We start from the raw sequence: 72,089 nt of genomic DNA, 5'->3' as shown, positions 1-72,089 counted from the left end.
CACACACACACACACAAACAAACACACACACAGCAACAGCACATGCACACTGCCAACCTCTCTCAAACATAAATGTTTCAGTGTTGAATGAATAATTGATCACTCTGTTCCCAAACGATTTTCTCCCTTAGCTTTTAACAGGGCCCTCCATAAAATAATCATTAACTGAATATTATCATTTTCTTATGAACGGTAATTCCCTACAGCTCTCCCTATCTCCATCCCCCCCAGGTTCTTTCAAAGAGCCCAGTAATACCACAGTCTGGGGTTTCAACCTTTCCTTCTCAAAGGTAAAACCACAGAGGCAAGGGGAAAAAAAACATAGTTGGGAAATGTTAAAGAGTTTATTCACTGTTTAGCACTATTTGGAGATATAGGACTCTGTGTCTTTAAATAACTGATCTGCCGGATGTCACAGGAGCCAGTACTTCCTCCAGGCGTGGTGGTGTGGCCGGGCTTATAAGTATATAAGTATAAGTATACTCTTTTGATCCCGTGAGGGAAATTTGGTCTCTGCATTTATCCCAATCCGTGAATTAGTGAAACACACTCAGCACACAGTGAACACACAATTAGGTGAAACACACTAATCCCGGCACAGTGAGCTGCCTGCAACAACAGCGGCGCTCGGGGAGCAATGAGGGGTTAGGTGCCTTGCTCAAGGGCACTTCAGCCGTGCCTACTGGTCGGGGTTCGAACCGGCAACCCTCCGGCTACAAGTCCGAAGCGCTAACCAGTAGGCCACGGCTGCCCCGAATTTTTTATGTGCAGGTACAGGCTGCGGATGAACACTTCGCTGGCCTTCCCATCTTAAAGACTCACAAATACTTCAGCAGCTCACACACAATTCCAGACCAGAGTGCTCCTCTTCCGAAGCTCTCAGCAAAGAGTCACCTCTCATCTGAATTCCTGTCATCCCTTCAAAGCAAACATGCTCAGCTATACTGCTCATTCAGGCCCTCCGACACACACACTGTGATCATAGCTTTTCCCATTGATTTGGATGCTTCCCGTGTGTAGGCTATATTTCTTTACTATAATCATGCTGTACGAAGTGTGGAAACACATTATGGAGGCCTACACAGGTGAACAGTTTTCTCTGTCTTCCAAATGCCCCAGTGGTCAAAAGGCATCCAAATGAAATGAAGGCGTTCTGACTGTTCGTGGGCATAATTTATGGATGTATTCTAATCTTTTGGACAAAAAATCACACACGTGGGCACAAATGCACATCCATCCATTGCATATGGAGCATGGAGAGACAAAGCAGAGAATGACAGAGAGATAGAGAAAGAGAGAGACAGAGAGAGAGAGAGAGAGAGAGCGTGGGTGCTAACCTGGAAGGGCTCCAGTACTGTGCCACTCTCTCTCCCCCAGCGACCCCTTACTTGTGCGTGGGAGTGTGCAGAGTGAGCGAGCCAAGGAAGGTGTGCACCTGAAGAGTTGATGTCCTCTCTATTTCAAACAGTCACCAGGGGTAGGCACAAACAGCACTCTGAGGACATGAAACATGAACGACCTCAGACGATGCCATCTCCACCAGAATCTTTACCTAGATGCCATATTGTCAGTTATATCATCACATACCCAGTCTTTTTTATCAGAATAAAAACCACCCTGATTGCAGTATATATGCACATCTCCTTCAAGGTTCTGACACTGTTCATCCTCTAAAATGTGCAAGGCACACTAGATTTGTTAGGTGAGGTTAAAGGCAGTCCCACTTAAGCTATTACTGTAAACTAGGCACTAAGTTGGGCTACACTATTCAGATGAAGCTATTAGCTGGTATAGGCCCAATTACTGTAGTTTTACATTGTATAAAGAGCCTCATAAATTGTCAGTGCTATGTTCACAGTTGGTGGCTGTGTTTTTGTTAATATGTAATCAATCAATGGTGAGACTGAACTTAATTGTCCAACTTAAATCAGACTTTCAATCTTAAGTTCTGGCAACTCAGTTGCCTTCTTTCTTTAGTTCTCTTTTCTTTTCTCTCTTTCTTTCTCTCACTCTCACTCTCACTCACTCCACCACCCACCCACTTAGTCATTTACTCACTCCCATGCACTTTCTCTCTCTCTCTCTCTGTCTCTCTCTCTTTCCAAATTATTGACTGAACTAAAGTCTGTGCCATAATGACCGAGCTAAAGTCTGCGCCCCAGACAGTTCAGTTAAATATGGTGCAGTTATAGATGTAAACAAGGCAAGTTGGTAATAGCACCTACTGTTGTGTGTTTAGTGTGATTTATAATTTGTTTGTGTTTATCATTTCAACTCCAATAATGGAATTTACAGTAATCACACCATGTCTCTTTCTGGCACTGTTTACTTTCTGAGGTACTATACACACACAGACACACACAGACACACACACACACACACACACACACACAAAGATTCTCTGCTTCAGGAATTTAAAGTGTATTCAGGATAGTCGGTTTTTAGGTAAGATAAAAAAAAAATGCATTTCCTTGAGTTTGAGTTTCAAATAAAGGTGTAAAACAGGTGTTCCTCCCAGGAATACCTTCTGGACAGGACCATGGTGGCTGGTGGGATCCACAGTGTTGATCTAATGCTGTAAGGCTTAGAGTATCCCTGTGACTGCACCCGATGTGCACTTTAATTAAGTCAGCAGTCAGGAAGATGTCTGGTAAGGAGCTGACCATATCAGAGTATGAGTGCAGAAGCTCAGCATGAGCTGTGCTACCTGTGGACAAGACTAATAGTCGCTGCCCTTCCACGAGCTACCTGTGGAAAAGACTGATAGTCACTGCCCTTCCATGTTCTGCTTCAAACACTGCTGTCATGGCATTGAGTAAGAATAATGGTCTTACCGTGGCCGTCCCCAAACGTACCTTTGGGTAAGATTGTTACTCATAACAACTGTTCATAGTAGGCGTTAAAGTGAATAGGGTTGCTCTGTGTCCTGAGACCGGTTGGATGTATGGAGTGTCAGGTGAGTCACTATGGCGCTGGCCAGGCTCTGAGTATACTTAAAAGATTATTCAAATGTACGAGTGAAGACGAATAACTTGACAAGCTTTTGCCTGCATCTTGGCACCTACGACTCATCTCGGTTGAGATGGAGGTTGGTCGGGGAGGGTCCAACGGCGTCATTTCATTTCAGGGATTACGCCAGGCTCACGGTCTGCATGCAAAAAAAACAACAACAAAAAAAACAGAAAAAAAATCTGTTTAGAAAGGACTGGCCCCGAGCGGATTTCGAGTCCATAAGAAGATCATCTCTGACTTCATTGTTCAATATTACGGGGCGAGTCCAATTTCCCTTGGTGTGCCAAGGGAGACAGGCCCGGTGTTAAGCCGTAAAACGCGGCGAGCGTGATATCTTGATGGCCCAAGATTGAGGGAGTGTGGGGGTTATACTCATCAGAGCCGTGGGGAAGTCATATCAGGAGGGCCTTTAGCAAACAAACACTCTTGCTCCCAGGTCTGCATGCTCTCCAATTCAAACACACAGGCACACGCAGACAAATATAATCTGTGGGTATTAACTCAGCAGGCCCAGATAACCTTGGTTTCATCTTTTAACTTTTAACTGATATAGACTTAAGGTAATAACAAAGAACTAGTGGCTTGTAAGAATATTTGCTAAAGTTATATGCTGATAATTGATATCAACTCAGTCCTTTGTTATTGAGTCAGTTGTCTGCCCTTTTTATTTCATAACATTAGTTTTGCGGGAGGTAGACCAAGTCTTCAGAACAGTCATGGATTTGACATATTTTTACATATTCTCACCATATTTGGTAATATGGTGATAATATCTTCTCTCATAAAATATTTCCAGAGGGTGGTGCACCATGTGCTGCATTCACCAGTGTATTAGGTACAACTGCACATCATGAATAGGATTCAGTCCACTTTTACCATCTTCTTGAGGACATCTAAACATGTAATGACAACTTCATTTGTCGGGTTTTACCGTCATTCATTTTTTTTATCCGCATCAAAATAGTTATCTTTATACTCACATAATCTAAAGAATTAATTAAACAAGACCATTAAATGATCATAAAATCATCATAAGAACAAACACCCATGGGAGGAGCTATAGCACCTGGACCAATGCATAATTATCGTGTTTGCAATGACTGGGGTGCCAGTCAAGAGTGAGAGAGAGGGGGGGGGGGGGGCACACAGAGAGAGAACACTTTGATTGAGTGTGACATCTTTAATAATTCATCACAGCAGGTTACATAATGTGTATGTTGGCCAGGGTACTTACTGAATCATTACACAGCTCTCCTGTGGGTGGCACTGTTGCTCCATGACTCATGAAGGCAGCACAGTACTGGCCATGCAGAAAAACAAGGCTCCAGTAGAAGCCCTTTCTTCAAGCAGAGGCAGTTTTTAACCCTGACCAAAGCAAACTGAGTGAACACTCACTGAGATAGTGGAACGAAAGAGGCCTCCTTCTCCAGGTGAGTCCATCTCTTTCTCTGACTCCCTCCCTCTCTCTCCCTCTATCTCTCACTCGCATGGCCTAATTCATGTTGCCTGAGCTGACAGATCGCTGATTGGATTGGAGCACTCCGGCCAACTGTTTCAAATGGACTCTGTGCTTTGGAGAGGTCTATAGGCTCTGATTGTGAAATTCTCTCCACTCCAGAGCTCTTCCTCCCCTCCTATCAGCTCACACCTAGAGATGCAGAGCTAGGGAAACAGTATATATATGTGTGTGTGTGTGTGTGTGCTGGATACAATTTGTTTGGGAGTTACAAGACGGCAGGTTTAGTTTTGTGTCAGATAATAACAGATGGGGGATTGATGCTGTTAAACTGTGGCTGTGGAGTGGAGTACGTTTGGTGTTCTTTGAGGTATTGTTGTTTATTGTTCGTTTTAGAATGAGATAAGAGAGAGAGACAGAGAGAGAGAGTGAGAGATAGAGATAAGGAGAGAGGGAGAACCTTTCAGAGGTGTGATGTGGCACTGAAGGGTCTGCGCTACAAGTGTGACCTTTCCCTCTGGTGGCCTCTACAGGATCTCGATTGCCACTGGAGCTAATGTCCATCACACACTATAGAGCTGTTTCATGTCTGCTGTACAGACAGAGAGAGAGAAAGAGAGATATGTGACAGTCTCCAAGGGATATTTGTGATACGAAGAGAAATATGAATATACATGTACAGTATGTTATGCACAGTCACTACAGCCATATTGTGGTTGACTGAGATCTGTTAATCAACGCATTAATATGCATGACAACCATAAGTTGTTTTATTAAACCACAAAGGCAAAGCCGAGATCATGCATTTGTCCTGACACTTCTCTAGTAAACCTAGAGACAGCATGACAACAGTAGTGCTGCCAGATGGACTGTGGTGCAGTACGGTGAGGTAACGGCAGGCACAGGCGAGCGCAGAGTCTTCTCCACGTGGGTGCCGTCTGACTCACTGCCAACACCAGGCACCAGCGTCATGAAATCCCTCACACACAGCCAGGTGCCCACACACTCACTCATTCATACATGCTGCACACATGCATCGCAGATCGTGTTGTCATGGTAGAATCCGGAGCAGAACAAATGTCACCGTTCTTGTGCGCTGCTGGAGCATTCATTTGAGGGGGATGAGAACTAATAGAGTCTGGTTAAGTTTCCTGGAGGTGTTGTGGTTCCATGAGCTCACAGAGGCATTGCCAACCTGCATAAAGATACAATAGATTTGAGCCTGTCAACATGATCCAGCAGCATCTGTGTGTGTGCATGTGTTGCTGTGTGTGAGTGTGTGTGTGTGTGTGTGTGTGTGTGTGTTTGCATTCAAATCTCTGTGGGGGTCTCAAGGTGGGCAGCTGGAGCCTAGTGATGTTGTTGTGTGTCTTTTTGAAAGGCGAGACTTTTCTCTGCCCATGCCAGTCTCGGCACCCCTCTCTGTGGCACAGCCAGAGATAAACGCGCCAATCAGTGGCATCATTTTTCATTTCTCCACTTTAACCCCAAGCTTTTTTTTATTTATTTATTTTTTTGGCGCCACGCCTCATGGCTCCCCTAGCCCATTTCTCAGAGTTTCCGGCCAAACGCCGCCGCCCGTGACAGAAACACATTTATATTTGCAATGAGTGTAAAATCCAATTCTCCAACTGCCATTCTGACACCAAGGTAAACACCCGCTCAAGTGAATAATAAATGGTGGCGGCCTCTCTGCCCCTGTGCGGCCATGGAATAACATGTTATATCACTTTTGAAGGCAAACATGTTCACATGCATGTGTGTCTGCGTGCAATTGTCTGTTAGTGTGTGTGTGTGTGTGTGTGTGTGGAGGGATTTCCAGAGGCGTAGTTTCAGCATTCATCCATTTGTGGTGTGTTTTGAGGAATCAGATAAATGCACAGCCAAACGGAGTGTGTGAGGGAGAGTGAGAGAGACAAGAACTAGCCTGTGCTTTGGTGCAGGAAACATTTCTCAGACGGATCCAAGGGGTCTAGCATTAAAGTCAAGGTTTAAGGTTTAATGCAGTCTTTATGGTCCCTGCAAATGAACCCTATGGCCTTGGAGGTTCTACCTCTTTGCTGAGCTGGGTAGGCTCCGAGGTAGTTCTGAATGCTCCTCTGATCAGTTGGACGGGAAATGTCATTAAGCCCCAGCTGTTTTTGACCTGCTGAGGCCTTATAGGAACTTTTTCATTTATTCATGAGAAGCACCACAGCAGTAGCCTAACAGATTCAAAGCTGATTGCGAGAATGATCCAAGGCTGGAACAGTATGAATCCAACATCAACACTGGAAAAAAGTTCTGCTTGAATAAAATACCTGTGGTTGCCATGGAAATGCAACCTGATTGAGGGATCGAACAGCAGGAAATGCAGAAGAATTTGGGAGCAAGTTTGACATGCTCCGATGCTAACTGTGCTATCTGAGAAACACACCCACAGTTTTTTTTTTTATTTTCATCATTTTTATTTGATTATTTTGCTATTTTTGCATCCATGAATTCTCTTCCTTTTTCAACTTCTGCTGCAATGTCGGGGCCTTGGAGTCGTGCTGAGGCCGAGCCTCTGAGAAGGAGAGAGAGGGGGGCTTTGATTGGGAAGTGCTTGTGGTAGTCTTCTTTTTTTTTCTCCTCTCAGTTTTGTCGTTTCTGCATCTCATCCTGTGTCATCGGTGCCTTGAAGTGGTGGGATTTGATAGGCCATGAAATGGGTTTACCGTGTTAAGCGCGATTGGCTCCTGTGGTGCCGGCGGGGCTGGAGTGGTGCTTGGCGGTGGCAGTGCTGAGCTGGAAGGGAGGCCTCTGTCATCCACTGTCAGGTTAGTCACTCGGTGGCGTCCTGGCCGGGTGACAAACATTTCATGCTTTTTTCCCTCTTTCTTCTTCTCTTTTCCCTTTTTTTTTGCACTTAAATCTTCCCCCGTCTTGTAATCCCGCCCCCCCCCCCCCCTTCACGAGTCCTCCTGTTTTACATGACATTCTGCCATTTCCCCCTTTCCAGCATCTCTTTTTGAAGATGCATTAAAACATCTATGTGGAGAAGGGGATTTATGATGGCTCTGCCTTTTTATGAGACAGAAACAGGTGCTGGTATGTTTTACTGGATTATCAGTGTCTTGTATGAGGGCTTTGTTAAAATTTTCAGTGATGTCCTTTACATGAGATTGAGGCATAAGTACTGGCATCCAGTATGCCATGGGCAGAAAAGACGGAACGAACCAGAAAACTACAGGGAATGTAGGGAGAGAATAATGTCTGCCATTGTGGATTTTCATTCTGCTGTGGTGTTTTGGCATAAAACAGTGAATAATGCTGGTCTCAGTCTAAACGTGCTTCTCAATTCTGATACCAGATTCCCAAAGCTGACATCCTAAGGCCAGCTCAGCGAAGGAAAGCCCTGTTTTTCTCATCCCTTCCTCTGAGGTGAAAAAAACATGGAATACATCGGTACCAAATTTCTTCCCAATGAACCTGTCATTTGGTTTAGTGTTCAGTGGAGCATTCTGGCTTGATTCATGAGTTTGATTTAACTTCCAATTGAAATCCATCCAGGCTCAGGACAAGCGTGATCTCTGACATTTAGACAAAGTCTCTTTCTCTTTCTCTCTCTTTTCCATCTCTCTCTTTCTCACACACACACACACACACACACACACACACACACACACTCACACACACACACACACACACACTTGTGGCAAAGCATGGGAGAAAGAGTGGTGATTTCACTCACTTCAGTGCATTATCCAATACTCATTTGGATATGGATCTCTGTTTGAGTTGGGGTTCAAAGTTCAGGGAATAAATTGAATTGTCCCCTCCGCAAAATGTAATTGAAAAGTACAAATCCGATAATTCAATCCTTTGCCACTTTTCCCTCGTTTCCAGAGGATATAGTTTTGCAGGATATTTTGATAATCAGAGCGTAGCATTAAGTCTCATTTACAAAAATGTTCCCCGCAAACGCTGAAGACACACCAATTTTACCTGCTCTTGAGAGAAGGAATTATCATGGTTTCAGGCGGGATGTCAAATGAATAACAAGAGTTATTCTTTTCCTCTGGATCCCAGCAAAAATGCTAATTAAATTACTCAGGGTAATTATAAGGATTGTGCAGAGTGCTCTGTAGTTAATTTGTTATTTTTAGTCAGGTCTCTTGTATCTCAGCAAAGCACGGGAGGGTCTACTGCAGTTGTGGATTTGCTAGAATTGTGTATCCTCCAATTACCTCTATCTTTCCCCCAAAATAGCGTTTCACTCACACAGCTGGTCTGGTGGCAGGTTTGTATCGGCAAAGTAGCCGAGACATTAAAAGCATGCATGTGTGAAAAACACCATGATTATTTTTTTTGGGGGGGTGGGGTGGGATGAGGTGATGGGTGGTGGGGTGTCATTTAATTGCTAAGTTAGTTTGTATGTGTACGGTGGAGGCCCAGGGTCCTGGTGCTGGCGCTAAGCAGTTAAATTCGCTCACGCTGGGCATGATAAGCTCCCGCACGCCTGGTCTCAGCGTGCGCCCGTGTTCGGGGGTCGGGGACGAAGTGTGAGAGCGAGCAGATAACGTTAATTCACAGCAACGCCCAGCGTGGGGCCGCCGCCATGCTGCCGATGTCATCAGGGGTGGCCGCTGTCTGACCCCCCCCAAACACGGACGCCTCCAAAACAGCCATACAGTCCAAAACACCATGTAACACATCATAGTGTTGTTGCAATATCACTGGAGCTGCTTTGGATAAAACAGTCTGCTAAATACCATAGACATTATAAACATAAAAATAAGACTGCCGTACACTGTTGCCTTGACAGGAAAAAATTCTCAGACAACACAGGTAGGAAAACAGAGATAAGATCCCAATGAAGATAAAAGGAAACATTATTTTTACGTCGCTGTTGACTCTTCACAATGGCCAAGCTGAAAGACCGATTTTTCTTCCTTTTTCAGACACAGATTGTCTACACAAGAGAGAGAAGTGCAGCCAAGTCCACTGTATAAAAAAGCAATTGAAAATATCATTCTCTGTGCAATTCCACATAAAATAACATGTAAGATGGAAAAAAGACATTTACATCGACTAGCCCTTCCCCAGTTCCTATTGATTCCTGGATTTATTGGTCTTCAGTCTGCCTCTTTCTCGTGTAAAATGTTTTCTGGGAAAACTTGCCACAAAAGACATTTGCAGAGTAATGGTAGGTAGAAAACATGAAAACACAATAGTCAATCCAATCAAAAGAATGAAGAAAATGTTAATTCTTTTCTTGCATTTTCCAGCATGCATTATGACAGTTTTTCCAAAGAGGAGTTCTATGAGAAATTCTATTAAGAGGCTTACAATCATGATCATAGGTCATTTGTATGGCTAACCATTACCCAGATGCCAGAATAACTCAGCACCACAAAGGGGACAGGAACAGAGGGCGGGGAATAGATTGTACAGAGGATGGGGAGGAATAAAAGACAGGGTAAATGGTTGAGAATGAAAGAGAATGTAATTAATAGAGAAAACATTGTGAGGAAGGTAGTTGGAGGGAAGGATGAGGGGGGGCGATTCAGGAGCTAGCAGGTTACCCAGTGATAGAAACAGAATCAGAGGAAATTGAGAAGCATGTAAATGAGTAGGACAAGTTGGAGAGGGGGAGGAGGAGGAGGACGAGAGAGAAAGAGAGACTGAGGAAGAGGAGAAGAGAGACTAGGGAAAACATGGGCTCTTCAGAGAAAGAGGCTGCATACTGTTGTGACACATTTGGTTCCCATGGTTTTGTGTGACCCAACGCTGCATCACAATTAGCCAACTCAAAGTCCTGAATAGAGCGAGCGCTGTGCCCTATTTGATGGGGACTTAATGATGTGTTTGATAATGTTTCTGGAGAACAGTTCTCAAACACCCACAAGAAGGGAACACAAAACTGGAGCATTTCCTAAGGGGGTCCGTGGTGGTTCATTTTACACTCTCTACAACAAAAACAAAACAGGAAAACACAAAGAAATCACTTGACAAGGAAGTGAGACCAGGGCATCACACAAAACTAGATTTTGGAGGAGTAATTGAAAAGGCATGCGTGGAACTACATTTTAATGACTGCTGCATCGACTAAGCTCATTTACACGGTGGCCTGTTTGAACAGTTTGACACCAAAGGGGTGTTTAAAAAAGAAGAAAAAAAGTTCTGACATCTCCTTCTAGTCACCTGAGAGGTGGTGTTTGTCATATCTATTGACAACAGCTGCATTTTTCGAAACATTATTAGAAAGTCGAATGTGTGATTATAAAGGAACACATTTCTAAAAATATCTGACATATTGCAGACATGAGTGCTTCTGAGTAAACATAATGAGATATGTCACCTATTTGGGTCATATACAGAACACGCCCACATAGGGAGCAGTCTCCTGTACTGTATGCTAGTTCCTCCTCTCATGATGGAAGAAATAGTGTTCAGATGTAAGAATAGTAAAGTAAGTTTTATCAGTAAAAGCATTAATCAGTTGCCAGCCAAAAAATGAGCTAAAGCTTCATCAAAGATGGATACATGCACATCTACACAAACTGTCACAGTTTGGGGTTATGCCTTGAAGCATAACCGTAATTTGATTGGCTGGTGCCTTGGGTTGCTGTCCATTGGTGCAGGAAAAGTTGAACATTTCTCAACTTTTTGAAGGAGGTGAAGGGAGCAAAGCAAAGCAACAAGAAGCACAATTCACTTGGGCAACGGATGACGTAAGCCCATGTAAAGGGAACGGGATGCGTCTCCAGCACTGCATTCAATGCAAGCGTCTGTGAGCACCATCAATGGGATGCATACCAGGTTGAACACAAGTCCGAGTCCCTCTGGCGTGGGTCCCTCAGGATGTCACCATATCACATGACCTTAAGATCACGTGGGAGCAAGGCACACCACAAACTGCACAAGCTAGAATCCGCCCTCATGATGTCAAAACATCACCCTCATTGGCTGGAATCTCCCATGACAAAAATTTAATTTTTTAATTTTCCCATGGCGCTATCTTTTGCTAGAATGTTCGAATACTTTCAAACATTAAAGGGATACTTTCTTATAATTGAACAGTGGTACTGGAAACCTTTTAATATTTTGTTATTTTAGGCTGTAGTGTTATCCGCTTTGTAGCCAGTTGATACAATCAAGGGTAACTTCCAGGCTTCCGCAAAAAAAATATGATTTTATTATTTGTTTATTTTTTATTGAGGCAACAAGTGAGTAGTAGGATGACAATTTTCTTAAAGGCTACTCTGAATAGTGGACAAAATAGTTTATTTTACTGTCTATGGACAAAACCGAGCAGCTCTGAAAGCTGTTGGGCCCGGAAAGAGATTAAATATCCCATTGTTGCATCATCACTTACCGAATTCTGGTGATGTATTTCATAGAGCTCATCTGAACCAGAGAGGTGTAATGTTAAGATCATGGGTTTCATTTTTGTAAGGAGGAAACGCCATCAGTGTATACCTAAAATCAAACATCTATTATCAAGTCATTTGGCATAAAAGTGGTTGCTAAGTGAATAAATGTAAATTCTACAAATCTTCAAGTGTGTAAATTCTGTGAAGCGTCAAGTGCTACATGCCAGCGTGTTTAAAAGTTTTCTCTCAAGCATTACCTACATCTGATTTTGTTTGGGGCAGGCTAAGGGTGTTTTGATCTTCATCATTCATTTTATTTCATTTCAGGTAAAAACAATCAGAGTTGTTAGACAATAAAAGCCTACTGGATGGCCTCAGACACCTTCACTCTTTGTCAGGGTCATGTCATCATAGCCAGCTTACTCTCAAAGTGATTTGTTCACTGAGCATATCACCTGCAATTCTTATTGTGCTTATTGTTTACCACTGAATCAGAGACATGACATGCAATAACAGCGTCATGCACTTACCAGTTACAGCAAACACCATCAAAAAACAAACAAAACAGAAATCATGTTGTGTACTGATTTGGCTTGTTGCTTGCATCAATGACTGCTTAGATATTCAAGGACCTTGGAACTGGCAGAACACTTGATGCTGTGTACTCTCACAAAGCGCCATTCAGAGAAAAAACGGGGCCTGAGTGTTTGGAAAATGTCACTGATAAGGTCGAACTGAGACTTCCAGTCCAGGCTCTCTCATTACCCAACATAGAAGTGAATAGACGGGTGCCTAGGGAGGGTAAATGACATCTTTAAACAAGAGAGGCAAATGTCAGAGGCCTTTCCAATGACTTGAGATTTCTAACATGAGTGAATGTAGATGGGCTCTATACAACAGAAGGAGCAGTGACAATCTCTATCCACAGAGCGTGCAGAGAGAGACGCTATCCGCTAACATGCTAACCTTAGCGTTAGTCTGCTCTACGGACGGAGACTGGGATTTGATGAGTTTTCTGGTCCCTATGAACGTATAACAGTTATCACTGAGATTTTTCTTGAATACAGTTCTGGGGTAAGTAAGTCTCTTCACCAAGTTTAGTATTCAAAGCCTTTTCTGAGTCCTCTCTCAAAATGTTTGTAATTTTTGACATTGGGATTTGGGATTGAACAGATTGTTGATCCAAACCTTTAGTGTGTAGGTGCACTTATTGTTAGTATACCAACTAAGTTATCCTAAATAGTGATGTGCCACTACCAGCGGAGGCGCCAGGATTTACATATGTATGGGCCTGGCATTTTATTGAGTGGGCCCATTTTAAACACAATTTTGAAAGTAAAAAACGCTGCTGATTTATTGTTTGTGATTAAATGTTAAAATAGTATGCACTGTGCTGCAGTGCATACTAGACTGATAAATTGATTTCACTACCAGCCAGTGGCGCCAGCAGAACATTTTGACAGGGGAGGCCATTGCAAATCTTGGGGCGGCACGCCAAAACGGCGGGGTGGGGGGGGGGGGGGGTGTTTAAATTAATAGTCACATATATCTACATATCTACACATATATCACATGTTGTTATTCACTTTGTTTAAAAATGCGTCAGCCAAATGTAATGTAATGTAATGTTATGGCCCTAATATATTATATGTGACATAATATATTAGGGCCATAACATTACATTACATTACATTTGGCTGACACATTTTTAACCAAAGCGACTAACAACATGGTAACAGTTAAGTTTTAAAGCAAAGCTAGCATCAGCAAGACTTTGTAAGTGGTGTTATGAGAGGAGATGTTCTCTAAAGAGCTGGGTCTTCAGGGTTTTTTTTTTTTAAATGGAGAGTACCAGCAGCATCGTTTCAGAAAATGATTGTTGTGACATTTCAAAACTTAATTTAGCCAACCGCCAGCACAGGTGCATTTAAGAAAACTAGTAACTGACTGACCTTCCTCATCATCAGTCCCCACCATAGTGCTACAAATGAATAGCCATCCTTACTGTCCTAAACACTCAGTGCTCGCCTCGCCGTCGATCAAGTTAACATTTGCTTTTAGACACGGCTCATTGCTCGACTTGATTGGCTGCATCAGAGCTTCGATTTCTTTTTTGCAAATCCCTTTAGTTTTGTAAAGCGAGTTTTCTTTTTGACATATCTTATACTGATTAACTACGAAACAACTGTTAAGGATTTCACATGCAGACTAAGACAACAGACTTCTTCTAAACTTTGCGAAGTTAACTTATCAACTTGAGTGAAGTCTGATTTGCATCAGTAGTGCTCCACGCTTCAGTGGTGATGATAATAACAGCATGCATATGAAGATAAATCGCCAACCCTGGGCAAAACAATTCTGAGCCTTCTGGAAAACCTCTCAGCTTGGGCGCTAAGTGGTATGTGTGCCGCCACCACTGTCCACCACAATGCCAATTCGGCATCCACCACTCCAGTTGTTGTTCCACTTGACCAGAGGGTCCATGCACTGTTCTACATCCAGGGAGTGATGTCATTCAGGCCGACCACCGATACCCATACACCCTATTACAGCAGCCAGGAAAGGGGCGTCAGAAGAGACAGTTGCAGCTTGGCAAGCATTCACCAATGTAAGGATCCTAATTCCCAGGCTGATGATCATCCTTCCAATCATATGTGGACTTTCGATCAGCTGCTCTGCTTCATAGAGGTGTGTGCCTGTTGTGGGTGTTGTGTGATGTGAGGTCACCAGTAAGTAGCTGACCTATGCTGAAAGTAGAAGAACAAGGATTCACTGAATAATGTTGGAATATCAAAGGTTATGCAATGCATTCTTTATGGTAAGGCAAGGTTATGCATTCTTTATGGGATTATACAGTTTTCTTGGTATGCATTTGAAGAAGTCAGATTAATTATACTTTTCGCAATATTCACCACTCTAATGGATTCTTCTGTCCAGGCTTAGAGCCAGAGGGGTGTCAGATTAAAGGTAGCACAACCCCCTAAAATAGTCACCCCTGGCTACCCCACGTGTAAAAGTCTAGTTCTGCCACTGCTTCTATTCTGTCCAGAAATGGTCACACCTTCAAGCCTGATACTTTGGCTGCCCTCTTGCAATATTGACTATTGTCTAACTTTTTAACTTTTTATCAGGGATATAAATGATTTACTTCAGTGTCAATAAACATCAAATTATATTGCATGCTGAAATGAATACTGTGCTAATGTGGACCACTGCTGTCAATTATTTTCAAACAAGAAAAAACCCTTCTAAATTTGTTATAATTTTTAAAACATATCAACAATGACACATCAGTGTTTTGCAGACCTCACCTTCACTTTAAAGTAGTAAAAATAGTAAGAGGTTTAAATGCATACTGCAAAGGAAATGGTGCAATATGCAGAATAAAAAATCTGCTAGAGTTGGTGCATTAACAGAAAACTGAAATATTGCAAGAGACAAACTGATACTCAATTATATCAATACCAATGTCCCTCCAGGGTCCCTAATGTGCTGCCCAATTGACTGCCATGCTGTGAAACAAACTATGAATTCTTTGCAGCAGTACACATGACCATGTCCTTTGAATTCTCCTCAGCAATCGCTCATTTTTCTCAGACAACCACTACAATTGTCAGACCGTAGTTTCAAGGTGTTTTCATGCGTCATTGTTTTCATGTTTTGTTTCCTGACCTTCATCTTGAGGGCCCAAAGGCTTTGCTTGTTTTTCTCCATAATGGAGAATATGGTGGAAAGATTTGTCATGGCGCCAAAGCAAGGTTATGAATGGAAAAGAATGAGCAAAGCAATCCATCCAAAGAAAGTGAAAGGAAGTCAACTTCTGAGTAGAAGTCATAAATTGTATGAATCCTTTGATCACAAATGTGAATTAGCTTTTTAATATGCTTAGAACCCGCTGCCATTCAATTGTGTAAGTTATGAATGAACCAAATGAGGCTGGGAAGGTGTTTTATAGTAACCTCCTGTCTCATATTACACCATACTGCTCTATATGGCAAAGGGATTCAAAAGTTCTATCTATAGCTCAAGATGTACATGACCGGAAAGCCAGTCTCTTTTCTTGTCTGCACAGGTTACACTGCATGACTAAGTATGACACTAATAGAAAGAAATAGAGAGAAAATGGTGTCTTTTGCCACAAGCTGTGGTGGTTGCAAGGCCATTAAACATCGACATGACCTACAATGACCTCACCTCTTTCTTACATTTATTTATGCTTGCAGACAACCCATCAAATGGGCCTGTCTTGGTTATCAGACTGGATGTCAACAAATTGCTTTAAGTGCTGTGCTATTCCTAAATAGGGGAATTGAGGAACTTTCTGTCATATTAAAAATGACATAGATTGGATGAACGGAGTATTTTACCTTGTTCTCTGATGTTAACATAGGAGTTATGCAACTTTTGACTGTCAAAAACATGCTCATACGCTATTTTACAAGCCCATTTACAACCCTCTAATTAGGCTGGGGAATTTTAGAAGATATCTCCCCTCATGCTTATCTGGCTCCCGCATGAATAATTAAGTGAGCTTTACGTTGATTGGCTGCCTTGCAGCCAAAGACTGTTCACAATGGACTCCAGCAACTGTGCATTTGCATCACACTCTGCCTTTGTTCAGTTTCACCTGAATTGTATTCTGAGAAAAGTCTGAGATTTGCATATGAAGGAGGAACCAACTGTGTTTCCAATTCAAGGTAACTTTGTGGCTATGCACTGAACTCTCCTTATTCAACAAAGCCCAGATAAAATGGTTTTCCATTCTATGGCATCTTCAAAGTGTCATGCACCATGAAGTCCTTACCCTTGTTATAGTGCATGTGTCTGTGGTAGTCGTAATGGCACATGTACTAGTTTCTTTGGAGTCCAATTCAGGCCTTATGTAAAGTAAGAACATGTACATGTACACTGTACAGTGTGACTTCTGACCATGTCTGAGATCACTGGTGAGGGCAAAGCCAAGTAGTCCTGGTCTCATTAAGGACGCTCAAACATTTATCTTAGCATCTCCAATAACGGAATCCACCAGTGCAGCCAGATTAGGTTTCTATCAGCGATGTTCACTGCCCTTCTCCATGCATCCTATTATAGACAGCAGAGCACAAGCAATTAAGAGCCATGCAGATTTCCAGTCCCAGCTGTCTTCACCAGACCAAGAAAATAAAGGGACTGTGATCGTTTGACCTTCATGTTAGTGCTGCTTTTCAGAGAGGAGAGAGGAGCTGACTTGTGTGCTCATGCTGGGGGAGCTCTGGGTGGCCTAACTAACCCTCTTTCTTTCCCCTTCTTCACTTTTGCATTGACTTCAATATCACTGGCATGTGATTTCACACAGTGATTGCATAAAAACGGAATATGCAATGATGACATTGTTAACAATAAAAAAGAAAAACATGAATTAGGACAAACGGCTGTTATAGACATGTTATTTTATATAGTGCTCAATTACTGTGAGGGAATAGACACTATGCATTTAGTGCCCTTTGAAAGCATGCAAATGGAGATCTCTGTCCTTGCTCTCTTGCAGATGAAGTTTCAGTTCTTGTTGCAAAGCCGATCTTGAACTTAGGTTGGTTGGCGGTGTGGAGCCTGGCTAATATTCTCTCAGCCGGGAGCCGTGGCCATCGGCGCGGCGTTTGCCCTGCTGTCCTTGTCCTCGGCGTCCCTGACTGGCAGTGGGGGTCACAGCGAGGTGACGCTAATGAGTCAGAGGGGAGGTCTCCTTTTCCTCCTCCCGCAGCCCAGAATCGTAATGCGGACTACGGCCCGGACGGCGGGAGCCGAGGCCAGATCAGCCAGGTGCCACCTCGGAGCGCCGTATGGAAATGACCCTTTTTGATGAAGATGAGGAGCTCTGAATAATAGAGAAGGAGGAAGAGGAGGACGAGGAGGAGAGCAAGAGATGAAGCTCTGTCAGTTCTGCCGCCATAAGTCCTGGCGAGTGGCCTTTGGTTGGAGGCCACGGCCGCCCGCTGCGTAAGCCGCACCTGCTGGGAGACGGACTGGACGGACTGCTGCGCTTTGGAATGCAGAACACAGACAGCCCGAGGGCCGCCATCTCCTCGTCTCGCTCACTGTTTACTCGCCAGCATCCACACACACACACAAACACACACACACACACACACAGCACTCTCCCTCTCACACTAGAGTCACCTAAAGGACATCTGATCACACAGACATCCCTAGAAATCTCCACAGCCAAGTTATGTTGGATCCCATAGATAAATAATAAAAAAAAAAAATACTAATTAAAAAAAATATTAATAATTAGATAATTAAAAAAATAAAACATAAAGACATAGTAAAGGCATATTGGTGATTGCAGTTTTACCATAAAAACATAAAACATAAAGAAATAGTAAAGAATATAGACATATTGGTGATCAAAGTTGTAAGTAAAATGTTCACCTATACAATAGCATATTCACATTTAGTTAATTTGATACTTTGTTTATTACTTTGCAATACATGATATTAGACACGTTTCACACCCAGTAAAGTGTGCCGTAATCATTTACAGCCTTTAAAAGACACACAACCTCAAATATCAGCTGGGTAACCACAGGATCTCTCACACAACCTAAGACGACTGTGTGTGATAGGATAACAACCTTCAGTGTTAGTGAAGGTTTTAAGCTGTCTCGCTCCGAACAGTTGAATCTATCTGAACACCATTACTCTCGCTCTCTGGGTCATGATTAGTCTTAATGGGACTTCAAAAAATAGACATGTCTAGAGTTTTTCACAGACTTGAACTTGAGTCTGAGGTGCCAAGATGGAGACATTAACCAGAGACTGGACGTCTGCTTTTTATCTGTTCTTTCTCCACAAATCAATATCAGAGTGCTCATCTCATGGGCGAGACTTCTCGCTGGAACTTCTTTGTTAGCGCGGCGTGGGCGAAAGCAGACTGGCGTGCAGCAGGACACCAGATGGAACTCCTCTTCCCTCTGTCAAAATTCGCTGAGCACTCGGCTGACGGTGAGCAATCATCTGGAAGCTGTCAGGCAGTATCTGACGGAGCCTGCCTCTAAAAGCACTGCCTTCAGCTGTCACTAAAGACCCCCAGAGCGGCTGGCCGGCCCGTCCTCTCATTTATTCATATTGGAAGAGAAAGTTTTTCTCAGGATTCTCGCCGGAACTACTCTACTCTGGCTATACATCTGCTCAGCCTGTTTAGTGCCACTTGATGGAGCGCCCGGTCAGACTCAATGATATCCGGTCACATTCATAGCATCTGGGGAAAGGAAGTAAGTGTGTGTGTGTGTGTGTAGTGGGGGGAGTGTGTGTGTGTCTGTGTGATCAATGTTCCACTTTGTTTCAGGGACTGACATTCTCAGTCAGACTCATAAAACAACAGGTCTTCTCTTTTAAAAAGGCATTTACCAACTGGGCCGCCTCAAGACTGTCTTAGTGGACTGACCTCTATGAACTTGTAAAGTCAATGTTCACCATTACATCTGCGCAATAAAGCACCCTTCTTAAAAACACGTTGACATCGTCCTCTCCAAGAAGATGAAATAAAATAATATCAGATTAATGATAAAATGAATTAATAGTATTTCTCACTAACAAATCTGCCTAGACCCTAAGCATACACGTATGGTGTCATCCCAATAAATATATTTTATTGTGACATAACCGCATTACATTATTATCTCAACTCTGCCCAATAGCAATAGCTCAAGTGAACAGACTTTGTTCACAACAGACAAACAGGTGACCCATGAGGAGTTATGCACAGACTCTCAGACAACAGCCTGGGAGGAGTTTTTTAGGGACACGATTCTAGTCTGCCTCTGACTCAAGCCGCCATCAAGTACAGCATAATGCACAGATCTGACACTGATGAAATGTTTCCGGACTTTCTCTGTTTTTTTTGTTATGGCTTGTTTTCTCTTCACTGCATGGTATTTCATAACGGAGTGTCAGATGCTTTGTTGTTTTGGCAGTTCCCGAGAAGTACAAGGTGTCGGAGCCAATGAAAACACAAACAGCTGCCAGTGTTTGAACAAAAAAAAAGTGTTACGCTTATTTTTGTACGCAGTGTGGCAGGAAAAGAAGTGCTTGTAATTCATCCTTGTTCTTTCTTTATGTTATCATCAATGCTGTGGAACCTGATATTATTCTCTCTGCATCATAAAACGGTAAACTCAAGGAGTTAGCACTGACTAAGGAATAATTTCTCTTCTTTGTTTTTACTACAAAGTCTGTAATTTCAATTTTCTGACTCCAACCTCCACAGATGGAGAAGAGTTTGTGTGAAATTATGAGTGTGGGATTTGTAAATAACAGATCTGTACGTGTGGAGCGGGATAAAATTAGGCAGCAGTGACCTTGAAGTCTCACCGTTGATTCTTTCTAAAAATGAAATTTGTAACGGTGCATCAAGGTCTGATAGCCTGAGAGCTTCAGATGAGGTCTGTGCCTTTGTGCCTATTCTAGGAATGATGTTGCTGAAAACTCTTGGAGTTCAGTGAAAGTGAAGAAGCTATTAAAATTCACCAATACACCCATGAAAATGCATGATGGAAACGTGTTAATAGGTAAAACATTAAAAAGACAGTTACAGTGAGAGAGAAAGAAAGTGAGAGAGAAGCAATTGAAAGGTATGGGGAATAAAAAAAGAGATGGCCACCCAGTAATTGGATGTTGTGTGGATGGTGAGCTCTGCTGTATCAACGCAGTGGCACCAGGACTGATAGGATCCAGGGGCTTTACTTTGTTCTGGACAGCCTTGCTTGGGTGCATCATTTGAGTGTTGGGATTGCTTCCCAGAATTCCTCTGGACCCTCAGACACACAAGGGGGAACTTCATTACGGGAACCGCTGAAGCTTCCTGATGGAGTTTACAAGGGGAGCTTGTGTGGCACTTTATCTGGTCATGTTTTTGTCCATGGACTCATGGTATTGACTGACCTCTTTAAAGAGGCAAGAGGTATCCATGTGCTGTTTTCCTTTGGGTGCTCGGAGAACTCTGGCTGTTACTTTGATGCTGGGATTTTTACACTAGAGGAGTCGCCTCATAACACAATGCTTCACTGACTATTGACTGACTCACTACCAGTGCCATGAGCATCTGGCATGTTCACAATGGAACTCAATGCCAGGATGTCAGGGTGGAAATGTGGTCACCTCCATGTGCCGGCACAGGCTGATATTTCTCTGAGGAGCCAAGGCAACAGACATGATGGCAACTGACACAGACTGATAATGGCAGAATGAGTGTGGGCTACGCTCGTAGTTCCCAGAAACTGCTGAAGTTAGCTTAATTAGTCAAAGGCCCTTTTAACAAATTAGCAAGATCCCCACCACATGCCTCTGGGAAATGAAAGTAGGGTAAGAGGCAACGCACAAATGCTAACTCAGACAATTTAACACTGACAAAAAAACTCAATCTCAGTGAGAGATAGTGTGTGTGTGTGTGTGTGAGAGACAGAGTTTGTGAGAGTAAGAGAGAGAAAACGAGTGAAGTGTGTGATTGTTTAAGTGTAGTGTAGCTTCATGGTCTGTTTCTTTAGCTTTAAGTGTTTTAAGGTGAGGAGTCTTGCATTTTCAGGAGAAATGGTGGACAGATTGGTGACTGACCAAATCACTCACAGTAATCACACTAATATCTAATAGAATAAATAGAACTGTGTGTCATTTTTTTTCTTCCAATGGTTTTATAATGTTTTGGTTAGAGTCCAACACTGGAATCTCTTATAAGGGAAATAAATGACATTTGTGATAGTATTCTCTCAAAAGATGTACCTCTGTGTGTGCATGTGAAACAATATTAGAAACACAAAGTATTGGGAACATAGTGTGTGTTTTCACCCTCGTAACAAAAGGCCAACCAAATGAATTGAGACATTTATTTTCTAGAAAGTTTCATTCTTCTGATGATTAATTTGTATTGTCAAAAGTGGAAATTCCCATCTCAATAGCCAGAGAGAGAGAGAGAGAGACACGAACATCTCTCCTCTCAATGCAGTTTGTCTCTCCGTTGAGCTCACAAGAGGCTATTGAATAAAGTACATGGAGGATTTATAATTCGCCAGTCTGTGGAAAAGCCTTGAAATGTGGACATCTGTCTTTGTCTCCCTTTACTGTCTGGTGGTGCCTTCCTAGTTTAGCCGGGAGAAAAGAACCAGATCATTATAATTAGACACTTTTTCTGAGAGGGTTTAGTGTGTGATTCTGTGGTCAAGAATGTGACGGTGTGGACTGTGTGTGGACCAGCGTTTCTTGATGAACTGAGAATCCAATTCAGCGGTGTCCACTGGAGAGTCAGGAGCAGAAGGGCACGCACTGCTGATTGGAGCGAGCAGACAGCCGGGCAATTTCACGGTTTATCTTTGCCTTTGATCCTATCCCTTGCCTGCATTTGATCCTTTCCCATTAAAAAGCCAGCACAAAGTCATGCGTTTATAGATGCTTCTGTTAGCTCCCACGTCAATAGAACAGCCCCGCAACGTTGGTTTGGGGGGAGAAAAACTGCTTGTCATAAAACACAAAGTGAATGAGGGGATTTTACAAATGCCTGATGCAGGTCCCATCTTGGATGTGCCATCCCAATTTACAGTGTAATTTCCCTTGCGTTCAACAAGATATTGCAAAAGTAAGTGGCTGGATTTGAACGGAAGGAATCGCCAGACACACTCTGAAAAAGAAAGGAAATATTGACTTCCCTACTGTTTTTTTCCTTCCAGGGGCCATGTTACAGATGGCCCCTCCCTCTGTCACTGTTGCTACTGAGGAGTGTGTGAGTGAACTGTGGCTTTCTGGGAAGATTGACATTTGGTGGGGGGATGATTTGAAGGGTTGTCTTATACAGTAGGTAGACAATGGCAAAGCCATTTTGATACACAATGCCACCCAAGACAGAAGCAGCAGTACAACTGGCGTCTGACAAAAAATACATTTCTATATCCTTCATCATCCATGTAGCAGAAGTGAGGAACACATCTGGCCTGGGATTGTTTTCATAAACTAACACTAGTTCAGTTATTCGATTTGAATTGTTTTCCTTTTGCCTGTTTCCACCCTAAAGTGCTCTTTTGTAATGCATGTTTAGTTCATTGTAGTTCACACACGTCAAAGCAAGCCTCTCCAGCTGTCTTTACATAAGTGTGGAAATAATGCACATTAAGTGCTCTCTGTTATGTCAGGGTGCTTATGTTCAGCATGAATGCGGATGAGGAAGACCCATGCATTTAAGCAGCAGCAATGGTTTCTGGTGGGGCAGCGGTCAAATGGAGAGTCAGATGAACTAAATCACACTCCTTCACCTTGTGATCTGTATTCAGTGTGGTTAAGAACGCACATGAACTGGGACGTGAGTCAGGCCAAGGGAAAAAGGATTGAGATGAGGACAGAGCAGAGCTATGGATTGGTTGGCTGGTTTTTCCAGAAATAAATCTGAAAGAAGACAAATTAGTTAAGGACAAAGGATCTGTAGACGCCAGAGTGCAAAGCATACTATTGCATGTTAGGATGGTTGCATATGCTGTGTTAACAAATGCCATAGTGGTCCGCTAGCAGCCAGACCAATGGATACATTGCATCTGCGTTACTGAAGTTAAGCAGCTGTGGTGGTGTGGTGTTAGTGGTTAGTGCTTGGATGGGAGACCTCCTGGAAAAACTAAGTCGCTGATGGTTGGTGGGCAACTAGTAAGTGGCAACCTCCCTTTGGCCAAAAATCAAAACCCTATACCCTAGTACAGTGACAGGGTCAATGTGGTGTAGGAGACAATGTCCTTCATATAAGATATTTAATAGAGGTCCTCACTCACTGTGGTCATAAAAGATCCCATGGCAATTATTGCAAAGAGCAGGGGGTTCCCTGGTGTCCTGACAAAATACTCAAGCTGACTCATGCAATTTAGTCTCCTAATCATTCCCCAGTGTAATTGGCTGATTCAGTCATTTCCTCACTCTCCACCTCAAGCTGGTGTGTGGTGAGCGTTCTGGCGCATAATGGCTTCCATCACCCAGGTGGGTGCTACACATTGGGCCTGGTTAGTGAAGCTCTCCCTTTGCTGTAAAGGGGCCATGAAAAGTGCAATATGAATGTAATGTGCTGTTCTTGTAATTTTCCTAATCTAGCTCTTGCGCATCCTTGGCTGAAGCAAATGTGACCTCATAAATTATTGTTTGGGGAATACTTGATTCTGGTTCTAATCAGATTCTGATGAGGAGGTTGGGAGTCATTCACCTGGAATGGCCTTCCCACACTCTGGATTACATTGACTAGTGGTCAGGAGTTTCTCCAAACCACAGTAATAACCTCAATTATAAGCATCATTATGTGTACATAGCTGTGGTCTCATAGGTGATACATACACCTGAGCAGGAGCTGCAGGAACCATGGAAACAGCATGTCAGGTACGCCACCTGACATCGGTGACTGATGAAGAGGGTCACTAAAGGACATCTCTCAGGGACTAATAACAAGCTTCATTTGCCCAGATGCCTGATTGTACTGTGTTGTTCCGATACGTATAGGTCACGGCAGAATCTGATTTCCTGGCATGACCTCAGCTGTTGTTCGAGCTCTCTGTTGTATTGAGCACATAAGGAAAGGGCAGGTCAGTTCAGGGTAACAGCCCTCTGGAAGGATGGCAGCAGCACCAACTGGCTGGAGCTCGTTTCATGTTGGGCTCTCTCTGCGTTCCCTTCTCCAGGCGGCTGGATTCTCACCTCCAGTCCTACTGATACCTGCAGTAATTAACTTTCCCTTCCGCAGACTCAGAGGAAACAGCCGTGACCCGGTTTCCATGGTAAATGCCCACCCTGCCGGAGGTTAATTAACTTTACACAAATCTACTGTAGTCTTGCTGGTATTGTCATGCAAAATCACACGCAGACTGGCACACGCTGGCACACACACAAATTCAGAGGGGAGTGTGTACACACACACACACAGCCAGTTTTCATGAGCAACTACAAGGCGGTCTAAATTGAGGGATGAACTCCCCAGCCTGCTTATCAGGGGTCAGATTACAGGTGCTGCATAAAATCCCCATTAGGCCGGCTGGAGGGGTGAGTGACCGAGGCGACACTTCATTTCTCTTTGTGTTGCTGCTCAAATGGAGCGGCATGGTCTCATTAAGGTCTCACCAAAGCCCCCGAAAGATAAGCAAAACTCTGATGATCAAAGACAGACGGAATCCGCTCAGCTTACCTTGGGACGTAGAGGAGGCACACAAGGGAGCATGCGGGAATCAAACCGTCAAAACAGGAATGGCAGTCTTTTATCCTCAAGTCAAGTGCATACAAACAGACAAAATGGAGACTGCTCAAATTATAACAGCAATAACATGTGCAGCATACAGAAAGAAATCAGAGAGGTTATTTCCCACTATGGTAATCTACAGCATCATAATCTAGCTGAGAGTCCCTAATTTGAGCTCACGATAAAAAAGTGAGAATGGTAACAGAATTGTAAACTGCTACCACACAACTCTCCTATTAATGGTGTTTAAAACTCACAGAGGATTAGTAAAGGCTGTATTTGCATTATTTAAACAATTATCAATCGGGTTTTGTATAAAAGTGGCTTTCAACTGTGATGAGATAAAATTAACATCAACATGCCAGAGACTTACTCATCGGCAGCTTTCGGTACCTTATTGATGCTAATTCATGCAGAGTTTGAGACCGTATTCATGGATTAGATCTCCCCTCTCCCATTCCTGTCCCCTCTCCCGCTCCATTCCTGGCCTTGCAGCTGAAAAGGAGAATGCTGCCATTCCTCAGCAACACCTCTGAGTGTGTGCAGGCAGGCCTCTTCACAATTTCTCCACCCCTCACAGTCCTAGCACTCAAAATGTGTGTGCTACCACTTGGGTCTGTAGGGTGCTGATGAGATGGTTTCAGCTCGCACCTCCTCTGGAGTACTCCACGTCCTCCTCACCAGCCAGCCGCGCTGACCAGCTGGTGCTCTCTTGTTCATTTTTTAATTTATTAATTTCTCCTCTTTTTACTTATTTCTGCCCCAGCTAAAAATGGATCAGCAATAAGTGTTCCAATGTGGCTCGAGACTAAGATGAATGTTCAAATGCTGCCACAGCCGTTTCCTTCTATTCTTTTACGTGCAATTTAAAGCCTTTTCAAAGCTATTTCTGACTGCAATTAAGTCATGCAGTTGGAGCCATAAGCTTTGCTCTCCTGCCATCTTTAAAGTCAGTGCAATTAGCCGTGACATGCTGGGGTTCTGCGTTTCATGTCTCAGGGAACAGGGGACCTCTTCATGGAGGGGGAAGGCTGACCAGGCAAAGTGATGACAGCCTTTATCCCTTTTCAGGTGGCAGTGGACTACAGAGTCCAAGCTGGGATGCCAGCTCTTTTTCTTCTTTCCCACCTGCCCCCCCCCCCCCCCTTCGCCTGTCTCAAACCCAAGGAGAAGAGAGACTTGGACGCTGGCTGGACAGCCTTGTTGGTAAACATCGGTGGGAACAGCAGTCCAGAAAGTGAGGCCATGACAACTGCGAAGATGCGCTGCTAATGACGTCCATATGCTCCCAGAGATAGATTAATGGAGCGGGGAGAGTGGAGTCATTATTCAGCGGGCCCGAGCGCTAACAATCAAAAACACGGGCAGATGGAGCCTTGCCTTGGGTGGAGGCAGTGCCACCGGGCCGGGCCAGCGCAGGCCAAAATGTGTACAGTAATGCAGCAGGCAAAAGAAAACAAGCAAACACGAAGACACAAATGGTTCCAACACAAACACTGACTCACTCCATCTGGCATATGACGCGCACGCTAACAGAGACGCAGCAGTGGGAACGCTTGATGATCAAAGGTGGTCACAGTTTTCAGCTGAAAAGTAGGATCTTGAATTTACTGTAGTTGAAGAGTCCCACTGATAAAGCTTTTTATTGAGAGAATAAATGATTAAAAAGAGCTCAATAGTATCAATAGTGCATCCTATCCACTTTACTAATGATTTGATTGGCAGTTTTGACTGAATACTGTATTCAAATGAAAACACACATTTGTGGACTGCCCTTTGAATCCAAGCTCTAACAAAACATTAAAACGCTCTGATAGATCCATGAAAAGAAATGGGAGCAAATTGAACATGCTGTATGCTACCTCAGTGCTTTGATTGATTTTTATGAGCAGTAGGTCACAGAGCCCAAGTCAGGTCCAAGGCACTCGGGTGGACAAGTGACCTGTGAATCTGCCACGTTACGATCTAGCACAGCCAGTATTTCTCCAAAAATGTGGGAAACTGTTTGCAAAGCTCATACTGTATGTTCAGTTCCTTAATCGGTAGTCCTTCTCCCCCACCAAGGATATTTCACCTCAGTCTGCTCGCTCAATATTCCCCGCGGTTGGTCTCCATTATTCTTCTCTGCTCTTTTCCCCTCTAGTTTCTGGGCTTCCTGTGATGTTTCCACTTTCGTGACAACGCTCTCCCTGGGCTGGCCTCCAAGTGGACTGTGATGGCTGCAGGGCTAATTCTCCCTGACAGGACATTAATCATTTGCCTATCGAAATTCCTTAAGGTGACGGAGAAGAGATTTGCGGAAGAGGAGCGAAAGAAGACACATCTCTGTTTGGCTGTCGTGCTCTGCACGTAGGTGTGTTTAAATAGAAATGTTACTCACTCATTGAGAGTTAGGACTTTTCGCAACAACTGCAGTTTTATGTATTTATTCTGCAACCGATTTCATGGAATATTCAATCTATGTAGATTATCTACAGCCTATGGATGCAAGTTCAGTAACAGCAGACAAGATGTCAATCAGTGGCTTAACAAGCCAACACCAGGCCCCATGCAGTGCAGGATTGTCAAGACCCCTGCCGATCTCCCTCCTGAGTTCGCCAAACCATGTGATCAAAATGCAATGCATTAATGGGCTAAAGGGCAGCAAGGCAACCAATACATTCAATGCATAGCTTTGCGCTTCTGCCCTATTTTCCCACAATACTTGCATTACATCTTATGTATAATCACAGCGATTACGTCACATTAGCAAACTCAATAGCGTAATGTTAATAGCATAATTAGGCTATCCTAACAATTTCAAAGCATGGAGCTAAGATAACCAGCAACAGCAAAATGATCTGCACTGCTGACAACGAACCTGAGAAGTAACAGCCTTTTGGTGTTTTAAGCGCCCAACGTCGTCTTCCAGGCAGCGCAGCATGGAAGGCACTAGGGTTAGGCAAGGGTTAGGGTTAAGGTTAGCTGCCTTGAAGTCGATGGTGGTGGTTTAAAACACCATCGAGTGAAGTAACAGGCTATCCTACATTATTTCTGCTGCTTACACTCATTATCATCCAAAAATAGAACCTACTGTAAGTTGTTCTTAGACTACAGTTGTCCTTTAACTTCTGGTCAGTATTAACCCTATATCTTTGGGCGGTCTTGGTGTAGTGGTTAAGGAGCTGGGCTAGCGTGCATTAGCCTGAAAAGTTGTGGGTTCAATTCCTGGTTTCCACAGTTGTGCCCATGAGCAAGGCACTGAGTTGCTCCGGGGACAATGTAATTCCTAGTAATATAGTTGACATATGTAAGTCACTTTGGGTAACAGTGTCTGCTAAATGGATACATGTACCAGCCTCCATGTCCTTTTTGCTGAGATTATTTACTGGAGATGGTTTGATGGTAGAGCATGAAGTATTTACTGGTTCAGGGGGCACTATGTCAAACAAACACAGATCCAAGGCTTTACAATGTCCTATTTGGACGTCAGGTTCAGACCAGTATGTTCCACTCAACTTATTTATTTTGCCAATGGTCTTTTTAGGAAAATTGATGATCAGTCTCTCTTATTGCTTTCTGTTAACGTAGCAATAGAATACGCATGGGCAAAGCAAAATTAGTTCAACTCTTTGGCCTTTATTTTGAGAGCAGGAACACCTGAGACAGCAGGTACCTGCTGCAACTGCAAATTTGATACTGTGTTAGAACTAGCTCTGGGAATAAAAAGACCAGTTGGCCAGTAACATAGCAAGTATAGGCCTAAATGCAGCTGATGCATGTAGGTTAGATAATGATTTACAGAAAACATTGTTCATTATAATATTGTCAATTTCCTTTAATATCCTGTTGAATGGCATTATATAGGTGTATATACGGAATTCAGTAGTCTCAAATTCAGTTAAAATAAAACAAACATGTAGCATGTAACAGAGAAACATACTGTCAGAAACATCAAAACAGCTGGTTTATCACAGGCAAGTAGGCAAATAGCTAAGGTACATGAAATAAACTCACCTGTCCACAAACGTTTTGTCTGAACCCTTGAGGAGAACAGTCCACACTCTGCTACAACCTATGAGTTCTGTTTGATATGCTCTAAGGTAGGCTATAAGTTAGCTCATTCTGGTAGTTTCATTGATAGCTAACCAGTGATAATTGACCAACTTAAACATTAACATTTCCCTTTTGAGAATCTGATGTTGCTTTATCTTGCTTTCCAGTATACAATTGATTTTGATACCAGCAACATGTTTAAAAAATGGGGGCAATAAAATGCTGGAAAAGTTGTGGAATGATAAAGAAAAAAGGAGGATGTTTCACAACTAATTAGGGTAACTGGCATCACAATGAAATATAATTATAAAGTTTCTTGAAATTGTAAGGTATTTTTTTTGACCACTTCTAGTGAGTAGAACTGGTCAAAACACCCACTGGGGGGGTGATATTAACTCTTTACTTCTAAAAAAAGAAGCGTTTTGGATTTACACACTGGATACTCTAGCCCCTAGAGGAATGAATGAAGAGTTTGACTTGCGTCCATTTCTATGAACTGACCTTGGCCTTTTTGGACTGTTGTGTTGATCTGTAGCATGGTGTAATATCTTTCTGATCCTGAATTCCAGTCTGTTAGCTTTGTCCTGATCAGTTCCTTCTTTGATGTTGTTCATGTTGTGTATATATCGCACATATTGATGTGGCTGCCTGTAACATTTATGTAATTTTTGTATTATTCACTACTCCTCAATGTGATCTAGTGGTACTGTCTGGTATATGAGTGCATTGAAATACTGTTGTGCTTTGTGTTATTTATTGCACGTTGGCACTTTATTGTATTGTATTGTACTTATTGCATTTTTGCACACTGCATTTTGCACACTAGCACTTGAAGCACTTTGCACTCGGCACTTTAATCACTTGCATCATGTGATGTCAGGTGTTCAATTAGTATAAGTATGGGCTGCTTGGTACCTGTCTTATCTCTGAGGAAGGGCAGTGTGTCCCGAAACGTCACATGTGGTGAATAAAAAGGAAAAACAATAATGGAGCTCTAGTGTGCGGACTTCTTTGTAATTTTTATTGTCACTTTTTGAGTCCAGCACCTACTTTTTTAACATTTAGATGTGCGCACCTTTTTCTACATCATGGAATGAAAAACATGATTAAGAATACCCCATGCTGTTCAGCAGCTGAAATCATATATCCTATAAGAATGGGGCAACATTTCATTCTCAAAACTAGCAGCTGGTCTAAACAGTTCCTAAACATTTAAATAATGTTAAATGAAGAGGTGAAGCAGCATAGTGGTAAACATGCCCCTGTCCCAACTTTTTTTGAAGGCATCCAATTCAATATGAAAGCAACACCAAAGCACTTTTCCTCTGTCACACGCACACTATTTGTTAATCCAGCAATAATAATGTCCACAGACAAGGTTGAGTTTGTTGCACGATTTCATGAAAGTATTACATGTATGTATCACAACATCAGAAGCAAGTCACATTTGTAGTTTCTTATGTCTCATTCCATCGAACTACAGTTCCACTACCCTATCTGGCAAACTTACATAGTGTGGTTATAGCCGATAGAGGGCCATGAAGCGAAGTGCAGAAGTGCGGTTCACCCTGTTACGAGTTGATGAACCACTCAATTTTTTTTATTTTTTATTTTAAGGTACAAAAAACTCTTTGGTGTTGCTTTAACATATATTTTCCATTAAATAGTCATTTATTTCACATTTTCAACATTGGATATGTTGTCTATGTCCTTTCTGCAGCTCAATATGGTTTTATGAGATTTGTATAATATCACATCCTGTTTTTATCTGCATTTTACACAACGTCCCAACTTTTTCTGATTTGGGGTTGTACCACTTGGTTGTTGATACTACTGGTAGCCCTGTTTTCTATTGCTGTGTAACAGTGGGAAAGTATGAGTGTTGAAATGTATAGTGATATCATCATGATGATCCTATCAGTGACATAGCAAGAGTGAAAGCAAGACAGACAGGCAATGTGATTTCAGGCACTTTGAACACATTGGTCAATTATTATTCTCAAGTTATTTTGTACATTGCAAGTTCACTTGAGACATGTACAATCAAATATAATAATAATGTTTAAGAATATCTGCATCTGTATGAACACATAGCCTATTTTCTACATTTGGGGAAAGATCCCATTTGAACAGAGTGGAAAGAGATCTGTCATTGACAATGGTGATGCAACTGGTTGAGGCTGTCATGGGTAAAGGGGGGACTGTCACCGTGCACAGTGCATCTATACCCATCTCAGTGGCCAGCAAGCTCATTGTCATGACAGCAAGCCTGCTTGGAACCAAGAGCAAAGAATATTAAAAAAATAGATGAAAGCTGCTGCTGCACTCCGTGAGGGCGGACACGTCCAGAAATCTCATCACCACTACTGATGACTACTGGCACGGCAGCACTGTCTCCACATTCATGATCAGAGTACCCGAGAGTGTCTGTCTTTTTAGCACTACATGGTATTGTCTAGGCTTCATAATAATAGTAATAATAATAATAATTTAGCTTCATCTGTCATCATTTTACAGATCCGAGAAAGAATGAAGGGGTGCAGGGCCACATAATATTAACCTTTCAGGCCATCTTCATCAGTTGAAGTATACTTAAGAAGAGCCTGAGGGCTGAGAAATTTAAGCAAAGCACCTTGAGGGAGAAAGAAAAGATATGTTAGCATTTCCATATTTTGATATTTAAAAGGGATGCAGCTGCTTTCACAACTACCAATGCTTACTGTAAAAACATCCCAAGCTAATGTTATACATTGACCTAGGCCTACTTGTAGCTTAAAGGAACCGTATGTAAGAAATGTATTTCAATTAATCATAAAATGGCCCTGATATATCACTAGACATTAAGAAATCATGTTCATTTCAAATACTTATATCACTGACAACAGTAGTCCGGCCAGGATATTGTCATTTAAATAGTGAAGTTGCAGCCCTCAACTGATGTTGATGTTGTCATGTTGTGTTTTGGCCTGATGCACCACCCTCCACCTATCTACTAATCACAAAGTCAGTAGTGTTTCGGCATCCGGGTTGCCAGCTCTGCCAGTCAGAGTGGAGGGGAAGGGGATACACCGCTCTACAGTCATTTGAAAGTGATTGTAGTACCAGTTTTGACCACAATCTTACATATGGTTCCTTTAACATAGCATTTAAGCATTCTGCTGTTTGAGAATTAGACAGACGCACCTGGTGCTTTAAAGACAGTAAACAGCTGGCGTGCATGCACGGAATTTATCGTGTGGTTTTCCTAACCCCCATTTGGTAAATAGATTATCACGGTCGAATAGTTAGTATAGCAGAGAAGCTATGCCACTTTCATCAAAACCTATTAGCCTACAAAGCTATAGCAATGTTATGTCATTAAATACGATAAACAGTGATTCTGGAACAGATCTGCGTCTTCCTTATCCAGTTAAAGGAACCGTATGTAAGAAAAATATTTCAATTAATCATAAAATGGCCCTGATATGTCACTAGACATTAAGAAATCATGTTCATTTCAAATACTTATATCACTGACAACAGTAGTCCGTCCAGGATATTGTCATTTAAAAAGTGAAGTTGCAGCCCTCAACTGATGTTGTGTTTTGTCATGTCATGTTGTGTTTTGGCCTGATGCGCCACCCTCCACCTATCTACTAATCACGAAGTCAGTAGTGTTTCGCCATCAGGGTTGGCAACCTCGAGTCAGGGGGGAGGGGGAGGGGGAGGGGATCCGCTCTTCAGTATTTTGAAAGTGATTGCAGTACCAGTTTTGGCCACAATCTTACATATGGTTCCTTTAATAAACATATTACAGTATGTAACCATACTCCGTCCGTTCGGAAAAAAAAAAAGTGCTAACTGTTCTGCGCTAACTGTTCTAGTTTGTTACAAGCAGCATGGGCCGTCAGGCAGGTAGTTAACATAAACATTTTTTGCTAGGCTAGCCTTCCTGCTACGACATTACACCATTTGTACAAGACAAGTAGAGCTATTTTATCCAGTGTAATTTATCACTTACCACTATCTTGTTTTTTCTTGTCATCCTCTTCCTTTCTCTTCTTTATTTTCTGGCTTGACGGGCCTGAAGGGGTGGATGGGAGGCAAAACAATTAAAAAAGATAAATAAAACAAGAATTTTATAAATGGATGAACAAAGCAGGAAGGGGGCTATAACAATTTTTTAGGTTAGTGGGTTGTAATAACTGTCCATGATGGTAGAACACAATGCTCTAACGCTTTTGGGTCTTATTAAAATCTTGACTCAACTTAAAATGGATTTCTCATCAATCTACACACAACACTCCAACACCCCAGTGAGAAAATAAATAAAATACATAAATAAAATACATAAGTATTCACACCCTTTGTTATGACACTTGCCATTGAGCATTGGTGCATCCTACTTCTATCAATGGTCCTTAAGATGCTTCTACAACTTTATTTGAGTCCAGCTGTGCCTATATTAATTCACTGGACATTATTAAGAGAGGCGCACATCTCTTTATATAAGGTCTCACAGTTGATGGTGTCTGTCAGAGTGAAAACCAACAACAAGGTTGAAGGAATTGTTCGTAGATCTGCGAGACAGGGCTGTGTGAAGACACAGATCTGGTGAAGGGTACAAGAACATTTCTGCAGCTTTGGAAGTGCCCAAGAGCATGGTATCCTCCATCATTCTCAAATTCTCAAAAGTTTGAAACAACCAACCAGTCTTCCTAGATCTGGCCACTTAGCCTAACTGAGTAATCCGGGATGAAGGGCCTGATAATGGTCACTACCTATGTAGAGATCTAGAGTTCCTTTGAGAAGATGAGAGAAGCGAACCAAGTAGTTTTGAAAATGAACGTTAAGGGTTGTTTTAAGGACATGTTTATGCATGCCCTTAGCCATAGCCAGCCACTCTGAAACAGTCAAAAGCGATTCAAAACGAGTCAGAAAGTCGAGACAGTCGAGACGAACCAGAAAAGGGACTCAAAGTGCTAAATACCGGAATTATCCTTGCATTTGCCATATCAATGTATTCTAAATATTTCAAATGAAATGCGTAACAATGGAGAATGAGTAAAAAGAGCCTCTTCTGTGCCCATGTATCCTATACCTAAAAAAGCATGTGTCTGCACTAACACCCCAAAGGTATATCTAACGGCTATAATGACCCAGTGCTGTGACATGTACAGTGTCTGACTGCTGTAAAAGATAAGTCAGTTTGCCATTCCATTGTGACTTTTCTTATTCTGTCGGCACCTTAGCTGCTCTTGGTGTTGTCTTTCTGCACATGGCTGCCCAGTCATGTGAGGTGATCTATAGATCCTTTGTGAGACGTGGCTGGGGGACGTCAGGACTTTCTGGTAGCAACAAGGGAGGCAATTAGCCACTGTGTTGCACACTGCTAGCTGTCAACAACATCAGTGGCCAACAAATGTGTAATACACAATTGACTTAAAGTCCCCATGCGCCTCCATTGGCGCTTGTTAGGAGACACACTCTATGTTGACTCCTTTACTGAAGTACTAAATTCAAATATTCCAGAGAATACAATGTCATGGTAGAAGACAAACACAAGATATGCAGTACACTCTCATCAGCCTCTGCTTGTGTTAAATTGGTATGGGGGAATTTTGAGCTCTTGGTTAAGAGCTGCTTTGCAGCAGTGGTGTTGCAGGCTTGTCAATAACAACAGTAGAAAAGAGCACAAACTGAGGTGGAAGAAAACATGGTCTGGAGATAAGAGAAAACTGACAATAAAAACACACCTAGAAATTCAGTCAAACCAAGGGCCCTTCACTGATTGCCTTAAAACTAGAGAGTGAACATTGTTTTCTGTCATGAAATAGTGGGCCAATTGATGCTTAAAACAGTTAAAACATTGCAAGGGGGAAATTAGGGCTGTTCAGGGTTAAACAATTGATAGATTCACTCACAGCAAGGGGTCTGATGAGGTCTTGAGAAAGGCAATCATCTTTGCTAGTCATAATCCCTCTTCACAATTACAGCACTTAAAACATTTTCTCTGCCTCTGGCCACTCATACATATATTTGAGGCAACACCAGATGTCATCGCAGAATTGCTCTGTTAAACCCCAGCAATAAAGCATAATTTAATAATAAATATTTTTACAGGAACCATTATGGGAGATCATCAGTCAGACCGTGACAATACCTTCAGAGAAAATCAATTTCACTAAAGGATGTACTTTTCACACCTCTCTATTCTTCTGAAGCCTGCTGTGCTATATTGACTTGTCATTCCTTATGACACATACAGTATACATTGGATTATGAAATGTAAATCAGCAGAGGGTATCACTTAATTGTGATGGTCCATTATCTTATAGTCAGAAACATCAGTCTGATGTGGCTGCTGTTCTTGAGGAAACATAATGATCATAACTGGCTAACTCTACAACCTGTTAATTAAGTGATGGCCATCCCTGAATATCACTGGACAGTAACCTCAGTTAAAGGGCATTTGTAACCTCAGTGAAAGGGCATTTGTTTTCTTCATTGTTGACAGAGTGTCAACACAAGGCTTGTTTATAATTTATGATGGCCCATTAAAATAAAGAAGAACTTAGCAGTGTTTCTCAAAGTGTGTGTGTGTTTTGTTGTAGATTTGTACCTCTGTAATATTTAGCTATTACCATCTCCCTCTAAGCCTCCTATGGACTCAATTTACCAAAGGGTTCCTGTGTTGAAACCACAGACACAAATACACCACTGAATCATGAGTCCCAGCTCATGAACCGATGACAACAGAACAAACAACTATCAGAAGAGCAGATACAACCCTGTCAAACCAGAATGCTAATTAAAACATAAGTAAATCATTGGCTAATGAGTTGTAATGTGAGATAATTACAGAACTGTTGATGTTTCATGCCTAATTGGATGGCATAGCTCAGATAATTAGGAAAGTTTGATTACTTTATGCTAAACACATTAGCAGTGAGCAGGTGTTTTTCTTAGAGATGTCATTGGCAATACTTGTCCTTGTGTCTCGATCTGATGATCTTGACTGGAGGAAAAGCAAAGCATCTTTTTGATGCAAATGCGATCACATGATAGCACTGTGTGTGTGTGTGTGTGTGTGTGTGTGTGTGTGTGTATGTGTGTGTTTGAGTGTAAATGTGCTCACATGATAGCACTGTGTGTGTGTGTGTGTGTGTGTGTGTGTGTGTGTGTGTGCGTGCGTATGTGTGTTTGTTTGAGTGCAAGAGGATGTGAGAGATACAAAGAGGGCGTGCTAATTTGTGTACTGCTCAAGAACATATTAATTGAGTTACAGTTTTCTTTTTATTGACTTTGCAGAACGTTTATTATTTTATGCTGCTAAGGGTAACTGCACCATAAGACAGAGAAGGCATAGTTATGCCTGATATAACTTTGAACATATTGTAAGAGTGTGAAAGTTAGGTCACAGTAATAAGTAAAACAAATTAACTTTATGTAATTATTTAAACAAGATTAATTGTTTTCTTTGTTAATCTTCATTTAAATAAGTCATGTATATATATAAAAATATGACCTATGGTTTTATATGTCATTGACAGACGGGTTAGAAAAAAATCATATCCATTTGGAAAAAGTGTAAAATGGAGCTCTTTGACCCAGATACTTATAATTGGTCTTCTGGAAAGGATCAGTCGCTATCCCAAAGGCCTTTGTGTCGATGTGACTAGCCATGCAAGTGATTAGAATTTCAGTCCCATTATGTTAGGAAATAAAACAGGAGCTGCTCTTTGACCCGTGTCTTTACAAACTACTGTGCACCACTTTGGAAGGAACACTCTGAAGTTTCTCCTTATTACTGAAAAAAAAAACCCAGTTCTGTGAGTAAAGGTACGCTGAGCGTTTAATGTTTCCTCTGAAGAAGAGAAGTATGTGTAAGCTACTGGAAACTAAGACTGGAAATCGGTAACTGTCCAACTGAGGCAAGTGAGACCACAGAATTAGTTCCCTGCAATGATATATTCCATGTCAAACCTATCAGAATGAATCAATAAATGAACTCTGGTGTCCTGACCAGCCTTCTGTTCCCCATAGAGCAGGGGAAACGTTCCAGCACCCCGGAGAGCACCCATTCCTACCGCTCCCTTGGGTGTGGGTCTGAATGGGCCATGCTACTCTAGCTTCAGCACCATGGAGAGCTCCGCATACACACTGATGTGGCTGCAGCCTACACCAAGTTACTATTGGACAGTGGTGGACCCAGCCCAGTGGTGTCCAGGAAACCAAGCCATTCTGCAAGAAATTAAGGTCTTATCACTAAGGCTGTGCTGGTGTTCCCACGCTGGGTTTTTGTTGCCAGTAAGGACATTCTTTTGGCTTTAAGTTTTGATGGAGTCTTTGTTGAATGAACTGTCTACAGTTCAGAATGAGGTCTGTTTGAATTTGCAAGTCCATCCGCTTTTGTTTGAAGAACAAAAGTTTTCTTTTTTGATTTTCTGAACTTCTGTCTTCTGTTTTCTTGTTTTACCAGCTACTAATAATCTCCTATTTCTGCTGCCAAACTGTCACATAACCAAAGGGGTCCAGTGATTGACATACTCTGTGTTGTAGTCAATGTACAAGCAGTTCCAGCAAGATTGTAAAAAAGTATAAATAAATAAATTGTGCCACTCTTTTTAAAATCTGCGGACGTCACTCTCCATGAGATGAGATTCATCTGTCGGACTTGCTTTATCCTTTAGAAGCTATTGACTGCTTTTCAGTGTCTCTGAGCTTGTGTGAAACAAGGCCACTCTGCCAAGATAAGTGAGCATGTCTTTTGTCATCCATAGTTGACAGTTATACATGTGATACCAGGAAAAGTGTTTGTGACATATTAAAACCATAATTGACAACAATTAACATTCTTATAACAACAATAACAAAAAAAAAAACAATACAACACAGCAAAATTCCCAGAGTTATTTTCCGAGTGTAAAGCAAAAGTGTTAAAATACAGAGTTGAAACTACACTGAAAACAGTTAAATTAACTGTTAAGGAGTTCATTTTGTAAGGGAGTTAGTGTCATTGGCCAGTGTTTGGGACTCAACTCCTACAGTGTTATGAAACCACGCCTCTCCTAACGTGACCTCATGGATCAGCAAGGTGTAGAGACGACATCTTTCTTTCCGATGGAATGCAAATATATGGTAAGTCACGCTCTGCTTTATAGTTGTACAAATATGTCCAAATAATTGTTTTCTCTTTCTTTTAACCTACGACTGAAGACTCAATACTGTTAGTTGACAAGGTGTATGTTAGCGATGATTCAGCTAACTGAACTAACTGATAGAGCCCGACCGATTTATCGATTTATAATGGCCGATAAATGAATATTTTAAAAATAAAATAAAAATGGACAAAACACCCTTCAACCATGTCATGAGTGTTAGCGTTGTATAGTTTGTCCACTAGAGGGCACTCTACACCGTCCCTGCTGGCAACACTCGTGTATAACGCGCCACACATCCTGCAACCTGCTGATCCAGCCAGAGTTTTACCTAATTATAAGGTAGCTTATAAGGCAATAGGGACTAATTATTACACACGCACACTCAAACATTTAGGAGTGACCGTTATCTTGTTTAATGATAATACAAATGATGATGATAGTAATAATGTCATCATTATTTTTTGTAATTATTACTGTCAATAATAATAATAATAATAAATATAGCCGCAAGCGGCAATAGCGGGCCCGAGCACCTGCGGGCCGCAACCCGTGACATTTCAGAATCCAACAAAGCATCGACGTGGTGCATTTGTAAAATGTACATATTTGATGTGTGTGCTATTTGTTTTTGCATGTTATTTTCTGGCACATTTACTTGCTTGGCCAGGTGAGGGCGCAATGCAAGGCAGGCCAATTGTGTGTCATCATAATCATAATATAAATTAACCTGAGAGATTTCAGATTATTCATTTGAAGCAAAGAACATTTCTGATACACTTTTTGGCCAGATGGTGGCGCTATATTAGGCATTTGAATTACACATGTGAATATCATCACAATAATGATATCCAATATTTTTGCAATTTGCAAAGTTTCAGATCAACCAATATAGGCATTACCAATTTCTGGCACATTTTCCTGCTTGGCCAGGTGGTGGCGCTATGCCAGGCAGGCCCATAGGGTCTCTGGATATCATCATAATTATAATATCTATTAACCTGAGAAGTTTCAGACCATTCATTCAAAGCATAGAGCATTTCTGGCATATTTCCTGTTTGGCCAGATGGTGGCGCTATGCTAGGCATGTGAATTATATGTGTGAATATCATCACAATAATGATATCCAATATTTTATAAAGTTTCAGATCAATCACTTAAGGCATTGTCCATTTCTGGCACATTTCCTACTTGGCCAGGGGGTGGCGCTATGCCAGGCAGGCCCATTAGGTGTCATATTACAACATATCAAAAATCCCTTCACAATTTAACATCAGCGACATCTTGGCATAATATTTGCCAAATTTCAAATGAATCTGACAAACCGTCTAGGAGGAGTATGTTCAAATTGATCATATGACATCAGTATAATTGTCATTCTTTCTGTTGCCAGTTGGTGGCGCTATGCCAAACATGCATTATGGGCATGTGAATATTATCATTAACATGGTCTTCAATGACCTGTGAAATTTAAAACATTTCAAGCCATGCATGGTGATTTATGACACATTTATTGTTTATGTGGAAGGGTATTAAAATGAATAATTTCGCCATTTCGTCAAATTACAACATATAAAAAAAAGCTTCACAATTTATAATCAGGAACGGCGTCATGTATACCAACTTTGACATGAATCGGATCAACCGTCTAGGAGGAGTACGTTAAAATTGATCATGTCCACAATGCACAAAATCTCAATTACCTCACTTCCTGTGGGCGTGGCTAATGGCATGTTAATACAAAAGTTGTTTGTTTTTGGGAGTTACATACACCCACCAAATTTGGTGTGTGTATCTAAAACTATATGCCAACCACAAATCACAGTGACATAAGGGGGCACTATGGAGTTCCTGGGCAACGCCCGGTGCCAAGCTTTTATCCCTGTCTCTTCACTGCATCACTTGATGTGTGTGCCAAATTTCATGCGTTTTCATTCATGGGAAGCACCTCTTTTGGCATCATGATTAATCACATATTTCATCACATATTAGTCTGTACAAAATCCCAATACCTCACTTCCTGTTGGGCGTGGCTAATGCATTGTACATACGAAAGTCGTTCATCTTGGAGAGATACAGACACCTACCAAATTTGGTGTGTGTAGCTGAAAGTATATGCCCACCACGGGATCAGTCATATAAGGGGGCGCTAGCGAGTCTTTGGGCCATAGCCAGGGCCAAGCTTTTTTACCTAGCTGCTTTGTGTGACACCTGATGTGTGTGCCAAATTTCAAGACTTTTCGATTATGTTAACCACCTCAAAATATTTGCCAACCACGGGATCAGTCACCTAAGGGGGCGCTAGAGAGTCCCTGGGCCACGCCCGGGGTCAAGCTCTTGTACCTAACTGCGATGCGTGACACCTGACGTGTGTGCCAAATTTCAAGAGTTTTCGACCATGTTAACCACCTCAAAAACAGGAAAGCAAAAAAGTGGAATAATAATAATAATAATCCTTACAAAAACAATAGGGCCTTGCGCCCTTCGGTGCTCGGGCCCTAATAATATTGCTGGTAGTAATAGTTGTGGCTGTAGCAGCAATCATTTTACCAAGTCTTTTAATACTGGTAACTTTGATTTGGTTGTTGTTATTATTGTGTTGTTGTTCAAAAGACTAAGTTTCATATCTTAAGTTTCTATTTTTATACATTTTATTTATCAGAACTTTAATATATTTTGATGTTCCTCTGTGACAATATTATTTAAAAATAAACAAGTTTGTTTTTAAAATGCATTATCATATTATTTTAGTCAATACTCATAAATAACTACAAATAACTAATGTTAGGAAAAAAAAAATATATCGGCCGATATCGGAATATCGGATTTTTAAATCAACAAATATTTGTATCGGTATCTGGACTGATCCAATAACAGCTCACATCGGGCCCCACCCCTCCTCCATTCTGTGAGCGCATCAAAAGTTAATCGAAGTTGCCTACACGAAATTGCAGCGGGTGCTTGTAGTGACAAAATTAACACCAATGTAGAAGCTTCAAAAATACAATATTGCAAGTAGGCTAGCATATGTCAGCAACATGTTGAAGTTCGTTGAGTTTGAACAAGGATGTAAGCAAGCATAGGGGCCTACAGAGCTGAGGGACAATAGGTGCAGGTGGTGGAGAGTGCGAGCTTGACGCTACATGATAAGAACTCACTCACTGGTGGAGCAGGTAGGCTATGTGTGACATGCCATGCTGACGATGATGATTATAATGACTTATTAATTGCGATAATGTAATGATATGGTAATGCTAACATAGTAAGGCCGTGCTGTGATTACAATAACAAATAGCACAACTTAAATTTTCTAAATGAATGATTTGCAAACCCGATGATTTTCAAAATTCAACATCGATGGCATGAGTGGTGGTTGGTCTCTCAAAGTAGAGAAGGTTTCTATCTTGGAAGGGTTATCATGGTAACCCATGGGCTAAAAGACTGTAGACTGACGGAAATGTAAGCTAAAACGTAAAGTCATGCACAAGCCAACTAAGCTATATATAACCTATAGATAGGCTACTGGAACTGGAAGACACTAGTAGACACTAGTAACTAGACACTAGTAACACTAAGATAATTAGTTCATGTAGCTATACTGTTCTAAAATGTACCAGCAATGTAGGTAGGTAGTATAGCCTACAGGAATAAAATATTTCCAGCCCTGTTTATTTTGTGTTGTTTCAGTTGTCCTACAGTGATAACTGGTATACATTACATTAATGTCTACAACAATCTGGGTAATTTAACTCTTTACAAATAGGCTTCAGTATTTTTTTTGGTGCTGCTTTCAATTGAGCATTGTATAGTTTAAATGTAGCCTATTGAATAATATGAAATGATACTTTGAATTCAAGCAGAAACTCTTCTTTAATAATTGCTTGTATAGCCTACTTGAATATGGAGATCATGTGCTCCATGCCTACCTCTGATCAGTCAGAGTGAGGCCTACATCACTTTCAGTGCTCCATGACAGTTGAAAATATACATATTCAAGGGTAATGCAAAGATTCTGTATTTAATTAGGTGGGCCCGACCAATTTGAGGGCCGCTTGTGCCAAATATGCCAGGGCCGATTTTTGGTCCCAGTCCGCCCCTGATGTTAGCTGTCGCTAGCTAGCTAACAACAGGCTAGTTTTGGTTAAACAGAGTAATATAAGGCAGCATTTTAGCGAATTTGTGAGTAGTTGATGGTCTTTGTCGGATAAAAAAGGTATTGGATCACTAATAATTCAGCCCTCTCGTGTATTTGTAGTCATATGTACCTTTCTCATGTTTGTTTCTTATTCTGTAGTGTCTGTGGCAGATTCAGGAGTCTGAAGTTGCTAACGTTAAATCTGATTGACTAACAAAACTCTTGTAAAAGCTAGACATTCCAAGACGAATGAATGATCCATTAGAAGGCAACATTTTAATAACATGCCCCTCTGTGCAGTCGTAGAAAAATTTGGACTGCCTCCTGACGCTGAAATCATTTACAAAGATTCTTCTGGAGCAGAAGTGGACCCAGACATCTTTTCTGAACTGTTAAAGAAGGGGGAGGATTTGTTCAAGGTGTATGTGAATGATAGTAACTAATTGTAATGTAATGCAGGAATGTCATATTTTTCTATTGCGTGGAAGTTTTAAATATGCATTGTTCTTGACATGTTTTGCTTATTGTGGTGATTCAAGTTAAAGAAAACTCTTCTTTTACAAGATTTAGAGGATATGTCAGTGTCTTCTGAAGCATCATACCCCTCAGATGCCTCCACTGTTATGTTGGATGACAGTCCGTGTGAGACTCCAAACAAGAAAATTAGAAGGGATGACCAGAGTCATAGAGAAGCAGTCAAAAATGTAAGCAGTTTTCATAAATGTAAAATTACTGTTTTCCTTGAGTGTTTGTTGTTGATGTTTGAGTGTAATTGGTTGTAAAATTGTGGTATGTGGTTATGTGTTATGTGCAGATGGTCAATGAAGTTCTTCAAAGAAAGCCAGGGGGGAGAAGATTTTTCAAGAGTACACTAAAACAAAGTCACTGTCAGATGGAACCAGTAAACAGACAGCTTGTGAATATCTTGGTTGCTGACATGGTGGAGGTGCATGGGTATGTTTAAAGAGTTTTTGATGGTCAAAATGCCTTTATGATGCCTTTATGATGTCCCAACACCTACTTTTAACACTTTATACTATTATTTCAGATGGATCCCTTCCCAAGCTGTTTGAGTGAAGTATGCCCAAGGCATTGTGGCCTTGTTGCCATATCTTAAGGACCCATTGTCGAAGCATGGATATGTAAGTTTGGTATTGTGAACTAAATTGCAGTTGTTAAATGTCAATTTCGCAATCTGAAAGTGAATAATTTATATATTTTTATTCCCAAAAGGAACACTTTTATGATGCAGCATCAGGCTCTGGGTACATTGCATGGCGTCTTAAGACTGTACAACAAAGCCTATGCTTTGCAAGAGACTCCGTACAACAGTTGACTGATCAAGAGTGTGAAGAGGCAATATCTATGATGAATCATTCTTCCGATGAAGCACTGGTTATGGAGAAAATGAAGGCCACTTTTGAACACAGACAGAAACTTGTCCGTGATCCTGACAAGTCATTAGATGTTCTGGACACCTTCCCAAGATTTCTTGACATACCTGGCCTTGTGAGTTTACATTTAATTGTGAAATATGATCATGCTAATTTAAAAATTAAGATTCATGTTAAGATGTGCTCAGCCATGCCCAATTTACACTCTAATGTTTGTGCTTTCATGGTAATATTGTACATTATTTAAGAAATGGGAGAATGCCATCAAGTAAAGATAACTGTGCTTATCTTGTTCTTTGTGAAGTTGTGACTTTGGGGTTTCATGACCATTTCAGCGCATTTGGTATAGAAGAGAGACTTTTGGATTGTTTCATATTGTAAGCATTGATGATTTATTTTACCACAAAGCTTTTGACAAGCAATTGTTTTACAATTTTGATGAAAACATTTACTTGGTCCCCCATTGCCACCTGTGCTAATGTAATATTTTGTACTGGTATTAGATTTTGCAATAAAATCTCTGCAATTATTTTCATTAAATTGTGTTGTATTAATCAGTATTGTACAAAACTATTCAGTAGCAAATAATGACACTAATTAGTGTGAAATTAACTTATAAGCCGATTTGAAATTTAACTCTGGTGTAATAGGAAGTTAACACCTCCTGGTGTTAATTGTTAGCTATATATAGAGGTGTTCCAACACAAATTAGTGTAAAATAAACACTAAAACAGATTTGAAATGTAACTCTACACTCTAGTGTAACAGGAAGTTAACACCTACAGTATAAGTGTTCATTTTAACTCTATACAGAGGTGTTCCAACACTGTACTTGGATTATTTACACTCGATAGAGTGTTACATTAACACTGACAAGATTGGGACAAAATAAACACCAATCTAGTGTTTCTATCTAGTGTACAGAGTTGTTTTAACACTGTACATTTTGTAGTGAATGTTTGAACTCCTCTTGTTAGAGCAGAATGTCAGACTCTGTTGAGTGGCATGTTTTATTCCTCTCATGAGATCCGTCTGTCTCATGTTATTCATGGGTACTCACGTTGTTGCAGTGTAGCACAGGTTGTGTGTGAGTGTCTCGGAGTGAGTTGTGCCGTGATTCTCCAAAACGCACACTTGCACATAGGCAGCGCTGCAGTTTTTGTTCTCCCGTTCCCTTCGCTGTAGGATGGAGCAGAGTTGGTGTGTATACCCACTTTGTTCGGCGTCACTTTGCAGCCACACTTCTGACAAGCAACCCGGTGAAGGCAGCCATGCCATTTATCCGATTAAGCACTGGCACTTCGCAGGGTTTATTTTAATGTACCCCCCCTGTCTTTTGTTCTAAGATTACACAGCGCCCAGATCTCAGGGTGAGAGTTTGAGGTATGCAGCCATACAATCCTCACAATGAAAGAAACCCCAAAAGGATTTGTTTTTTTATTGTTATCAAGCTGTGCTTTTTTGGCTGTTCCAAAGAATTCTCATAGGACAGCATACATCTACTGAGTTTGCTGCGTAGCTGTTGTTGTTGTTAACCTACTTTTGCATAATGATGCTGGGAGTGCTTCTCTAAACAGACTGATGGGACTATTCCTGGAAGAAGCTCCTACTCTACTCCCGCTCCAGTTCGCAAAACTAGTTGTGCTATACTTGCATAACAAAAAATACTGATGTCTTTATACGAGGTGTTAGGATGCCAATATATTTTAGAGGGTTTAATTGTTACTGGGTGCAAGGCAAAAGGGTGTGGGCAAAACAGAGTGCTTTATTTGCTATATTTCATTTATTTTCTATATTTGAAACTTACACCATTAAACTCTTCTTCTAGGCTATATCGGGATTTGAAGGAATATCTCATGTCAGAACCCTGAACTCTCTGAAGGGATCGTGAATTGATAATTGTGTACAACCAGTTCATTACTTTAACAGAGTATCATGTTTACTCCTCTGCACCAAGATTGATGGCAAGGTTATCTGCGCTTCATAGATAGATAAGGATGACCTGAGTGAGAGCTGCGTGTGGTGGTTGTCTGCACAAGCCAGATTAGGACATGAGATCTTGCTCATCTATATTTAAATCACAAATATATTGCAACATAGGCTGTAGATTTTTCATAACACAGTAGAGAAGACAAAATAATTAATGCACATCATAAACACCTCTTAAACTTCTCATATTCTTTGAACAATGTTATCAAATCACATCATCCAGGAAAAATATACTGTTGCCTTTGTATTGTGTGAAACATCCTGACAAAGAAAAACTTCAGCCATTATTACTTAAGAACTTTGGCCATGCACACAAAGACATAAGGGTGAGCTTGAAAGATTGGAAGATTGAAAGAGACAGGTGATGGTCAAAATAGCAGGATGAGAGGCTTAAAAAGGAAGAGAATAAAGATAAAAGGATAGAGAGTCTGAAAAAGGAAGAGAATAAAGATAAATGATAGAGAGGCATAGAAAACGAATGCCCACGGGCCAAAACCAGAATTGCTTCTTTTGACGTCGTTTTATCCTGCCGCCTTCCTGGACAGTCAGATAATTGCTTTTTATGGCGGGACAGGAGCAATGCATTCGGTGGACTTGCAGACGGGGTGGAGGTTAGCCAAGTGCTCACTGCTGGGCTGCGGCCTGGGTGGCAGGAGGACGCTCGGGCAAGGAGCAGGCGGCGGCAGCAGCCAGAGCGGAAGTTTTGGGTCAACACTCCAGACAGTGAGACTGAGGAAAGGAAGGTCTTATTTACAACGAGCCTGACCTGGGATCAGCGGTTTCTCGGCGGACTCCTGGGGCACTGAGGCAGGGTGAGGACCACAGACAGCGCTGGCAGGACTGATCCCGGCTCAGACAACAGCACGCTCGGCAGGCCCTCGGCTCGGCAGCCAGACGAGATGCCGGGGGGAGGCTGGACTCAGCGGGAGGGGATGTTAGTGCTCCTTCACGTGACGCTTCACGTTTGTTCCGCAGAAATCTTTTCAGATGTGTATTGATCTCCAGGTGGTGCATGAAAGGCCAAATGGAGGGGAAATCGATTCAGCACAGTAGATTTGGATAATGTATTCTGGTCTCCACAGTCTGTTCTAGGAACACAATAAATGGAGACACTTAACAATAATTGCCATGTTGGCACAAAACTTTATTTTTTTTTTTCTAATTTCGCAAATGACCTTGGCATATTGTCCAGGCTCACACTAACCATAACAAAGGGGAAGGGAATTCACACAGTTCTGAGCCCAAATATCCCCTGGATTTTGTAATGACAAAAACATCTACATGTGTTTCGATACTCCCCCACAGCCATGTGGATGAGGTGTTTCACTCTGACAAATGCAATGGTCAATAAAACATTATGACCCTGCTGGCTCAGAACAACAGTCATTAAACTGTGCTCCGTCTAATTATACAGCAAGCAGTTCTTTCTTGCGGTTGACTTTTTGAAAATTAGGAAATCATGCACAACAATTTCCAGAGGAGAGCAATGCCAACAATGTCCAAATAGGTCTTGAAGGGTCAGAGCAGAACTTGATTTAACCGTAGTGGCCGCTGAGAGCTGAAATGGAGTCATAAAGCACTTTGCCAGTATGGAAGGTTCTGTGATGAAAATGAGAGATTATATGGCCAATATTATAATATACTAGGGTTGAGTTATTTCCCTTGAGGCTTGATAAAAGGCACAGAGGCAAACAAGTCCACTAGATTAGACAGTTACAGTCTGCGGAAATAAGCAACTTCACTTTTGAAACAACCACAGCTCTTGAAAAGGAGCAGACACGGAGGCAGGGGCTCACGTTGTGTGTTCTGCTCTCTCTTTCACCATACAGGCATTGATGTGTCTGCTACATCATAGAAAGGATTCTAATGAGCCACTCCATAACAGGAGAATTACAACACTTAACTTCAAATGTTCTCCATCTGTGATCACTCCATACAGGCCCAGCCCAGCTCAGCTTGGCCACTCCGGTCTTGGATACGATTGTGTCGACGGTCAGGACATGCGTCCAAATACGAGAATGACCGAGTCACATAAATGATTTGCAAATGCGGATGTCTGTTCTTATAACTGGGCAGAGAGAAGCATGAGCTTCTGGACCGGATGGAATTTATAAAAGGGTTTTGAAATCCTGCGCTGCTCAGTTAGCTCCCGTGTTCACTTATATCTTTAACACATCATTGGCTCAAGAGACAGTTCCTACTTGCCTCAAGCAGTCTGTTATTGTTCCAGTACCGAAAAACAAAAAAAAAGTCCATCATGTCTGAATGACTACCGCCCAGTAGCCCTGACGTCTACAGTGATGAAGTGTTTTGAGAAGCTTGTGAAAAACATTATCTGCTCATCCCTCCCTGCCTCCTTCGACCCCCTCCAATTTGCTTACAGAGCCAACAGGTCTACAGAGGATGCCATCTCAAACCTCATGCACACCACCAACCGTTCACAAGTGGTTAGAGTGGGGGGTCTGACATCTGACTCATTAACCATCAGCACTGGTGCTCCCCAAGGCTGTGTTTTGAGTCCACTGCTGTACAACATCTACACACATGACTGCAAAGCCAACAGTAGTCATACCTCCATCATCAAGTTTGCAGATGACACAGTGATCTTGGGCCTGATTAGTAACAACAATGAACAGCTCTACTTGGATCAGGTTGATGAGGTGGCACAGTGGTGTCAATCTAACAGCTTGACACTTAATATCACTAAAACCAAGGAAATGGTAGTGGATTACAGAAGGCAGCAGCAGAACTACAGTTACACCCCACTAATGATCAGCGGGCAACCTGTAGAGAGAGTCACAAGTTTTAAATACCTTGGTGTCCACATTACTGAAGACTTAACATGGACTGTTAACACTCAATATGTTCTGAAGAAGTCCAGACAACGACTCTACTTCCTTCGTCAGCTAAGGAAATTCAAAGTTTCTACATCCATCATGAAGGCCTTCTACACTTCAGCGGTTGAGAGTGTTCTAACTGGTAGCATCATCACCTGGTATGGGAACTCCACAGTTAGAGATTGTAGTACTCTGCAGAGAGTAGTGCGCTCAGGTGAACGTACTATAAGAACTCAACTCCCTGCTCTACAAGATATCTATTCTAGAAGAGTACTCCTAAGAGCCCAAAAGATTCTGTAGGACTCTTCTCATCCTAACAATGGATTATTCCTACCGCTGAAATCAAGAAGAACTCACGCTATACTGACTTTGCACACATTCACTCCTCAGCACTCTCAAACATTTCCCAACTCTGAACTCACACTATACTGACTTTGCACTCATTCACTCCTCAGCACTCATGACCCCCCCCCCCCCCCACACACACACACACCTACATGACTTTTAGCACTTTTAGATCCCTCTCCCTATGCTACAGACCTTTTATTTATTTTCTTATTTCATCACACGTCAAAACACACACACACACACACACATATATATCTGACTTTCTCCAACTTTTGCAACTTTTTAACTTTTTATTTATTATTTTTGATTTCTCCTCCATCTATCTACCCATGTCCTTGATCGCCTAGCCTTTCTGCCCCCACACCCCACCCCCATCCCCAACACACACAAAAAAAAACACACACACTTACATCATCACTGTCATCACCTCACATACAGCACACTGCTTGCTACAGTAAGCCTCCTCTACATACTTTTTGCACACTGCCCCCCCCTCCCTACATACACAGCACATTGTCTTCAGGATCTTCTCCAACACACATCCTCTACATACTTACAGCACACTGCCCCCACCTACCCACACACACACTACACACACACACACACACAGTCACTGCTCCACTCCCCTCCCGCCCACACACACATCTTCACTGTCATCACTCACATACATCATACATACAGTACTCTGCTTGCAATAGTAAGTCCCTTCACCATACTTGCAGTACACTGCCCCCCCCCCCCCCCCCCCCCCCCCTCTCCCCTACATACACAGCACATTATTTCATCAGGAAGCTTCTCCAACACACATCCCCAACATACTTACAGCACACTGACCCCCCCCCCCCCAATACACAGCACAATGTCTCATGAGGAAGCTTCTCCAACACATATATTGCACACTGCCCTCTCCCCACATACACAGCACACTATCCCATCTCCCCTGTCATCCCCCCAACACACACACCAAGACCCCTGGCAGTTGGGTTAGCCCCTTGAGCCGTGGATCTGCCCAAGGTTTCTTCCTTGGTAAGGGAGTTTTTCCTTGCCCCTGTTGCTCTTGGGTGCTCCTTGTTGGTGCCCCCCGCCCAATCCCAATCCTCCCCCACCTTTCTTATGCAGCCCCCCCCCACCCCCCCATAAATGCACAAATAGGCTGACACCAGACATAATTTCACTGCATTTCTTACTTCCAGTAACTATATGCATGTGACAATAAACTTCCTTGTATCCTTGTATGAGCCCAGCGGTGTGGCATATTTCCCCAACAAAACAAAGTGTGCCTCTGTGGGCCTGGCGGAGGGCCAGGCATTTAGTAATCTCGTTCCATTTTAATCACGGACTCGGTTGTAAATGTGAATGTGTAAATGCATTAGTGTGCCCGCATTCCCACTGTCGTGGAGCATGTTCTTTTAGGGCTGAGTCAGAGAGGGGAGTGGAATGGAAATCGTCTAGGCATAGCTGACTCAGTACCGCAGCCCTTCTATATGGATTAGAGGGGGAAACATTCTCGCACAAAGTGGTGATTCTGGCAGAAAGAGGAAATGATGTCACCGAGCACCTGAATTCTGGGAAATGACTCAAGGTGAGTGGGACTCATTCATTCATATGCATATTACTGCCTTTTGACGAGTTGTTTCTGTTTATTTTTTCCTCTAATGATTACAGTATTCTGTGTGCAGCTGCTGCGATGTTTACTGAGGCATCCTGTGGAAGTTACAGTGTCCTGCAATGGGTTTCTGATTGCCGGGATCCGTGTTTAATCATGAATCTGGGTTAATCATAAAAATAAAGAGGAAAAGCAAGAAGTCCATTAAAGGGGAGGGAAAAAAACAATTGAAAACCTGTAATTGTGTTGTCACAGCTCACAGAGATTCATTCCTGGCAATGTCATTACAGAACAATTATTCAAGGCAATCTGTTGAATCTATTCTCTCGATTCTCATTTGCTTCCCTGTCCCATTTTTCCACTCCAGTCAGTGATCTAGTGCTTAACAGGAAACTAGCCCGTTGAGCAAACTAGATTTCGTCAACTAACCTGATTACCACCTTCATAGTTTATCAGGAAAACAGACATGTAGAATGTTGCTCTTCCATCGCTTTCCATTCTGTCAATCTCTTTTCCTCTATCCTTTCTGCCTCCTCTCTCTCTCTCTCTCTCTTTCTCCCTCTCTTCACACATGGTAGATCAACAGCTTTGGGCACAATACTTAGTGCAGTTGTCTGGCTTCTAACTGAAGGGTTAATACAAGACATTGTGAAGGTCACTGCAGAGAAGCGGTGAGTCAGAATGTCTTGACGCGAGAGGTCTGACAACCGGGGTGATTGACACATGCTTTTCACGGAGGAGAAAGGGAAAAAACAAGAGTCCCCCCCAGGCCTAGCCACAGCTCTGCATGATGCATTTATGATACAGAGAGTGGGAGTGGAATGACCTTCGGACAGCATCTGGTTAAGAATGAGTGCTGCACTCAGTACGAGAAGTTCTCCGACAGGTCACACACCACCCATCCACTCTCACTCTCTTCCTGTTAGCTCATGTAAGGAGATGCAATTCAAATGAAGTCAGGACGGATCTTTTTTTGTGTCTGTTGTGAATGTTGAAACCAAAGTTTAAAACATTAGCATTGGCATTAGCTCTTGAAAAAAGTTGTGAATGCTGAGACATGCAGCACTGATAACTCATGTTAGTTAAACAGCTAGTCTAAGAAGTGAGCTTTCTAATCAGAGTTACTTAGGGACTGTACGATATGTAACAAGGGGGGGTGGCGGGGGGGTTGGGTTGGGGGGGTGGCGGTGGAGGGCCGGTCGCCAGACGATCGGGTTAAAAATGTTCTGCCTGGCCCTCCCCCCTGGTCAATTTTTTTTTTCCCAGGGGCCTCCCCCCGGCTCAAAAAAATTCTCCTAGGCCCTCCCCCCTACGTGAATCAATTAAAACTGGTCGCAAATGTCATAAGCACACATACACACAAACGGGTAGGCTACACACCAGTGTAACAATCCTGTGTTCCCTGTCCCTCCTTTGTTTACCTCCTGTGCCATGTGCTCCTGTGTTTACTTCCTGTCCCTGTGTTTAAGTTCCTGTCAGCCATGTGCTCCTTTGTTTGTCTTGCCATGTCTCAGTTCCCTGTGTCTCCGCCCCTCACCTGTTCCTCATTATTAGTCTGCTAGATTAACTAGACTGCATTTCCGGCGGGAACTGCGAAAGTGCGCTTGCCCTGGTCCAGTCACCAACGTGAGCAGACAGTGACATACGCTATGCTGAACCTGGCTTGATCCAAGCATTCTAACAGTGCCTTTCAGTGTTGGAGCAGTGGCAATACCTCAAAAGCTCTATTCAACTATTGCCTTGCGGGGTGAATGCGGTTCGTTGGATTTTACCTGTGGCCTGCCTTCGAATTTAGCTTCTATGACTAAAATCAAATCAATAAAATAACATCAGTGATTGGCTGCAAAAATAAATAATGTCACGCGTCTTGCACCTCTCAAACTGGGCTATCAGCTAACCTAGAGAAAAATGTGAAATTATGAAATATGACTAAGGCATTAAAATGCTGCTTGTTTGTCAGGATACTTTTTCATTATTTTTAAAAAAAAATATGAGCTATGAGTGTGAATGTTACAGTATATATTCCATCCCCTAATTCTGTTTTACTGGTTTATTTGACAAATAATCTATATGAATTTGCTCTATAAAGACCTTATGTCTGTTTGGGATTGTTTTGAGAGCCTATTGATGTATCTCAGAATAAAGGAATGTCCACAACATTAGTGATGTTTTTGTGTTTTTGTGTTTTCACATTTTTGTGTGTGTGAATGTATTTTACTTAACTCATTGAATGTAGCTGGATACTCATGAACGCATGTCTCTAATAGCCACAATAGGAGTAATTTTAGCAACACCGTATTTTGTGTGGCCCATAACGACCCAGTGGATCATGAAAATGTGCCAAAATTCACATTCCTTGCTTGTTGTTGGTACATTAATCCCATTCAGATTGCCACTTATCTGAGATGTAAGAGTTCAGTATAGGTTTAAGGTCTGGGGCAGGGATTTGACATTCTGTGACTTCTTCATTGAGGGCTTGCTTAGCAGCACTGTCCGCTTTCTCATTTCCCCTCAGACCAACATGGCCTGGGACCCAGCAAAAAACTACACTCAAGTTCTGGTTCTTTAGACGTTCTAGTTGATCAAGCTCAGCTTTGGTTGTACTTTTTGCGTGACATTAAAGCCTACTGGAAAGATTTTTAATTGCAATTTAATTGAATGCAATTTACTTTTTTACGATTAAATAAAATGAATTTATCCCTCTCACCCATAGTATTCTATTTATTTACAAATGTACATAGGCCTACTGTAATTACATTTATACATAGTTATTCTACTGATCTTTATACTATTCATCCTGCACATAGACTTATTCTTACTACTCTTATAATGTTGTTTCTGCACTACAATGACACTGTTTCCACACTGGACAAAAAAGAGAAAAAGTCCGCTTCAACCAGGGTTTTCTGCTCTTGTTTTTATTTTTCCGTGACGTTTCGGGTAATCACCCTTCTTCAGACGTCTACTGTTTCCACACTGCACATAGCTGTATGTTATGTACATATCTGTTATATATTTGTCATATTGAATATCCATATTTATTCTGTTTTATTATATTCTGTTAATACACTGCATAGATCTATATTATTATTTCTACTATTATAATGTTACTGCTACATCTACATACATTATTCTACTTATTATATGAGATAACTGCTAATACACTACACATATTTATATTTAATTCATATTACTCTAAACCACCTTCTGTAAATCAACTGTATACTACTGTCTATATTGCACTATATTTCTTGACCTGTCTCTGTATATTTCATCACCTTTCTATACTTTGCATCACATTGCATGCATACTGTAGCTACATGAATCACAGCTAAGATCCTTGGTTGCTATGAAGGTCAGTCGTTCTAAATGGATGGTTGCTATGGCCAAAGGCCAGTTATCTCTGCCGTTGTCAAGCGGGCATATCCTAACTTTATCTTATTTTAAACATCTCTATTTTACTTAGCCTACTTCCATACAGTGAGTCCCATTAAGAAGTGGCCACTTAATTCGCGCTTACCGTGATTCACGCAGCAACATTATTAAATTAATCTGTCACCATATGCCTAGCATTATGCCAACGTTTGCAAAGAGGAGAATCTTTTAATTTGATTCACAATGAAACGTTACATTTAATGTACATGTAAACAATGAGTAGGCTAGTTGTTGTTGGTGGTGTTACTGCATCCCTTAGTTATGCCTACAGTACAATGCAAAATTGTTCCCTCGTGATTGTTAGATGCATTTCAAAACATCGCGACGTGAAATGCCACCACAAAACATTGTTTGTGAATCGGTCTTATTAGGAGTCCTCGCTTAAAGGAGAATTCCGGTGTGATATTGACCTGAAGTGTATTGAAACATGATACCGAGTGTGAACGTATGTCTCATAGCCCATCTCGACTTGTCCCCTGCACTCCAAAATCTGGCGCTAGTTAGCCGATGCTACCAACAACTTTTTCAGTAGTGGTGCTTCGGCATCGGGCTAGCCATGCAAATAAATCACGGTTTTACACCCATTTACGAGGCTCAATGTATCTCCACACTTCATTGGTAGACTTCCTAGGGCCCTGACATTTAAAACGAGACATTGAGAACTTTGAAAAAGCACTGGTAGTTTACTTACAAGACGATTTATACAGACAGTATCTTCACGAAGTTTAACGTTTGCAGCCATCTTGAATTTAGTCACGATAAGTCGAGCAACGAGTAAGAATGAACAGGTATGATAAGGGATCAGATTCCAAAAATAATTCAGTGGAAATGCATGGATTCCAGTTTCTTCCAGTAGCAGCAACTGGAATCCATGCATTTCCACTGAATTATTTTTGGAATCTGATCCCTTATCATAGCTGTTCATTCTTACTCGTTGCTCGACTTATCGTGACTAAATTCAAGATGGCTGCAAACGCTAAACTTCGTGAAGATACTGTCTGTATAAATCGTCTTGTAAGTAAACTACCAGTGCTTTTTCAAAGTTCTCAATGTCTCGTTTTAAATGTCAGGGCCCTCGGAAGTCTACCAATGAAGTGTGGAGATACATTGAGCCTCGTAAATGGGTGTAAAACAGTGATTTATTTGCATGGCTAGCCCGATGCCGAAGCACCACTATTGAAAAAGATGTTGGTAGCATCGGCTAACTAGCGCCAGATTTTGGAGTGCAGGGGACAAGCCGAGATGGGCTATGAGACATACGTTCACACTCGGTATCATGTTTCGATACACTTTAGGTCAATATCACACCGGAATTCTCCTTTAAGCTGTCACAGACTCAGACGCTACTTTTAGGGCTAAAATGCTTCCTGAATTACTCTTAGTAAAAAAGAAAATAGGAGTCCTAAAGTTATGAGTGACGAAGTTACGAGTACAAGCATCTCATATCAAATGACCATGGCATTACGCTAAGCAACATAAATCCCATAACGTTACAGCAACATCTCCTCCCTATGACCTATCGATAGCTAGCTAGCTTCTAGCCACACAAGAAATGAATGATGTTAAATCTCCGCTTAGCATTCTAATAACAGAAGGGGCACATTTATGTGGACCACTACAACATGACTCATTATGTCTGTAACTCTAGAAAACACTTACTTTCATAAAGGAAGCACATCATCCAGCACATACACATGGAAACCGATATTTTAGGTACTTGGCCACGAACTCAAAACGTGTCTCTCTGAAGCTCTGATCTAGAATCTTTGCCCTGAAGTCTGTTCCAGTTGCTAGGCAACATCAAATAAACAAAATGAGAGTCTTTTCAAGGTATTAAAAGTGTACGTGTAATTACGAATGGATGTGTGTGGTTTGCAATTAGAATAAACAAGAAATAACATTTCCAATAATTTCCCATGATAAATTACATAATATTTGCACCTTCCTTACTTACTAGGCTATTTAACATTAACGTGACATTGCTTGCTTATTCTTTCGTCAACTCCATGCTTTTAGGAAAACAATCTTTTTATCATAGTTCCCTCTTCAATGAGCGATTACCAGCTCGGTTTTGTAACAGAGATAGCTGTTTATTGTCCCTAGGTTTACAGAAACACCTATTCATATTAATACGTAGCCTATGGAGTGCTGCCGACCACTGTTCATTATGGCCCAGCATGCCTTGCATGTCTTTATAACAAAACAACACAGTAAAACCTAAATGCCCGTAAACATTTGCATTTGCATACTTGTAACATTTTTAATAATACTCTCCCATCATGATATTTAACAATAATGAAAAATTTAATTTGAATACCGTCAATGTGAAAACAACTCTATTATGTAAGCTATATATAGCTACTGTTCTCCTTGCTATTTCAGTTTGTAAGTCCATACTATCCCATGGCAGAGCAAGGATTTCATGATTGGGCAAGGTTGCTTGGAGATATTGTGCATACTTGAAAGGCATTGTGATAGATGTACCAGAACAACTGCAAATGTGGAAGGTGATAGTTGCCAGCTGTGGGTGGGTGGTTTACCAAATGCTGGAAACTTTTGGAATGTTTTCTTTTTTTTTTTAGCTTATGCACCCTCACATTGGAGTCCCGAGTTCAAACACAAAATTTGGTATCGATATGTGACAGTGTTCCTGAGATATAGACGACTTCCTGTTTCGGAGCTTCGCCGCCGATTTCATTTGGCTGTGATGGGCAAACGCTTTTGAAAATCAAAAATCCTTCCGGTAGTGTTGCACGGTGTATCGATACTAAAAAGGTATCACGATGCCTTCACGCAAAAAACGATACGATTTCCGACGTTTTTAGAATCGATACTTTATTAAAATTAACGTTCTGTGTCTGCGTGAACTGCTGCTCTCATTGCTCCTTGCATGCATCTAGGCAAGTGGGCGTGTCAAGCAGGCAGCTCTGAGTGAGTGAGTGCGCAGCCAACGTCAACATACAGTAGTTCTTTGCCGACCGTCCTCGGCCTTGTGGATAAAACAAAAGGTGAAGTGAAATCTGCAACTATTTCGGATACATCGCGAATAGTGAAGGCAAGCCATCAGGTACACAGAGGCCCGTTTGTTCAATATGTTTCAAAGTCATTTAAAAGCAGTAGGCTACGCATGGAACTTGGCTAAACACCTCGCAGACATATCCCAACATTTTTGTTCAAAGAACGGCAGGTAAACGAATATGCTATAGAAAACACGACTACATGGTTAGTGCCAAGTTCTTCTCTTCTGTTTTAGTCTAGCCTAAGTGAAACGAGTAAGGTTCTGTGGGATAAAGTGAACCTTCCTTCATCAATGAATTTTGACGAGACATAACGAGCTGTAATCATTTTGACGAGACATAACAAGCTGTAATCATAGGGTGCTAACGTGATGAAAGCGCAATGTTCATCCAGAATAACATTACCATAACTTGTAAACAATCTATTTCATGTTCGGTCAGTACTACTGGTAATATTTGTCATGGCATGTAGACTGCAATTTGTTCAATAAGTATTGCCCAGATGTAGGATAGGCTACCCGAAATGCGCTAATTAAAGCCCACAGCATATAATACCACCAAAGCGTGTTGAGTCCTAATAATAATAGCGGCTTATTGTTACGTTGTAGCAAATCATGTTATCAAAGAAATAGACGTAGGCTAATGTAGGAATGCACACAGACATATTGCAACAGGTAATGGTGTAGGCCTATGACGAAGACCTGAGTGGTTGGAACGTCGCACTTGTACACTGGGCGCAAAGAAGACTATCCTCACATTTTTCCCTTTGCAACTGTCAAAGAAATCCCATGAACACGGGAAGGCCTAGGGAAGCCTATACTGTACATCAGATGGCCTAAAGATTAGGTCCCTCTGCATAGCATTCAGTGATTTGCATGCAGTAATTTCAACACTGACCTTGATCTAGCCTAGTTTGGCTATTTAAAGCTACTTTATTGGCAAAACACAACACAATGTAAATGAGCTATAACAAAAAATAAAGGACTTAATCACACAAAGTAGGCCTATTTACTGACTATAAAAATAATAATTATGTAGGAAGTTTAGAACCCAGAATTGACCTGCACACTACAAAAGTGCACCGAATTCAACACAAATGACTCAAGCCTTTCTTTTCCAGATATCTTAGGATTTCGCCGTAGTATCGTTTCAGTATCGAGCATCGTGATATTTATGGTAGGTATCGTATCGAAGTCATAATTTTGGTATCGTGACAACACTACCTTCCGGTAACTTTTGTGAGGCTTGGTCCAAGGATAATGTACGTCAAGTTTCGTGGCGTTCGGACCAAATTTGTGACCTGTGAAAATTTAGTTTCGCTTTCTGTTCAATCCAATATGCCGGACGAACGACATGCCCACCTGACGTCATCTTCGCGACCAACTTACACCGGTACTGACCGGACGTTTTAAAGTTGGAATGGTGTCTCTGTCTCAAAGGGCCTAGGCGCTAGAGCTGACAAAAAATTAGGGAGACGGGAATAATAATAAAACTTAAGAAGAACAATAAGTGTGCTGCTTTGCAAGCACACTTAATAAAACTTAAGAAGAACAATAAGTGTGCTTGCAAGCACACTTAATTATGATTTCCAGCCCTGTGTTCACCTGTCTCTTGTTTCTTGTCCACTTGTGCCTTGTTAGCCTTGTTTAACCCCTGTGTATTTAAACCCTGTCTCCCCTCAGTCCCCGGTCGGTCATTGATGTTGTTTCGTGGTTGTAGTGTGCATTCGCATTAAAGATTCCTATTCTCAAGTTTAAGTGTGCCTCGATCTCAACTTGCCCTGCGCCTCGGTCCAGCTCTCCATACTGCAACCCTGACAACCAGCCTACACACCCGATATTTTAATCAACCCGACCGCAACTCGGACTGCGAATATTAATTAGGACAAAACTAGATGTACCGCAGAGCGGTACAAAATATGACCGCCGCCCAGTCCAGCACATTTTTTCTACAAAAAGAAATCACGCTGAAAGGCCTATATGATTCTAACTGTCTCACTAAATTGCATTCTCCACACTCAATTCTCACTGGTATCTGCTAGACAACAAGTACCAAAACATGATTAGTTCATAGATTTCACATGTAAAATTCATTTTATACAACCCCACCTCCATCTTGCCTGTTCATAATTCTGAGAAATTCTTCATTGTTTGGGTTATGTTTATGTTATGTGTGTGGGTGTGTGTGTGTGTGAGTGTGTGTGTGTGTGTGTGTGCGTGCTTATGTGTGTGCCTGCGTATGTGCCTGTGCATGCAAGCGTACATATGTCTACTGTGTGAGTATGTGTCATACGTATGATTACTGTGAATGTATGTGTGTGTGTGTATCTGTTTGTGCACATGTGTGCACATGAAATGGGTTAACATGACCCCTGGAGGCAAACATACGGAAAAAAATGGTCATCCTAGGCCCTACAGTTCTCAAGATATTCACAGAGAACTGTGTCTATCCTACCCTCCTTTCGGGGGGGTCCAGTCCAGCGGGGGGGCTACAGATCAAAACGAAAAATGACGGTTCCATGCTATCCATGTGGGGGTATATGCCCACCAAGTTTTGTGTACCCCGGTCTTTCAGTGTCCCGGGAATCCTTGTTGGTGTACGTCACTAAATGTACACATAAATAATTTTATTGTAAGGCCCCCCATGAACGAAAGTACACAAAACTTGCATGCATTCGGAGGGTGTCATAATGATCCTACACTTTTAATTTCGTGCAGTTTTGACCTTGTCAGCCAGAGATATTGTGATGAAAACACCTAATTGTTTGCTTTTTAATTTTTAACTAGGTGGCGCTATACATGAAATAAGTGGTAATGGGATGGGTTGACATGCCCCCTTAAGACCAACATACATAAAAAAGGTGGACCTCCTAGGCCCTACGGTTCTTGAGATATTCACAGAAAACTGTCTCCGGCCACCTACAGGCCAGTTGGTGTATAGTAACATAAATTAATTTATTGTGTGGCCCCCCATGAACGGAATTCCACAAAACTTGGCGTGCATACAGAGGGTGTCATAATGATCCTACACTTCCAATTTCGTGCAGTTTTGACTATGTTAGGTCACAGATACCTTCAATTACAACACCTCATTTTTACTTTTTTGTGTTTAACTAGGTGGTGCTATACATTAAATGAGTGGTTATGGAATGGGTTGACATGGCCCCTTGAGATCAACATACAAAAAAAAAGGTCCTCCTAAACCCTACGGTTTTCGAGATATTCACAGAAAACTGTGTCTGCCCTACCCTCCTTTCGGGGGGTCCAGTCCAGCGGGGGGGAAAAAAAGAAAAAAAAACAACAAATCTGACTAAACCTATATGACCGCCGCTTCGCTGCGCGGCGGTCATAATAACTTTTCCCAATATTTCCCATAGCCTATCGCTTTTCCTGAAGGGGTGTCTTTATTATTTTAACTCGCAGCTTCTTTACTGTTGACTGGCCAGTTCCCTGACCTTTGTGCTCCGGACAGTACTTTACCCAAGCCAAACATCAACCAAGCAGCTTTTAGCATCCCTGGAAGAGCAACTTTAATGACCTGCATGAAGTGAATGAAGTGTCTCTGAGTATTCCCATGGGTTTATGGTAACGTAGGTTTCTAAAAACTCTCAGCAGGGCTGTCACATACGGGAAGGTGTGGAGTTATTGACAGTAATCTTTTTAGGCAAGGTAAGACAAGAGGGCTTGTTTGGGAGAGCTAATGGATTGCAAGTGGTTCTTGGAAAAAGTAACATTTAGTGAAACTGAAAGACAGAGGTCAACTGTGTCATGGGGGTATTGTGAGGACTTACATGTTTATGATCAGGTGCACACAGATTGACCTCACATGATTTAATTTCTTTACCACATTTTATTTATTGTAGCCTGTTTGGGATGCATCTTTCAACTATCATTCCTTCCAGATTCCCTGAAAATCTTCCTGCTCACCAGGGGCGTGCAGAGACCTTTGAAGGGGCAGGGGCTCAAATAAAAAAAAAAGGGCACATGGAACAAACGTTTCAGAAAACGTGTTAACTTTATTTAAAGTTGGAATTGGGTTAGTTAAACAACTACAGTAGCCTATGTCGTCGGCTTATGACGATTTAGAAAAGGTTTGCCTACTCTGTTTTATGAACTAGGTCTAATACTATAACATAGTAACCTATCGATAAACAGAATTTGTTATGAACGTTCAGCCTTAGATTTTCGAAGCTGCCAGGTTATTGAAATGAATGGACCATGACATGGTTAAAACGGGTTTGATAGCCTACTTCATTAAACATAAAACAACTTTAAACATTTTATTCTCTATCTCTAAGCTGAATACTATTGCATGTTCAGATAGGCTAACTGCCAAGTGACCTTACCGTGCTCCCAAACGTCTCCTGCAGCACTGTGCCTGCGTGCACCTTCTGAGAGTTCACTGAATGTATGACGTCACGGATTGGTGGCCGCAAGGCATTTCAATTAACACAGAAAATTGTTATTTTTGTAAATTTCTAATTTCACAAACTATTAATGAGACATTTTAGGGAATATTCATGTTGGAACTAGCGGAAGTATTACAAATTTTAAAAAGTAAAAAACGGGTCTTGTCAATAGGGCACTTGGACATCAAAGGGGCAAAAGGGCAGGTGCTAGAGCCCCTGTAGCCCCCCTTCTCTACACGTGCCTGCTGCTCACAGAAGCCACTCACATGGCATAACCAGATGTAAAACCTAAGACTCACCTCACTCCAAATAGCTTAAATTATCTTCTTCCCATTTCTCATTTAAATGCAAAACTATCACTAGAACACTAGAAGATGCCCATGAAAATGTCGCTTTGTTGTTTGTATGGTTAAGTATCGGTGTAGTCGTTGCGGTGCACCCTGATGTGATCTAAAACGTAGGCAAGGTTGTTGGGTGCATGAGTACTTGCATGAGACAGTGAGAAATTTGCACTCTGTGGGAAATAGCCAACAGGCCCCTCATCTTTTCCTGTGTTAAACCAACAAAAAAGCAGAGAGCATTCCTCTTGAAATACTGTTTACACAGACCAAGCCAAAAAAGCTCATGCTTTTGTTTGAGTAACCTCAGTTACAAGGATGTCCCAGCGCCCACTCCCCAATAGTCTACCTCAAATCTGATCCGCCCACGATGGGGTCATTAAGGAGATTTGGAGGGTCACAAGGTGTCAAACACATTTTTATAGACTTAAAAAATCAACAATACTTTTGAGGTCACATTGTTGAACTGTATTGTTTGTGCTGCCGTGGTGTTAAAGGATTAGACAGAGGTCAGACTGAGAGAGTTTCATAAGGGTTCCTGCTGAGGTCAGACATAAGGCCATGGGAGATCACAGCTTGGGTCTGGTGATGTTCCCACACACACACACACACACACACCTCCTCGACATATTACAGCAGTTCCCAGGTCAGGGGCTAAAGTGTTATTGGGAAAGGAAGCATCTCTCTGGCAGGGATCGCTCTCTCACTGCCTCCTTTGACCCGCAGATCATACTGAATGGCGTGAGTCACACAGGCGTGGAGAGCAGGAGCCGGGGGTGGGGGGGGCGGCGCCCATAACCAGGGCTGCCGTCTCCACCGGACCTAATAACTGTGATAATCCCAGACATTAGATGGGTCTATCATCCAGCCAAAGCCAATTCCTTGACACGCTGACCCTAAAGAATACGGGTCAAAAATGGTCTTGCAGAAATTGCCGGTGCTGTCATAACAACACCATCGACCATATAATAGCGTCCCCCATTTACGGGGTAATCAACGAGCTCTGGACAGCTCCAAGATGTGCTAGTCTGTGTAGGCGTAGGTATACCAAATAACATGTTCATCTATTTTGACTAATCAGAAGCAACACATAGCTCAGTGCTGCTTGTGTCACAGGAAAAGGACTGCTGTGGCCTGATCTGTTGGCCTGCCCAGTGCTTTTTCCTGACGAAACAAGAAAAACTGCCTTGTGAACCTGCGTTCTCCTTATTTGCATGTCTGACATTTAAATCTTCAGACTGTAGCATTTTGTTAAATGTCTTATAATAAAAACATTAAATGAACATTTTAATGAAAAATAAACATACTGGTTAAAATCCGTATGCCAGAGCGTTTATATTATGTACAGCTCACAACCATGTTGCCTGTACAGTTGTGATTTGTTGTGAATTATCGAGTATAAACCTGTTCCAACCTCACCGATACACCAACCTCCCGTTTGCTAAGTGCACTCATGCTCTCATTGCTCTATACTGTCAACTCAGAGTCCAGTGTTAGAAGTGCCAGATCCACCACCCTTATGATGACCCATGGAGTTTGGGAGATACTGCGAGAGGACTGATTGGCTTTGACGATACTCCCATCACTTCAAGGAGAGAAAGGATTATCAGTGGGTGCTGGAGCATCAGTTTCATACTCTTCATACTCCTCACAAGAGTAGACAAAGTTGAAAGCGACAGTACGTCAGCAAGTCACTTCTTTCCCCTCTGACCCATAAGACAGAATGATTATTATTTTAAGAATGTTAAAAACTTAATTGATGCTGACAGATCACTGCATTATTTTTAGCTCAGGTTATTCAGTTTAAAACATGGTGCTATGGAATCACTAAAACTATCTTAGGATGCTTGTGTACTGACATTTGCAAAAGTAAAGCTCATATTGAGTAATGACAGTGATTATACATACACAGTCTGTTACTTCAGGCTTTGTACATGCAGTTAGTAACTACATACACCTTTGTCACAGTGGAACTACATTAGTAAGTAGGCTACAATATAAGATATTAGTATTACCCTTGCATTACATGAATGAAGGGGGCCCAGACCAATTCTCAATCTCAGTTGAGATTCAAGAATCAGTCTGGTGTTAGCCAGGCTACACCTTTTCATATAACAGTTGTAAGTGCATTTAAGGTGACTGCATAATAAAATGTTAACTAGAATAATCTTTTCCACTTAACTTGCTACATTTATGTTTCCCAGCCACACACACATCCCACTGTTTAAGTGACTGTTTAAGCTGTGATATTTCAACACTCCCCCAATCCCAGATGTAGCCATCTGGGGTTAAATGTCCTCTTGTGAGCCACTCCTGAAATGTCATTAATAGCTTGCCTTATTCACAGGCAAGAGAAAAACATATGAGCGCACGGGCAGACCTCACTGGTTATGAAAGCTGAGCGAATACTTTTCCATCTCTACATTTTTTATTCCAAGCACTTGGAGCAATAACTTCCATGCAATATTAAAATTCCTCAAGGCTCTATTAAAAAACATTTTCTTGCTTGGAAACCTGCCCCAGTCTATTTCTCAGTGTACAAGGCAGCCATTTTACATGGGACTTAATATTCCACCAATATTCCATGACAGGCACATGAAGAAGCTGTGTAGATGCCCTGCAAGTTCTGCCACTGAATATACGCCACATTTATGAAAAAAAAAAGTTTTCAAGCTTCCCCTGCATCCTGAGGGTGTACAGCCCAACACGGGCTCACCTAAAACCCACATTGAATACAATATACAATACAGATCCGGGGTCTGCATTCTGTTGACAGCAGGCAAAATTCTGTTTAATCTTTTATTTATACAGTATATTTATTTGTCATCACACAGACCCGCTAGATCTGTCTTCTAAATGAAACTAATCTCTGCTTCAGTGGTTCCTCTTCTTTACCATTAGGGTGGGAGATGGCATATTTGTCAGTGGGCTTCAGAGATTGATTAAGATAATGGACAACATCCCAGGGTATAGAGCAAGATAAGGAATGGAGCAAGACTTCTAAATGAGTCTCATTAATTCAGATTTTGTGAATCTAAAACAAAATTAAAGTGTGAGGATCTGATACACAGCTGTGTACTCTTTGGAGTCACAATGAGAGTGTGTATGACCTTGTGCGGTGGATCTGTATGACTGTAATTTCCCTCGACTGCCATAATTAATTCTCTTTATGAAGGTTTTGCTTTTCTTGATGAGGAAATTAAACTGTAACATTAAAGTGTAAATTGTTAATGGATCCAAGACTAAATTAACTTGAACACGTTTTTATCGCTTTGTTGTATACGTACCATCAGTATCAGTGATGTAGTGCAGTGTTTTGCAAATGTCAGACCTCCTCTTCTACTATATATTTAACTATTGCATTCATTGCAGTCATTAGTGATGGTTGACTGGAGAAGTCAACCATGTTACTTGAATCTCAGACTACGCCAGTGTTGACATTGTTATATCTGTTTGCTTAGCCTGCTCCTTACACACTTATACACTGGGAAATAAAGGACATTTATTCCTCTTAAATTAAATTTAGTCTGGACTACAAGACTGCAGATGTATGGATGTCTCTTTCGTGATGATTGTGGTGTTCTTAACACAGAAATGAGTCAAGAATTAGTAAGGAGTACTTCAGGAATGTGCTTCAGAATGTTGCGGTGCAGTGGAATGTTGCTGAACGCCGCTTGGTGCAGCTGCCATATGACACGAGGGTCACTGGAGTGTGTTTCAGCTGAGTCTGGGCAAGCAGCCCTCATCGCCCCGCTAAAAATCTGGACGTCAGCTTCAGGTCCATCAAGCAGCTCCTCGTTCATTCGTCCATGGCTGACCGACTGCCCCCCAAGGCTCTGAGGCTCCTCTGTTTGCACAGTTGGCGAAGGCCCAACGACGCCTTGAGCTGATTAGCCAACTGTTCCTCCTCTTGGTCCAGCCGTCAATTTACCTGATGCTTTCTTCCGAGAGCATTACTTTCCAGTGTCCCTTATGCAATCAAATACATTACAGACACAAAGGAACATCCATGAATATTTTCCGTAGACGGTAAACACAGTCTTGGAGATGAAATGAGAGAATGCACACAGCTGGTTCTCTTATTATGGCACCAGTGGCCCGTCTGCTTTAATTCCCCGTGATTGGTGCCCGCGGGCACTCCCAGAGCCTGTGTGTTTACATACGGCAGCGGAAAGAGAGAGAGAGACAGAGAGAGAGACAGAGAGAGAGAGAGAGACGCGCACACACAGGCGCGTTAGTCATCACATGGCGATTTAAACTAAAGAGACATTCCCCGAGGAAATCGTAGGAGGTACTCTTTATTGGAGCCCAGTAGAGTTGTGCAAGCGATGCATGAGGATTATTTACCACACACACACTCACACACACACACATACACACAGGCATACACTCACACACATATACACAGGTACACACACATCAAATGGCTCACATCTCAGACACACACGCAGTGACTCCTTTCTGGAGCTGCACCGCCTCAATCAGAGAGGTTGGTCTGGGGTTGGCCGTATTTGCATGCGTTGTATTGGCGGGCCCCTGTCAACAATTTGAAAACACACACGCAGCAAACTGTTGTGAAGTGAAGAAATATGATAAACAGCAGGAGAGAAGTTGAGGACCTAAGGATGAGGAGATGAGGGAAAATGTATAATGAAACCATCACACTGAAACAAGATGGTTTTTACATAAAGAGCCTTCCTCAGCTTTCAAAACTGACATGCTGTGAACGGCAAATGTTTCCAGTGAAGAAGTTCTTTCCCGATGCATTGTTTATCTAATTTATCTAAGTTTACTTTGTCTCTTTTTCTCAGTGTAGGTGCATTTGCTTATGCCCCAGAAGGTGCCAACAATGCACATAAGCCTGGGATGTCGTTTGTTTAGATCCAGGTAAATGCATCAACATGACTGTGTGGTGAAAATCTCCTTTCTGAATTTTGATCAACTGGAACACACCCAGCAGAAGTTTAAACGTTTATTACCAACTTGCAAGTGGGGTCCCAGCGCTAGGCTAGAGTGAGACCTTCAATAAACACACAGCCTTTATCCTCCTCAGTGATTACAGGACTGTTGAGTGGAGAGGTCTGTTGGTATGAGACAGCATCTGGGAAGCAGTTACTCAAGGACATCTTGTTTTTCAAGACTCAAAGAGTGAAGTCTCAACCTAGACAGAGAGAGGAGAAGGGAGGGCAAGCTTTCGTGCCTTGCTGACCACCTTATCTCTCGACTGTGGAATCTTCTATAGTATGGAATAACATATCAGCATGGGCGGACTGGCCATCTGGCATACCGGGCATTTTCCCGGTGGGCCGACGCACCTTTTGAACCGATAGAATAGGCTATATAGTTACCAACGATCGGCCCAAAGGAAGGACAATCAGCGGCCCTTTGGTTACATTTCTATTGACACTGGACTGATCCAATAACAGCTCACGTCAGGCCCCACCCCTCCTCCATTCTGTGAGCGCATCAAAAGTTAATCGAAGTTGCCTACACGAAATTGCGGCGGGTGCTTGTAGTGACAAAATTAACACCTTCAAGCTACAAGCTTCAAAAATACAATGTTGCAAGTAGGCTAGCATATGTCAGCAACATGTTGAAGTTCGTTGAGTTTGAACAAGGATGTAAGCAAGCATAGGGGCCTACAGAGCTGAGGGACAATAGGTGCAGGTGGTGGAGAGTGCGAGCTTGACGCTACATGATAAGAACTCACTCACTGGTGGAGCAGGTAGGCTATGTGTGACATGCCATGCTGACGATGATAATTATAATGACTTATTAATTGCGATAATGTAATGATATGGTAATGCTAACATAGTAAGGCCGTGCTGTGATTACAATAACAAATAGCACAACTTAAATTTTCTAAATGAATGATTTGCAAACCCGATGATTTTCAAAATTCAACATCGATGGCATGAGTGGTGGTTGGTCTCTCAAAGTATAGAAGGTTTCTATCTTGGAAGGGTTATCATGGTAACCCATGGGCTAAAATACTGTAGACTGACGGAAATGTAAGCTAAAACGTAAAGTCATGCACAAGCCAACTAAGCTATATATAACCTATAGGCTACTGGAACTGGAAGACACTAGTAGACACTAGTAACTAGACACTAGTAACACTAAGATAATTAGTTCATGTAGCTATACTGTTCCAAAATGTACCAGCAATGTAGGTAGGTAGTATAGCCTACAGAAATAAAATATTTCCGGCCCTGTTTATTTTGTGTTGTTTCAGTTGTCCTACAGTGATAACTGGTATAAATTACATTAATGTCTACAATAATCTGGGTAATTTAACTCTTTACACATAGGCTTCAGTATTTTGGTGCTGCTTTCAATTGAGCATTGTATAGTTTAAATGTAGCCTATTGAATAATATGAAATGATACTTTGAATTCAAGCAGAAACTCTTCTTTAATAATTGCTTGTATAGCCTACTTGAATATGGAGATCATGTGCTCCATGCCTACCTCTGATCAGTCAGAGTGAGGCCTACATCACTTTCAGTGCTCCATGACAGTTGAAAACATACATATTCAAGGGTAATGCAAAGATTCTGTATTTAATTAGGTGGGCCCGACCAATTTGAGGGCCGCTTGTGCCAAATATGCCAGGGCCGATTTTTGGTCCCAGTCCGCCCCTGCATATCAGAACAGTGAGAGTGGTGATAAACATAGAGCTCAAAGAACTGCATGTAAATGTAGGCTGTTCAACTGTGCAAGTGCAGCGCAGTAGCATGAGGAAGATGACTGCAGCCTTAGTGGAGCTCAGGGCAAAAGTTCCGAAGATGATTGACAGCCTCAGCCCCCTCCCCCTCCCCCAGTGAGACACTTACTACTCCTCGCTCAGAGACAGATTCCTGTCTCACACGACTCTGCCAGGCATAGATTACTCCCCTCCCCAGATTCCCTCATCACAGCCCTGTGTAAAATCAATCCAAGGAATGTGTAGCAGTGAGTGATGAGCAGTGACAGTCCTGGTGAACATGCATTACTACAGTACGTGCTTGCAGGTGTAGGTGTCAGGCTGAGAGTTCTCTCTCTCTCTCTCTCTCTCTCTCTCTCTGCTGGTCTCTACGCTAACTCTACAGACAACACAGTTGCTGTATTCCCGTTTCACTGTGCATATGATATAGTGGGAGAAGCCATGTCTCTCAAACAATCTGTTTTTCTGTTGTTGATTGTGCTAACCTTTGCTCACTGCTACACATGCACATAAACATATACACATACACATGCTCATATACACATGTGTGTACTGTATATCTGTGACACTGTGAAATTGAAGGTATAAACTTTAGTTTAGTTTATATGTGTGCAATTATATGTGTGTATATATATATATATATATATGCATGCTCTATGTTTATGCTGGTGAATTAATGATGAATGTATTTTTTTTTATCTTATGTTAATTACTTTATATTTGTTTATGTGTGAACTGAATGAGATAACCTTTGTTCTTCATATGTTAGACCGTTTTTAACCATATGTCTGCTATGTTTTACAAGAAATATCATGAGCAAAATAAGCATGTCATAGCTGTGAATTTCTGTTTCGGATCAACAGTTGACCAATCACAGCCTAAGTATGCTAATTCAATGACTTCATAAGAGTATTAAACCAATCCTTATTACTTGGGGGTGGGACAATTCTCCGTAAAAATGCAGACAAGCTAGTTAACTGTCAGCTGCAGCAGCCCGTAGCAGGTAAACGGTGTGTGGAGAGCAGGAGGGGCCAGATAGGTCCCAATTTCCAACATGAGGAGGAAGGTGTAAAGTTACATATAAGCCATCATAAGACCATGAGAGGATTTTTGTGGACCAGAGAACGGAGTTTTAGGAGTGTAATAAATTGCTGGTCTCCGACTTTAAGAGGTGCCTGATGGAACAATTTAAACCAGCGTTCTTATCTTTCTTATTTCTTTCTCATCACACTGTTCTTACAGTCCAACGTCCAATGTTGCTAAGATGAAATGGGACTTCTATGTAGGTACAGGCTCTATTACAGCACCTTGTGAAGGTTAAGGAAAGTAAGGGGGGGATGAACTGATGTAGTGCCAATCAAATCAAACAAACAAATAATTGCAGCGATGACAGTCCATGATAAATTTTGCAGTAGCCCTCTCACAGAATTTCAATTCCTCAGATATGTACTCTCATCCGTCAGGTCAGACTTAGCCCCGCAAAAATGTAGACAAATTGGGTAGAGGCCCTTGACAGTTGCTAAAAGCCTGATGATGCATCAGCTAAAATGTAGAAACTCAGCCTAACTGGTGATGACTGATGATTAGGCAACCATGATTCGCTATGGATTGCAGATAAAGAGTCACATTAGCACCACTGCCCATTCCTTAAACATCTATCCTTCTGCATGCGTTGTGGCAGTTAGACAACCTGGAGCTGGTCTCACGACTACAGTGAGATGCTGCTCTCACAGATATAGTATGCACAACACTCAGTAAACTCCCAGCTCTTGAACTGACCCCTTATGACAGGCAAAGAGTGAAAGGATTTTTTGTGCTACAAAGCACTGAATCAGGCCATCCTTAAAAATATTTTCGTTTGCCGTAACCCGACCGACCCTGTCAATTTAGAACCGACCCAAATATTTTTTTTTTTCCCCTTTTAGTCCGACCGACTTGCCGGTTGTAAACTTGCGTTAATACCGACCGATTGTTTTTTTTTTTACTCTAAACAACCAATACAAATGCAATAAAATAATATTTCTTTTAGTAGGCCCAAGTATTGTGAATATAAATTGCCTACATGCAAACGTGGCTCACTTAAAAAAAAAACCTGTGGCGTCATCTCTACACCATTGGTTTTACGCATGTCACACTATGGCCTACGCTTCGTTTCATTCACACAAACTGATGACGCTTTTACTTGGCACGAAGTTCTGGAAGAACTGTGGCCAGATCTTTTCTCATCCCTTCTCGCCCTAGTCTAACGGTGACCGTGTCGGAGTATTGAAATTGGTTGTGGTCTATTCAGCATTTCTCAAAATATGGGTCCGCAACATGGAGACTGCTGGTCCGCGGAGTCGTGGAGTGAAATTAGGCCCGGTGCTTCATCTGATAATTTGCTGCGCAGTTGATCAAGAAACCGCGGATCGACGAAAAAAGAAAACAAACGTTTCTGCTATCGATGTCATTAAACATGGAGCCCTACAATTAAGTGGTGGTATGAGCATTCATTCAATGCGCGTCTGCGCGAGAGAAACTGAAACTAATCGATAACGTTGGTATCAAAGCTCCGCTTAAACCTGTTGGAAGGCTATTTATTTATTTAACGAAACTTAATAGAACGACGTTGTTTTTTGGAACTTCCTTAGAAACAGAGCAGAGACTGTATAATACACTGTATAGCATTGAGTATTGTATAGTCAAATTTCAATATAACGTGGCCAAGAGCTATTGTAGCCTTCTTTCTGGGTACATGTAGATGAGCCCTATGACCCAAAAGTCTGCCATGACCGGGCCTCAGGTCAAAGAAGTTTGAGAAAGGCTGGTCTATATAACCTGCATCAGAATGAGGTTTGCAATGGTGCGCCTGAAGGCACGGGTTGAAGACCCAGTCAGTTACGTCACGATATGCACATTTGTGTAAATTCATTCCTACGTAATCACCATGACCAAAATTTTACTTTTTTTTTTACTTTGAATCTTGAAAAAAAAAATATTGACCTACCTACCGACCCATTTTTAATTTTTTTTGGCTGTTACTGCAAACAAAAATATTTTTAAGGATGGCCTCAGAGAAATAATCCTTGACTTCATTCTCATTTAAATAGTGGCAATGGTAGTTCCACAAAGACGCTTTTAGTAAATGCAGCTCTGTTCTGTGTTGACAGGAAGACAAAGTGACCAATGCACTCTGGGAATACACCCGATGTCATTAGTGCAACTGTGTGAGAGAGAGTGTGTGTGTCTTGGTTGGCTCTGTGTGCCTCGGTGGAGGTCAGGGCTGGGTGATGAGTGAGGGATCGTGGGGTGGAGGCTGAGGAGCAGCACAGTGGAGACAAACCTGTGCTCCCCTCTTCTCTCCTGCCAGCCAGTCTTGGTAATGAGGCATCACCGTGCCACCACACAGAGGGGCACTGCTGGAGCTGGTTGGTGGATGGCACCGTATCAGAGTGGGCCTCTATGGATGGGGCACTGGTGGCACGGTTGGTGGATGGCACCGTATCAGAGTGGGCCTCTGTGGATGGGGGTGCTACTTTGCTGTTTACTGTGTGGCTCTCCCAGCAGTGACGCACTAACAACACTGGGCAGTGAGTTTGGAGCTCTCCAATGTGACATGCTCTATGTTTGTCTGTACGTTTCTGTGTGAATGTGTAGGAGTGTGTGTTTGTAAATATATTGCTCTGTTTTGGTGTG

The 72,089-nt window shown here is 41.9% G+C and overlaps 3 long non-coding RNA genes across 3 annotated transcripts; 2 read left to right on the top strand and 1 right to left on the bottom strand.

The window, feature by feature from the left end:
• Nucleotides 1-26,097: 26,097 nt before the first annotated feature.
• On the bottom strand, nt 26,098-44,515 carry LOC121683909. The gene is made up of 6 exons (XR_006022948.1): nt 44,437-44,515; nt 43,635-43,807; nt 38,462-38,466; nt 34,758-34,762; nt 33,266-33,273; nt 26,098-26,109 (listed from the first exon to the last, which is right to left on the bottom strand). It is a non-coding gene; the product is annotated as an uncharacterized LOC121683909 (long non-coding RNA).
• On the top strand, nt 41,670-67,893 carry LOC121683910. Its single transcript, XR_006022949.1, has 3 exons — nt 41,670-41,743; nt 67,432-67,434; nt 67,834-67,893. It is a non-coding gene; the product is annotated as an uncharacterized LOC121683910 (long non-coding RNA).
• Nucleotides 43,215-43,643, top strand: LOC121683908. The gene is made up of 3 exons (XR_006022947.1): nt 43,215-43,291; nt 43,386-43,479; nt 43,571-43,643. It is a non-coding gene; the product is annotated as an uncharacterized LOC121683908 (long non-coding RNA).
• Nucleotides 67,894-72,089: the final 4,196 nt, after the last annotated feature.

Source organism: Alosa sapidissima, chromosome 15 (assembly GCF_018492685.1).
Source record: "Alosa sapidissima isolate fAloSap1 chromosome 15, fAloSap1.pri, whole genome shotgun sequence".
In the NCBI taxonomy this organism is placed as follows: Eukaryota; Metazoa; Chordata; class Actinopteri; order Clupeiformes; family Clupeidae; genus Alosa; species Alosa sapidissima.
This window is presented reverse-complemented; position numbering and strand designations above follow the sequence as displayed.